Source organism: Oreochromis aureus, linkage group 3 (genome assembly GCF_013358895.1).
Source record: "Oreochromis aureus strain Israel breed Guangdong linkage group 3, ZZ_aureus, whole genome shotgun sequence".
NCBI classification, from domain to species: Eukaryota; Metazoa; Chordata; class Actinopteri; order Cichliformes; family Cichlidae; genus Oreochromis; species Oreochromis aureus.
Window position 1 is genome coordinate 109,702,337 of NC_052944.1, and position 72,089 is coordinate 109,774,425.

At 42.0% G+C, this 72,089-nt stretch overlaps 2 protein-coding genes across 2 annotated transcripts; one reads left to right on the plus strand and one right to left on the minus strand.

The window, feature by feature from the left end:
- The first annotated feature begins 5,390 nt into the window (after window positions 1-5,390).
- Window positions 5,391-43,945, plus strand: LOC120438785 (NACHT, LRR and PYD domains-containing protein 12-like). Its single transcript, XM_039609216.1, has 5 exons — window positions 5,391-5,951; window positions 7,572-7,745; window positions 30,975-31,151; window positions 43,055-43,231; window positions 43,907-43,945. Exons 1-5 carry the CDS (start codon window positions 5,416-5,418, stop codon window positions 43,917-43,919), a joined length of 1,077 nt encoding a protein of 358 aa, XP_039465150.1. The 5' UTR covers window positions 5,391-5,415; the 3' UTR covers window positions 43,920-43,945.
- Window positions 43,946-63,085: 19,140 nt separating this feature from the next.
- LOC120435009 lies at window positions 63,086-65,350 on the minus strand. The gene is made up of 6 exons (XM_039603715.1): window positions 65,295-65,350; window positions 64,635-64,759; window positions 64,003-64,359; window positions 63,695-63,914; window positions 63,299-63,374; window positions 63,086-63,167 (listed from the first exon to the last, which is right to left on the minus strand). The coding sequence occupies exons 1-6, from the start codon at window positions 65,332-65,334 to the stop codon at window positions 63,086-63,088; spliced, it is 900 nt and encodes a 299-aa protein (XP_039459649.1). The 5' UTR covers window positions 65,335-65,350.
- Between the last annotated feature and the right edge of the window lie 6,739 nt (window positions 65,351-72,089).

The following is a 72,089-nucleotide window of genomic DNA, read 5'->3' on the forward strand; positions in this document are numbered from 1 at the left end:
CCTGTCAGTACTCTTGCTGCAGCATTTTGGATTAGCTAAAGGCTTTTCAGCGAGTTTTAGGACATCCTGATAATAATGAATTACAGTTGTCCAGCCTGGAAGTAATAAATGCATGAACAGTTTTTCAGCATCACTCTGAGACAGGATATTTCTAACTTGAGAGATGTTGCACAAATGGAAGAAAGAAGCCTTACATATTTGTTTAATATGTGCGTTGAAGGACATGTCCTGGTCAAAAATGACTCAAGGTTCCTCCCAGCATTACTGGAGGCCAAGGTAATGCCATCCAGAGTAAGAATCTGGTTAGATACCATATTTCTAAGATGATGAATAGTAAGATGTTCTGGCTTTATGGAGGGCTTTCTTATAAAGCAACAAACTATTTCTCCAGGCTAAATGATGATCTTCTAAATTCGTGATCTGTCACAATGAGCAGCAAAGTGCAGGAGGGACAGGTGAAGAGGCCATGCTGCTAGCGAGTTGGCTACAAGCTAAGCTAAGCTAGCGAAACAGTAAAGACACAGTGAGTGAATACTTTGGCTATAAATTCGGGAGTGACTACACAGAAAGTGTGCTTCGGATGAAACACGTGAAGATTATACTATGAAGAAAGAATGTATCTAAATAAATCACTAAGCAGATAAGCTACTCAAGAACACCACCCTGTTTGAGCAGGAACAGGAAGTGATACTCTACCGCAGAGAGAGCGAACACCAAGTGACAGCGCCACCAAGAGTAGTTCAAGCTCACTGCTGTAATATATCGTAATAATGTGACAATAACTTTAATATTGGCCATATTATATTTACATTACCACAGTGAGATGATTTTAGTCTCATGAACAACATAAGCTAATTGTTATTTACTAAATAATCTTAAAATGACTGTTCAGTACAGAAATGAAGCCCAACAATCATGTTTTACAGTCCCGTGGTCTCAGCCTCAGATCCTCAACTAATCAAAGTGATGTCATAAAAAAATGAACGAACAAAAGAAAAATTTTTCTCCTTCATTTCTGTCAAACAATTCTGTATGAAACGTTTTTTATGGTTAGTATCCTGGTTGCTAGGCAACCTGAGCAGCGCGGCGAAGGCTAGACCCTCCCATTTCACAAGCCTCTCACTTCCGCACTTCGTAGTACCCGCCGTACGTAGGACATACAGGTCGTGTCCAAATTCATGGGCTGCATCCTCCCGAGGACGCATTCGTAGACCGATTACGTCACAGCGACGCGCCGAAAGCTGTCCAAATTCGTAGACTCCTCTGAATGCAGCCGACAAATGCGTCCTCCTTTTCCCCGAATTTGAAGGATGGGTCGGGTGTGTCCTTCATGGCCCACCATATTCCAGAATTCATAGCGTGGGCCTGACAAACTCCAGTTTCCGGCAAAGTTTTAAAATTACTCTTATTAATCTTTCTGAGTCACAAAATAAACTTTTAACATATTTTCAGGCGAGAATGTGGGTGTGTAAACTTCAAATATCTGCTTGGTTTATCAAGATATCGCACATTTGCAAAAGTGCTTCAACGTTTTCGGAGACGTCTGTTACCCACCAGCTCGATAGCTTGCCAAGAACTCAAGGGTCACTGAAGCCGCCGAGAACGGCACAACTCCCAGCACATCATTTTCAGATCACCGCAGACTTTCGCTACTCAGGTTAAACGTAATATGTAAGTCACTTAGACAACCTAAAAATGTTATTGTTTGGCTTTTTTCAGTGTTTTATTTGTTCGTGAGTAAATTGGTTTGGCTAAGATTAAAGTTATTAGATTAGATTAGATAAAATAAAACTTTATTAATCCCTCGGGTGGGTTCCTCCTTGGTTTTTACACAGCTGAATAAACGTCAAACAGAAAACTGATTAAACAGAAGTTTGAGATGGTCGAGAATTTATGCCAGTGTCCTGTTATATTTTAGATAGCAAGGAGCAGACGGCTGAGTTTATTAAACTCCACCGAGACAGCGGTGATGCTGATCAGAAGGCTAGACCGTCCAATTACACAGCCGTTTACTTCCGGCCTACCAGACCTTCTGAGGACCCAGCCCACGTGGACCGCGAAGGCCGGGTCCTCAGGAGGATGCAGCCCATGAATTTGGACATGACCACAGTCTTCTGGCTCCATGTTTTCCATCCAACATTACAGAAGGTAACAGCAGAGAAGCTCACTGTCTCTCAGCTTTTCGTAGTACGCGAAGTGTGCGTACTGCGAAGTGTGCATACTACGAAGCGTGTGGTCGCTGGATTGGGACACAGCGTATGACTGTCCACTCAGCACCAACACAGGTAGAAGTGAGCAGTGATGGAGCAGGACTATGGGCAAGTTTCAGCTAAAATCCTATTGGCTTCTCAGTTTCTCCATAGAAAGGAAGAAAAATTCTTGCTGCGTTCTGAAGATGGGAGGTAGTCTTGTTGACGTGGGACTGGAAGGATGATGTCAGTGAGAGGCTTCAGATTTTTATACAGTGTTAAGTGGATGAATGAGAAGAAAGCCACTGCACATTAAACACGTTGCTCGTAGTGTTTGTTAATTGTGTTTGTGCCAAAATGTCACATCAATTGTAAATGCACATGCAGATCTATCCAGTGGACCTTATGCAAGTACTGCAGTACAGAGCAAAGGCCAACCGAGCCAGGAGAGCTCTACAGCTTTCTGAAAGAAAATATCAGGATATTTAAATCATAAGAAAAATTGGGTCATACAACATTGACCCTCAGCACACAAAACAATCAAAGTAGAATAAATATAATGATTTAGAAGAGCTGACCAAAACAATTAGAAGGACCTGAAGTGAGAAAACTCAACAACATCTCAGAGCTGAAGTAATGAGCTCAGATTCCTCCGGGCTAATAAACTGTTAACCATGGCGCTCACAGCAGACACTGAAAGTTTCACAAACATTTTCTCCTCACAGATATGTAATACTGAATGCAAAACTTAACATTTAGTCTCATTTGGTGAATTATCTTCTTTCATGTCATTGCTATTATTCCTGTATTGTAGTCATGTCTGCCATTGTCACAATGTAAGTGTTTTATTTTTATTTATTGTTTGGAACATTAAAAAAGGTTTAATGACTTTTGTGGTTTCACCGATGTGTGAAGTAATGAGAGTGATGTGATGAATTATATTGTTCATTTAGAGAAATCTCTCAAAAGTTGGTTTTTCCAGACTCAGTGCAGCAGTATGTTTCGCAGGAGACCACTGATGAACCAAAACCTCACCAAAGGTTGTAGCCATAGCAGACTTTTGGTGTATACAACTATTGTTTATTAGTTTATTAGCTTTTAAAAAATAATACAGTCTCAGTAACATAGATGGTTACTATAACTGATAAAAATGATATTAGTGGTATTTTTTAAAGTACAGAAAGTGTTGAAATGAGACAAAATATTTATGAAAAAAATATAGCCTAACGTTAAACCTAAAACTGAAGAAATAAAGTTCAGTAATTTATTTAAAATGAACTGATTAATAATTGATGTTCACATGTTATCAAATATTGATGCAGGAAATTATAAATATGTTTTCTAAAAGCCCCCCTGTCTTTTCTTGAGCAATGAAAATGTCACTGAACAGGTGTTTTATTATTGGCTGGCAGGAATCAGCTAACTTTTATTGTTGGTGTGTATCTGTCAGCTGTTCCTGTTCATTCATGTCAGCCGCTTTGAGTTCAGTGTTTAATAAGACAGGCAGACAGGAAAAAACAGCTCACTAGTGTTGATGAGATCAGAGGAACTGTATGGAACTGCAGTTTGGTCAAATCTGGATGTTTTTTACTAACAGTAAATTATTTTAGTGATAAAGAAATGTGTTCACAGAGAGAGGAAGAGGAGTGGTGTTTGTGAGGATGAGCAGCTGTCCTGCTGTGCTTTGTGTCAGGATGTCCTGAAGGATCCAGTCTCTACCAGCTGTGGACACTGGTTCTGCAGACAGTGCATCTCCTCATACTGGGACCAGTCTGCTTCATCGGGAGACTCCTCCTGTCCCCAGTGTGGAGAAAGATCCAGAACCAGAGCTGGACTGCAGACAGCCAGTCAAAGCAGCTGTGTACAAAGTAAGACTGAACATCTGTCTGCTGATGGACTCATTTCTGAAAACTGGACTTCTTGTGTTGTTCAGACATTGAAGAGTTTTCTTTCTGTTTTTCTTTCTTTCAGCAGATGTTGGTCTGCAGGAGGTTTTAGATGAACATAAGATCAGTCTGAGGAGGAGATGTGAACGTGTGACTGAAGGAAGTGATGAAACAGGAAGTAGAACCCTCCTCAATAGGATCTACACTGAGCTCTACATCACAGAGGGACAGAGTGAAGAGGTTCATACCCAACATGAGGTGAGGCAGCTGGAGACAGCTTCCAAGATGGACGCCCTCTATGACACTCCAATCAGGTGCCAGGACATCTTTAAAGCCTTACCTGACCAACAGAGACCCATCAGAGTGGTTCTGACCAACGGCGTGGCTGGTGTTGGAAAAACCTTCTCAGTGCAGAAGTTCACTCTGGACTGGGCAGAGGACTTGGAGAACCAACATGTCAGTGTGGTGGTTCTGCTTTCATTCAGGAGCTGAACCTGATCAGAGATGAGCAGTACAGTCTTCTGGAGCTGCTCCATGTTTTCCATCCAACATTACAGAAGGTCACAGCAGAGAAGCTGGCTGTCTCTCAGCTTTTGTTCATCTTTGACGGCCTGGATGAAAGCAGACTTTCATTGGATTTCACCAACAGGAAGCTGCTATCTGATGTCAGACAGAAGTCATCAGTCAGCCAGCTGCTGACAAACCTCATCCAGGGGAATCTGCTTCCCTCGGCTCTCGTCTGGATAACTTCCCGACCTGCAGCAGCCAATCAGATCCCTCCTACATGTGTTGACAGGCTAACAGAAGTACGAGGCTTCACTGACGCCCAGAAGGAGGAGTACTTTAGGAGGAGATTCAGTGATGAAGAGCTGTCCAGCAGAATCATCTCCCACATGAAGACATCCAGGAGCCTCCACATCATGTGTAGTATCCCAGTCTTCTGCTGGATCACTGCTACAGTTCTGGAGCACATGTTGACTACAGAGCAGAGAGGAGAGCTGCCCAAGACCCTGACTGACATGTACTCACACTTCCTGCTGGTTCAGACAAAGAGGAAGAAGAACAAGTACCATGAGGGACATGAGACGAGTCCACAGGAGCTGACGGAGGCTGACAGGGAAGTTCTTCTGAAGCTGGGGAGGCTGGCGTTTGAACATCTGGAGAAAGGAAACATCATGTTCTACCAAGAAGACCTGGAGCAGTGTGGTCTGGATGTCACAGAGGCCTCGGTGTACTCAGGAGTTTGTACAGAGATCTTCAAAAGAGAGTGTGTGATCTTCCAGAAACCAGTCTACTGCTTTGTTCATCTGAGCATTCAGGAGTTTCTGGCTGCTGTCTACATGTTCCACTGTCACTCCAACAGGAAGACAGAGGTGCTTGAAGGTTTCGTGGGACAAAATTATTGGAAATCATCTCTGGATGAGTTCCTCGAGAGAGCCATGAAGAAATCCCTCCAGAGTAAAAATGGCCACCTGGACCTGTTTGTTCGCTTCCTTCATGGCCTCTCTCTGGAGTCCAACCGGAGACTCTTAGGAGGTCTGCTGGGTCAGACAGAGATCAGTCCAGAAACCATCCAGAGAGTCATCAACAACCTGAAGAAGATGGACAGTGATGAAATCTCTCCTGACAGAAGCATCAACATCTTCCACTGTCTGATGGAGATGAACGACCTCTCATTATTTCAGGATATCCAAGAGTTCGTGAAGTCAGAGAACAGATCAGAGAAGAAACTCTCTGAGATCCAGTGCTCAGCTCTGGCTTTCATGCTGCAGATGTCAGAGGAGGTTCTGGATGAGTTGGACCTGCAGAAGTACAACACATCATTCTGGGGACTACGTAGACTGATTCCAGCTGTAAGGAACTGCAGAAAGGCTCAGTGAGTCCAGATGTGATCATTAACATCATTAAACAGTGTTAGTAATTTTTGACATGATGTAATTTTTTCATTTTTAAACATCGTTACTCTTCATACAACATTTTATTACACAGTCAAATGACCCATCTCTTAGTACAGTGCTTTATAGACGGTGGGAGGTTTAGGTTGTCACCACAAAGTGTTTGTGTCTGTATGCTGCAACCTTCCACACCATTCCTTTATTGTACAGACTCAGCAGCAGCTCCATGGATTCCAAATTCAAGAGTGGAGAACAGATTTGTTCTGTGTGTCACATCCATGCAGTCACAGCTGTTTCCACCATGTTTCCACTAATATTAATCCTGTTCAATGACACGTTTCATATCAGTGAATATGTTCTTTAGAACGTCCACTGACATGTTTAAGTGTCCTGCTGGAAATCACTCAAATCATCCATGAAATCCATGAAAAATCCTTTTAGTGTTTCTAACTTCACCCTCTGTCCTCTCTCTCTCTCCATCCCTCTCACTGCTTCTTTCACTGATAATCACACAAACATCGTATTCAGCTACAAAATAACACAATAATATCATCTGATGATCATTATTATAAGAGCAGGATCCATATTTGATATCAGAGTAACACACTGCTTGGTTATGTGCAGTCATCATCAGTGACTGTGGGTCAAACAGAAGCTTTCTGATTGGTTGCTGACCTTGGTTACATGTCCACTCTCACCTGTTTCTGTTTGCTCTCTCTTTGCTGTCTCCATCCTGCTCTCTCCTTTCTCTCACTCTGTGTCTTTGTGCCGTCACTCAGGTTCAATGGAAACAGTGACATTTACAAACCAATCAAAGACAAACTGATCCATGTCAGTTTATAACAATATTCAAAGTGAATACAGGCTGCTGCTGGACACAGACAGGTAACATCATTTTGATTTGCTGTCACCTGGATCTGGACTCATAAACACTGAAGCCCTGAACAGGAATACAAATCTTTTTCTGCCAACTAGCGATATATCAGCAGACTAATGGCTCAGAAAGCTAAAATGAGCCAATCATTTCTTTGTTTAGTTCCCCTGAAATCAGATCTGATATCAGCAGCTCTGAGTTCATTCATCATTATTGTCCAGTGATGAGATATCTGCTTCATTTGGTAACAGTCAGCAGATTTTTCCTCCGTGTGGACATGAACAGTCATACCTGACAGCAGCAGGTAGCAAACAGAGATCATCTTTCCCAGCTGGAACTCTTCACTGAGCTGAACTCATTCAAAATGTCCTGGAGTCAGATTAAAATCAGGAAACAGTCCAAAAGTGTGTCTTCACTCTGACTCTGGATCAGATCTCAGTGACAGACTGTGGACATTATGGAAGCCTAAATGTGACACCATCTTTCCTCCTTCATCTGCAGATTAAAGTCAAACAAAGATTATCATTAAAAGTCTGCAGGTCTGAGAGAGACTGAATCACTGTGTCATGTCAAACACAGTAAGAGGAGCTGAAGCACAGATGTGAAGAGCAGATGTTCATCAGATTATGACCTCACTCTGTTTTGTCTTCATATAGATTCAGTCTGTGTTTATAATGCAGATTTTCTACTTTTATAATAACACATTTTATATTTTCTATAATCACAGACTGACTAAGTGTGCACTCTCAGAGACTCACTGTAAAGTTGTGGCCTCAGCTCTGAAGTCAAACCCCTCCCACCTGACAGAGCTGGACATGAGTCTGAATGACCTGTATGATTCAGGCGTGAAGCTTCTTTGTGCTGGACTGGAGAGTCCCAACTGTCGACTGGAGACTCTGAGGTGAGTTCACTGACTGCAGCTGTTGTTGTTTTTCTGTATTTCAGATCTTTGATTGATGTTTGAAACTGTGCGTTTGAAGACAAATGTGAAGAAGTTTGAGTGCTTTCAGAAATGTTGTGTCTTTCCAAACGACTGAACATTAGTTTTTCTTTTTGGCTCCAAATAGACTTGAAAGACTTGAGCAGGGTTCATTTAAAGGCTGACAGAAGTGGAGTGGTGACAGGGAGATGTTTGACAGGACAGTTGTTCAGCCTCCACAGGTTCATGTTGTGGTCCATCAGTCAGTGAAGATGAAGTCAGTACTGATGAGGCTGTAGAGTGTGTGAGGGATGTGAATGAGGCTGCTGAAGATCTGATGATAGCAGATAAAAACAGGCTGCAGGGACTTTGAGCTTGTGTGGAAACAGAGAGAGAGAGAGAGAAAAGAAGGACATCAGAATCAGAATGTCTTTATTCTCATTGTCACAGGTACAACGAAATTAAAAATGGTCCCCAATCAGTGCATCATCCCTAACAATATCAAAATATATATAAAACAATAAAATTCAATAAAATCAATAAATAAAAACTTAAAGTGCTAATAAGAATAGTATTAGCAAACATTCACATACATTTCCACATACATGCTTCAGTCAGTTGTTATGGAAATTTTAACAATAGCCTGCAACACACCCAGTGAGCTTGATTTGAAGTGGGTTTAATAAACACATTGCAATGTGGAGAGAACATCCCAGTGAAACACCAAGATCATCTCTGAATTGTGGCTGCCGCCCTTACATCTTATATACAGAGACACAGACAAAGCACATTCCACAAACTCTTACATGTTGCAGCCACTGTGCAGCTAGTGTACCAGATGTATATGCAATAGGTTAGTACACTCTCAATGGTGGTTCTGTAGAAGGACACCAGCAGTCTCTGTGTGACGTTATTCCTCCTGAGAATTCTCAATAAGTACAGTCTCTGTTGGGCCTTTTTCAGCAGCTCAGAGGTGTTCACGCACCAGCATAGGTTCTCCTCTATGTTGACTCCCAGGAAGCAGAAGCTTGCCACCCTTTCTACACAGTCCCCATTAATGAATAGTGGTTGGATCTCTGCCTTTTTTCTTCTGAAGTCAGTTATGAGTTCTTTGGTTTTTGAAGTGTTGAGGAGGAGGTTATTGGCCTTACACCATGACGACAGCTGCTCCACCTCGTTTCTGTAAGCAGACTCGTCACCCCTGGAAATGAGCCCCACCACGGTGGTGTCGTCTGCAAACTTCACAAAGATGTTGCTCTGGTGGAGAGGAGTGCAGTCATGTGTGTAGAGAGAGTAGAGCAGCGGACTGAGCACATAGCTCTGGGGTGAGCCAGTGCTGAGACTCAGGGCTGAGGACGTGCGATGACCAACTCTGACTCTCTGTCTACGGACTGAGAGGAAGCTGTTGATCCACATGCAGGTGCTGTATGGAAGCCCCAGGTCTTGTAGCTTGACCACCAGTTTGTGTGGAAGGATGGTGTTAAAAGCTGAGCAGTAATCCACGAAAAGCATCTGCACATAGCTCTTCCAGGTGTGGCAACATGGAGTGCTGTGGCTACAGCGTCTTCTGTGGACTAGTTTGCTCTATAGGCAAACTGGTGTGGATCCAGGCTGCGAGGCAGGACTGCTGTGATGTGTCTGTGGACCAGCTTCTCAAAGAATTTCATTACCACTGGGGTGAGTGCCACTGGTCTTTAGTCATTCAGGCTTGTGATATGGGGCTTCTTAGGCAAGGGGACTATGGTGGAGGACTTCAGGCAGAGTGGAACAGTCGCCTGTGGGAGGGATTTGTTGAAGATCCTGTTGAGGATCCCAGCCAGCTGTTCTGCACAATCCCGCAATATTCGACCTGGTACACCATCAGGACCCGCCGCCTTCCTCGGGTTAATGGCCTGCAGAGTGCTCCTCACCTCGTGTTCTTCCAGGGTGAGGGTGGTGCTGGTGTGGGCCGTGTATTGCTGCTGTGGCTCCAATACCTCCGGTACAGTGGCCTCAAAGCAGGCGAAGAAGATATTCAGCTCCTCTGCCAACGCCAGGTCACCTTCCACAGCTCCGAGGTTGATCTTATAGTTGGTTAGATGCTGGATGCCCTGCCACACCTGCCTGCTGTTGTTACTCTTCAGATTTTCCTCAATCCTCCTCCTATAGTCCCCCTTCACCTTTCTGATGCATCTCTTCAGGTTGGATTGGGCTGCGGTGTAGTGGTCCCTGTTGCCAGACCTGAACGCGATGTTGCTCTCCTTCAGCAGCTGCTTGACCTGCCGGGTCATCCAAGGCTTTTGGTTGGGATAAGCCCGGATACATTTGTCTGCTGTAACAGTGTCTATGCAGTGTTTTATGTAGCAGAGAACACTGCCTGTGAACATTTCCAGATCCTGATGTTCAAAGATATCCCAGTTAGTCCTGTCAAAACAGTCCTACAGCTGCTGAGAGGCACCCTCTGGCCATACAGTAATAGTGGTCATTGATGGTGCGAGCAGCTTTCTTGAGGGGGGCATATGCAGGTATTAGAAACAGTGACAAGTGGTCAGACTGACCCAGATGTGGCAGAGGTCTGGCCCTGTAGCCCATTTTGATGTTGGAATAAACTTTGTCCAGAATCTTGTCACCCCTAGTGGCACACTTGATGTGCTGGTGGAATTTGGGGATTGCTGTTTTTAAGTCTGCATGATTGAAGTCCCCTGCTACAAAATGTACAGCGTCAGGGTAAATGCTCTGTTTATTATTGATGTTTGTGTGCAGAAGTGTGATTGCCGAGTTAGCATTAGCATCTGGTGGTATGTAAACAGCTGTTATTATGACAACGGTGAACTCCCTAGGTAGGTAGATGGGCCTGCATTTGACAGTCAGATATTCAATCTCCGGTGAACAGTGACGGTCTATTATCACCAGTGATGGGAATAACAGCATTACAAGTAACTGCTTTACTAACGGCGTTACTTTTTGCAGTAACAAGTAATCTAACTAATTACTAATAATAATGTGCAATAATAACAGTGTGCAATACACATACACTTCTTCTTTTTTGTATTACTAAGTTAATATACTGTGTTGTTTTGTTTGTATTGCGTTGTGATGTGTCGTATTGTGTCATGTTGTGTTATATGTAGTGCCGACGTAGGACAGTTTTCCAATTTCATTGTACTACTGTACTATGTATGATTGTGCAATGACAATAAAGAGTTATCTTATCTTATCTTACTATTCCTATAGTTACAACGCCGTTACAGTTACTAACAAGAAAATGCGGTGCGGTTGCGTTACTTTTTTTCAACAAGCAGACGGTTGAAGCTGTGTTCAGCTTACCGCATCTTATATCAGTTGCATGGAAGTAGCAGACTATGTAAGTAATCTGGACGCTACAGTTTTAAGCAGCTGTGCACACTCCCGCGGGCGGCAATCACGATCACCTTTTGGCCCAACACCTGGAGCTAGGGGGCAAAACAATCAAATGAGTGCTTGACTGAGAAAGAATATAGTAGTCGTGGTAAGCCAATTGCATGACCACTTCAAGATGACAAAGCAACAAGGTGATATATACCAGTTTTTAAATTGTGTTGATAGGCCACGTAAAACCAGAGTCATGATAAACAATATATGCGCAGCGTTTTTTTCCTCAATCGTTTCGCCACATTTACTGTCTAACGACAGCGCTAGCAAACACTCTCTGCTTATGACAAAAAAACCTAAAAAAAACCAAAACAGGCTGTTTGTGGAAAAATGCACAATGTCGACCAAAAAAAATGATATGGCAACATGACATTTATTTGTTTAGGAAGTGGGGGAAGTTTTAGGAATGACGGCGAGAGAGAGAGAGCAGAAAAAGTGAGAGCGAGTTTTGAGATGTGAGAGATTTGTGACGTTTAGCGTGCTTGGAGTGTGTAGTTAATGTGTTGTCTTGTGTAGTTAGTGTGTAGTGTTGTGGATAGTTTTGTGTTGTGTGTCAGAACAATGAGGCGACTGCTGTCTCCAGGTACAGAACAGGAGTGATACACCTGCTGCTGTCAGACCTGCAGGTACACACAAAAAAATGAAACGTTGACTTTAATTAAAAGTATTTTGTCAACAGGTTCCATGAAATTGCATTGTGTTTGTTTAAAGCAAAAAACTTTAGGTCATCTAATTTTAAAAAACTAATTAGGATTAACAAGAGATATTTAAGACTACTTAAATCAAGTTATGTTGTATGAACATAAATGATATATTTACAGGTTAGATAGTTTAGATTAGTTTTTTAAACACCTTTCTTATTTGTGGCAGTAAAATGTTAAATTTAAGTTAGATTAATTAAAATATTATATTTTCAGCCACTTTGTGCTTTACTAATTAGTTTTACATAAATCTATTTTGCGAACAGGTTCCACATAAATGAAATAAGTACATCCAACTTATTTTTTTTTTAATTTCTTTTATTGCCAACACATTCAGTGAGCATTTGTGTAAACCCAGTCCAAGATAAAACACAACAGCTCATTAGGGTTAGTAACTAACAGTATGTAGAATGATGCAACATCAAGACTTTAAATTAAATGTCTATATCTGCCAGAAATAGAAGAAAAAAACATTGAATATCACATAACAGATTGATAAGATGACACTTGAGTTATGCACATGTGATGCTAGTAAGGTCTGTGGAGTGTTTTTTTCTTTGAGTTTCTAAAATGGATAGCAAAGTTGCTATTTGCAATGATTGCTTAGGGTCAGTCCAGTAACACAACGCCAATGAAGTTCTTTCCTTTAACAATACAAAGTGAAGTGTCCACCTCAACAGCCACAATTTAAAAAATGTAATAATAATAATAATAATAATAATAGTAATAAAAAATAGTCCACTGATATAGCAATTATCACCATCCCGAATAAAACTTTAAAGCATGCCAACATTATGGTCTAACAATGTCACGGAAAAGAGGGACCCAGGCGCGGTTCTTCTTCACAGAAACACAGTGCGTTTATTTACAGTGAAACAGACAGGCAAGTCCAACAATTCACTCAAAAGTGCAATTTTCCAATTGTGCTCATCCCTTGCTCCCGTGCGTTCCGTGTTGTAACGCCCTTAGTGTGTGTGCTCCCCAACTCGCTTCTCCGCTCGCCTCTCCTAGAGGAAGAAGGAAAATCCACTATTAGCCACACGCTAGCCGAATAACAAGCTCACACTGCTCGCACAGACTATACCAGTTCGGAGTAATAATCCCACGTTGACTGTCGCCGCAAGTCCAGGTTAAATACCTCTTTCTAGCCGGGAGGGATGATTACCAACAGCTGGTCAGGTAATCAGCTGCAGGTGGGCCGGCAACAGCGAAGAGGGACTCCCGATGACGACAAAGGGCTGGTCCGGACGGGCCTAATCTGAGAAACATGGAAGACGTTATGTACCTTCATAGCAGGCGGAAGGGCCAGCCGGACCGTCACTGGGTTCAGGACCTCCTGGATGGCGAAGGGGCCAAGAGACCGAGGGGCCAGTTTCTTAGACTCAGTCCGAAGGGGGATGTGCTTGCTGGAGAGCCACACCCGCTGGCCGACCCGATAATCCGGAGCAGGAGTGCGACGGCGATCCGCCAATGCCTTGTTCCGCTCGGCCATTCTCAGGAGTGCTGCGCGGGCCGCCAGACCCGACGACAGCACCTAAGGTGGTGCTGGACAGAGGGAACCGCCAGCTCTCCCTCGGAGATGGAGAGGAGGGGGGGTTGATACCCCAGCGACGCCTCAAAGGGCGAGAGTCCAGTTGCTGACGAAGTGCTTGCGTTGTGGGCGTACTCCACCCAGGCCAACTGGTCGCTCCAGGTCGCTTGGTTTGATGACGCGATGCATCGCAACATGGCCTCCAGCTCTTGATTGGCCCTGACCATTAGTTTGGGGGTGGAACCCAGAGGACAAACTGACCTGAGCTCCCAATTCGGCGCAGAACTCTTTCCAAACCTGCGAGGTGAACTGAGGGCCTCGGTCGGAAACGATGTCCTGGGGTATGCCGTGGAGCCGAAACACGTGCTGCGTCAGTAACTGGGCCGTCTCCAGGGCAGAAGGGAGCTTGGGCAGAGCGATGAAGTGGGCGGCCTTGGAAAAACGGTCAACAATGGTTAGAATGGAGGTGTTACCTGAAGAGGGAGGCAAGCCGGTGACGAAGTCCAGGGCGATGTGCGACCACGGGCGTTTTGGAGTGGGTAACGGTCGCAGGAGGCCAGAAGCAGGTGAGTTGGAGGTTTTGCTCTGTGCGCACACCGGGCATGCCGCAACATAGTTCTGGACATCGAGAATAAGAGAGGGCCACCAAAACAAACGTTGTAGAAAGGAGACAGTGCGATTTTTACCTGGATGGCACGAAAACTTGGCGGTATGTGCCCAGTGAATGACTTGACTACGAGCCGTGGTCGGAACATACAGTTTCCCCTTCGGGCCCGTGCCAGGGTCGGGTTCCTGTCGCTGGGCGTCCCTGACTACCTTTTCAATCTCCCATGTTAGCGCGCCCACAATGCAGGTGGGGGGCAGAACTGGTTTCTCCTTTTCGTCCTCATCAGTCTTGGGTGCGAACTGGTGCGACAACGCGTAGTATTCCTAGAACCTGGCCTGTAAGTACTGGAGAAGTGAAAACTACTAAAAAATAAGGCTTGTCGCCACCTGGCTTGTCGGTCATTGAGGCGCTTGGCTGCCTGGAGATACACCAGATTTTTATGGTCAGTCCACACCATGAAAGGCTGCTCAGTGCCCTCCAGCCAATGTCGCCATTCCTCGAGAGCCAACTTGATGGTGAGCAATTCCCGGTCGCTCACATCATAATTTCTCTCGGCCTGAGACAACCTGCGGGAGAAGAACGCACAGGGATGTAGCTTGCCTTCGTTCCGTTGGGAGAGAACCGCCCCCACGCCCGAATCGGACGCGTCCACCTCCACGATGAAAGGCCGGCCGGGGTCCGCCTGGACGAGGACCAGAGCTGAGGAAAACAGGTGCTTGAGTCGATCAAACGCTTGCTGGGCTGCGGAGGACCAGACAACTTAGGAGAAGTTAGGTTGGTTAGAGGAAGGGCTACCTTGCTGAAATCCCTGATAAAGCGGCGGTAGAAATTGGCAAAGCCCAGGAACCTCTGCATCTCCCTGCGGGTCTTGGGAATAGGCCATTCCACTACGGCTTTGACTTTGGCTGGGTCAGCTCGCAAACGCCCCTGTTCCACAATGAAACCCAGAAAAGAAACCGTTTGCACATGGAACTCACATTTTTCCGCTTTCACAAAAAGGCGATTCTCCAATAGGCGCCGTAGAACCAGACGTACATGGTTGATGTGCTCAGTCTGCGACCTGGAAAAAATCAGAATGTCATCCAGATACACGAAGACAAAATGGTTAATAAAGTCTCTGAGCACATCATTAATCAGGGCCTGGAAGACAGCAGGGGCGTTAGTTAGACTGGAAGGCATCACTAAGTATTCGAAGTGCCCCAGGTGGGTGTTGAAAGCCGTCTTCCACTCGTCACCCTTGCGGATGCGAACCAGATGATAGGCGTTCCGAAGATCCAGTTTGGTGAAACTGACTGCCCCCTGTAGTAGTTCGAATGCTGAGGCCAGCAGGGGGAGTGGATATTTATTCTTAACTGTAATCTTGTTCAACCCTCGAAAGTCAATGCAGGGACGCAGGCTCTTATCTTTCTTTTCTACAAAAAAGAATCCTGCTGCTAAAGGTGAAGTAGATGGGCGAATAATACCTGCGGCCAGAGACTCCGTTATGTAGCGTTCCATGGTCTCGCGTTCCGGTTTAGACAGGCTGTAGAGCCGACTTGTTGGCAGGGGAGCGCCTGGGAGTAGGTCGATTCCACAGTTGTAAGGCCGATGTGGAGGCAAAGACAACGCCTTACTTTTGCTGAATACCTTTTGAGGAACTTTTCGCAGAGGTGGTCCCGGGATTATCTGGGACAGCGGCAAGCAAACACTGTTCATGACACCGCGTGCTCCTGCCAGTTACACACCCTTTGTCTATTTGGGGGTTGTGACGTTGGAGCCAAGGAAATCCCAGAACCAGTGGTGTGTGGGGGGCTTTGAATACCAATAAACTGATTTTCTCAGAGTGATTTCCCGAAATAATGAGTGTAACCTCCTGAGTGCGATGTGTGACGGAGGCTAGATGGCCGCCATTTAAGGCTGAGACCTTCAGGACCTCTGGAAGGGGAAAATAGGGGCAGGCCTAAGGTTTTGGCTAACTCTTCGTCTAGGAAATTTTGTTCAGAACCAGAGTCAATGAGTGCGCAGCAGGAGTGAGTGAGGGAGTGAGACATTAATTTAGCAGGGCAGCTGAGGTGAGGGAACACTTTGGTTGTGGCGCCCGCCAGTATCCCCACAATTACTGACGGGCCGACTCTTTTACTCGGTCTGGGCAGGAGTCAACAAAATGTCCTCTTTTTCCACAAAGAAAGCACTCACCGGTCCGTTGTTTGATTGATTGATTGATTGATATACCTTTATTAGTCCCACAAGGGGAAATTTCATGTTAAGATAAGATAAGATAAGATAAGATAAGATGGCCTTTATTAGTCCCACAGGTGGGAAATTTGTTTTGTTACAGCAAAAGTGCAAAGTTATGTAGCAGAAATTAGAAAACACTGGAATAAAATAAAATAAAATACTATGTACAATAGAATAAAATAAAATAGAATAGAATAATATATACAATAGAATAAAATAGAAATACAAATACTATATACAACTGAGTAGGCTGCCGACCTATTGCACGCAATGGCGGCGCCATCTTACCCATCCGACCATACATACATTACACAAACATCACATGGGGAAGTGACAGGGGATTTCTAAGAATCACCCCGGTCTTTCTTCAGCTAAGACACCTGAGTTAGAAAACACAAATACTGCAGTTGTCTTTCACTCGCGAGGACGGTCACAGAGCGCTCGTACACGCAAGAGGCACTCACGGACTCGCGCTCTGTCACCGTCTGCACTCTTTATTTATACAAGTTTACTCATGTGTGTGTGTGTATGTCTGTGTGTACAAAGGTAACAGAGCTATTCTAAGAACTCAGAGCTGAGGTTCCCCTTTTCTAAGTCTGCATGTTCTTACAGAAAGGGGAAGCTGTAAGTTGTTTATCACAGAAGAGTTCATGACAGAAGTCACGTAGACATGGCACTTGCTTAGTGATAATAAAAGAGCACATTTTCATGTAACTGATCACATATACACAATGTTCCTTTGACATTCCCTCCTGTTGATCAGAAAATGAAATGTACAATTCATCAGTTAGCAGCTACTTGTCTTTCACATTTGCAGTTACTACATCATTAGTTACACTTCATCGTCATTAAACAAATAGGAAAAAGGTCTTCATGATCTTCATTGGTTTGTGGTAGATCTGCATATGCTGTAAGTGATAAACTTATCATTTGTGAAATTACAGCTTTTAAACAAGGAATAACACAAGTAAAAAACAAAATAAAACCAGGAAAACTCCAATGACGATCAATAGTCTCTTTAGAACCTGTTAAAGTTGAGCGCTTCTTCCTGGATGAGGATGATGATGATTGTTGGGGTTATATTTTATTATTGTCATTTGTATTAAGAGATATTTAACCATATATGCTTAGAGATGTATAATCGATTGTGTAGTGATAGGATGTGTGATCTTCAGTAGGTTGTAAAAGGCTTTGTGTGCATTCCAGAGCACTCTGGCATTCACACCCACATTCTGGGAGCATGGGAGAGGCCGTGCCTTGTTTTATTGTTTTATGGTAGGATAAACGTGTCTACATCTGTTTTAGTCTAAGTGCCTTTTGTTTAGATGGACGGCTTTGGGGAGTCTTCATGGGGTCATATCTTGACCCCACACACACACACACACACACACACACACACACACACACACACACACACAGAGTCTGACGGAGGTCAAGTGGGTGGAACGACACTTGGCTCTGAGCAGGTCTCCTCATGCATGAGTAACACAAAGAACGTTGCCTACTTGTGTCTTGTTATTGCCGTGTAGCAAATTGTCCTGAACGTTCCAGCGAATAGGTTTATGCTACAAACCTATCAATGATGTTGTTGTGCACTTTACAAAAGTCATTCTGAAGAATGTACATTATCTGGTAGTTCATGTATTTATTTTCCCCGATCTTTCTCTTTTCTTTTCTTTTTAAATGTGGTGGACAATCCTAAACCTCCATGATTTAGCTTCCATTTTTGATCCAATTATATCCTGTACTTTCGCACTCAAACTCGTCCAGGCTTGACCTGTCACCGGTCCCCTGTTTGGCCTTCAAATCTCCAGGAAAAACACAGTCTGTTTCTTCTCTGTTTTTCTTCTCCATGCATCCTTTCAGTCTTCTCTTCCAAGCATGGCAAATATTAAAATCAATGTCCAGTGCTTTCCCACAGTTCTTTATCCCACTGTTCAACTGCCCAGCCTGTAATTCACAGTACATGTTGCATCTCGTGCTTTTCTTACATGCTGCTGGTGTCGTCAGTCGTCGTCAGTGTTAATGGTTCACTTGCACTGTCTTTTGCCTGCTGTTAATTCTTCACGTCCACAGTGTTCTATCGGTCTTCATCAGGAGATTAACTGTCCTTTAATCTTCTTCTCAGGATTGAGGACAAAGTGAGAGGTCAAGCTATAAAATTTTAGCCAAAACCTGGCCTGTTTTTCCCAATTCTGTTAATTTATCATTTTTACCGCTGTATTCATGTTTTCAGGTTGAGGAGAGTCCACCTGTATTGACACACTAAAACATGTAATTAATATCATTTTATTACTTTTTCTTAAGACATTGAAAGGAATGAAATGATTACATAGACATTTTGCAACTGAGATTGCATGTGATTTTTTCACTGGATAAATCTCTGGCCATTTTGAGAATACGTCTATAATCACTAGAACGTATTTTGAGCCTTGACTTTCACTTAATTTAATAAAGTCCATATGAATGGTGTGAAATGGATGAGGTGGTGTGGGGAAATGTCCTCTTTTAGGCCTTAAATTTCCCTGTGAGTTGTTTTTCTGGCAAATCATGCATGTTCTCACAAATTCTTTTGCTGAAGTTTCAAAATTTAGAGTATAAAAGTGTGTGTTTATGACTTGGACCATTCCCCCCGTTGAAACATGGGTCACCCCATGGGTCACCAATGCTGCTGTTCTGTGTAGTGACTTGGGAAGTACTGGTTTTCCTTCACAAGTCATGAGATCATTTTCTAGTTGTGCTCCACACTTTAACCATTTCTTCTGTTCTGTAGTTGGTGCGGCTTTTTGTTCATCTTTAAGTACATCAAGTGGTATTTGCATAGTGGATGCAGACATTAATGTGTCTACGGTTTGTTGTGCGGCTACCTTAGCAGCTTAATCTGCAAAGTTATTGCCTTTAGTTATTTCTGATTTATCTTTCTGATGTGCAGCACATTTACATAATGCTAACTGTTTTGGCAATGTTATTACTTCTAATAGTGTTTTCAGAAGATTTCCATGTTGTGCTGGGTGTCCAGTAGATGTAATCATTCCTCTGTTCTGCCAAATTTTTCCAAAGTGATGCACTGCTGAAAAAAACATACTGACTGTTTGTGTATATATCTTGGCCTGCGTGCAATTCACATGCACGTATTACTGCTGTAAGTTCTGCACTTTGAGCTGAGTGTCAGGATGTGAGCGGTTTCGCTTCTATGACTCTGTCTGCTGTAGTTACTGCATAACCTACAGAGTTTCTTCCTAGGCTATTTTTAGACGCTGAGCCGTCTACAAAAATATCAGTGAAACCGGGTTGCTGTAAATGTCAGCACCTGGCTGAGATTGTGACAGTAAGATTCCAACATATGAGAGCTGTCTCGCATGTATCAGGTAAGACAAATTGGCTTAGATTAAAATTGAAGTCACTGCATGGGGTACTCTGATGATCAAAGTGTGCTTCTTCTGTGTTATTTCTTTGTAGAAGCAACACTACATTATTACTTAAGGCATTTTAGGCAGTTTCTATTTTTTCAAAGAATTCATACATCTCACATAGTTCAAACTTTTAAGTTAGAAAAGAAAACTTGGCATTGCTTACAGCTCATAGCTCACAGCTCTAAAACTAGGCATTAGCAAATCATATGCCTAATCATTATGTGTCACTGTGATCCAGAGGCATGATCACAAATTTGTTTCCAAAACAACAAAATAATCAAACAAAAACAAAAAACAAATTGCTGATGGCATGAACGCTTTACACACATGAGTCGGGACACAAAAAGAAAAAAGAAAAAGCTGCTGCCAGAAACAAAGCAGAAGTGTGAGGAAAAAACTGAGCTCACAGACAGTTGCATGTGTGAGCTTTTAATATCATGCAGCTTCTGCTCTAAAAAATAACAATTAAATAAAAAATAAAAATGTGTAACTTGCTCATCAGCTTAGTATTGTCCACATATTTAATTCAGCTTCTCAAACCTGTAGCTTTAGCTGTTGTCCACAGGGTTTGGCTTATTAGTTGTTAGTATAGGTTTGCTCTTCATCTCAACAAAGTCTCATCTAGGATGACAGGTTTTCAATCAGGTCAAGTGCTTCTATGCACCTGATTAGTTTAGGTATTTTCCTTATTTTCTTCATCTCATATATCATTGTACTGAGTTTGAGCAAACCTTAAGCTTGAATCAGACTACTTTTAACAATTATCCACCTCAAATCATAACTGACTGAGGTGCCTCTTATTATAAATAGTATATCATTATTAATGTTATTGTTGTTTTGTTTTTCCTTTTTTTTTATAACAGCAATAGTATATTACAATATACTACTATACTACTAATATACAATAGTTTATTATTTTATATTTTATTATGTATCCATCAGGGCCTGGGGGTGATCGGCAGTTTCACCCCCTCCCAAGCTGGAGACACACTTTCTTTTCACACACTTTCCTTGGCTAAACAGTGACACAGCCTTAATGTACCTTATGCATCTCTCTATTTTATTTAATATGTCTTCGTGTGAATTATCTGCTTTCATTCATTCTATTCATTCTGGGCATGGTCGTCATCCAAACTATGTTTCATTGTTAATACCAATTTACAGGTTGTTATCCTTCCTTCCTATTATTAGGTTGAATACAGTAGAGATAAGCTCTAATTTAATTTAACCTTTTGTTTATTCCACTTTATTCCTCTTGAATTTATATGTATTCAGTTGGGTCTGTATCCAGCCCTTTTTAAACTTCTACTTTGGTCTCTAATTTTTCATTCTATTAGGAATTATTATGTTCTTCCTGATATGGGTGAGTGTATAATGGGTGGTGCTGCAGCTGCGGCTGCAGGACCGGGTGGTGGAGTAATAAAGTATTACGAGGACTGCACAGTGTCTCGTCTTCTGGTTTTACTAAACTTGCAGTTAAGTTCTGTTTTTCTGACTGTTTATCTTTTTATTTTCCTCTCGCCTAGCTGCTTCTTTTAAAGAGCCTCCTTCAGATGTGTTAATGCTCAGGGGCTGCATTTTCCTTCCCAAGTGGGACATTTTGTTTTCTTAGGATTTCTCCATCTACAAGCACTGAATTGTCCGGCGCCTGGACATTTCTTTTCTAGCCACTGCTCGTCAGCAGTGAGTTTTGTGGGCTGATTCCCCATTATCACAGAACTGCAGAGCCTTCTCTGGTATGCTTGACTCAGGGGTGGTTGCTGACACGCCCTTCTACCCTGTGCTATCCACAGGGCGGTGTCAGTTTTATGAGACGGAACTCAACCTTTTTCCCCTTTGTCACCAGTACGTGGGCTTTTGCAGGATACACAAAGAAGACAAAAAACAATGGAAGTAGTTCAGCAGGGTGTTGTGCTGTAAAATCAACTTACTTCCAAAACACATATAGACAAAGACATTCGCGCGTTTCTCTTTTTTTTTGTCACGAAGTAATTGCGGCTACTTCTAAAACCAGTCTAAAACGTTTTTATTTCTTTAAACTCTTGCGGCGAGTTAGGCCTATTAGACCCTTGCGGCGGGTTAAACCTATTGGACCCTTGCGGCGGGTTAAACCTATTGGACCCTTGCGGCGGGTTAGACCTATTGGACCCTTGCGGCGGGTTAAACCTATTGGACCCTTGCGGCGGGTTAAACCTAAACAGTGTTTTCTCACCCTCAGTCGTCTTTTGCTGGTTGTTCAAGTCTTCTCGCTGGATCCCAGCATCGTGGACCAGAACTAACACCGGCCTGGACCCGAATTCCCGTCCCAGGACTCTCACCTCTACCTGGAGAGGGCTGTCGACAGACTTCGGTGCTGGCTTCCCACGACGCCAGGATGCAGCAGTCAGACCTTGCATTGGAGTCACAGAAACGTGTCTGTTGTTTCCATCTCTAAGCTCGAAGGACCAATTTAAATGACAGGGGATTTCTAAGAATCACCCCGGTCTTTCTTCAGCTAAGACACCTGAGTTAGAAAACACAAATACTGCAGTTGTCTTTCACTCGCGAGGACGGTCACAGAGCGCTCGTACACGCAAGAGGCACTCACGGACTCGCGCTCTGTCACCGTCTGCACTCTTTATTTATACAAGTTTACTCATGTGTGTGTGTGTATGTCTGTGTGTACAAAGGTAACAGAGCTATTCTAAGAACTCAGAGCTGAGGTTCCCCTTTTCTAAGTCTGCATGTTCTTACAGAAAGGGGAAGCTGTAAGTTGTTTATCACAGAAGAGTTCATGACAGAAGTCACGTAGACATGGCACTTGCTTAGTGATAATAAAAGAGCACATTTTCATGTAACTGATCACATATACACAATTTTCCTTTGACAGGAAGACAGGTCAGAGAGGTATAACATGGAAAAGCACAACATGAGGAAAGATAAGGAGAAAAAAAAAATAACTCCCCCCAGACTGAGCTCCAACAGGGAGATCAGTTTGAGAACAGAAAAAAAAACACCTCTGCACATAGCACATGAAAAAAACTCTTAATACACCAAGAAACACATGACAAGCAACAGGGGTGGGTAAAGGGTAAGAGACATCCAATGTAGACAGTACATCCGGGCCTGCAGCCTGTGCGCTGGTCTCCATGATCCACCGTCAGCATCGGAGGGGAATAAGCGTCAAAGGCGTTTGGAGGGGGAGGGGGGATCAGTGTGTGCATATCAGTGTATATGTATGTGTGTGCGTGTGTGTGTGTATGTCCAGAGTTCAGCTGAGACAGTGTCCTTCGCCCTGCCAGGCTAAGTAAACGGGAAGGAACAGACTCAACACAGTTGTTATCAGGGAGTTTTTGTTCAGCTCCAGCCTTGAGCCCACAGCTGGCGCCGAAGGGTAGCCGCATTATGATGGTGATTTTTCTTTTACAAACAACTCATGAGAATTTCGAGCTGTTTTTAACACTCCGACACTGGTCTCTCAATCTCCTGTGGGATAGCTGCCAGTTTCTCCATGATGTTATTTTCCTTCAATTCCGTGGTCTTGTCACTCTTTTGCTCACAGAGCAGATTCTGAGACCTCACGACCACAGCCAACTGATCCGTGATGTATTCCAGCTTCCGCCCAATGGGTGTTGTTCTGAGCGGATTCTTCCCTGATGTATCCCAATTATCCGCTCAGAGTTGTTATTCTGAGTATTCACTGCAGCCGCAAGCGCCTCCAAGCTCTTAACCATGCTGCCTTCCGTGAGCCCTTTCTAAGAAGCACCTCGTCCCATCGATTCAATCCCAGCGGGCAGCCTTGTGGGGGTTTGAACAGCCGGTTCCGCTTTCTTAATTCTCCGATAAGCCAGGGCCAGGCCAGCTCCGATCAGCAAGAACCCTGTTATCATGGTTCCGAATAGGTAGATAACTTCAGCGTCCTCGATCAACAGTCCCGCCAGGCACACGATCCTCCATTTCTGCCACCCATCCATCGTGTATCCGGCAAGGAAAGTCACTCCAGGGCACTCGGGCTCTCCCGAGCCCAGACTTCTCGTTGAGAAAAGGGTGTCAATAGCATTCAGAGACCAGTTGATCAAATCCATAATTCTCTTTTAGGTTTTAGACACAGACTGTGAGAGAGTGTTCCAGGGAAAGTAATACAAAAAAAACAGGAGACTAGACAAGGACATAAGAAGCTAAGCAGGGAAGATAAGGGGAAGGAGAGGAGAGGAGAGGAAAAAAATGCAACCGCCTTCGCTGAGAGCCAAAAGAAAGTTTAGAGGCCCAGTTTAGAGGAGGAAAGCTTGGCTTGGCCGAGCTGCATGGGTTGCTCTTCATCCCCGTGTTGCTCCTCCTCCTCACCTCTCCACATCAGAGTAGGAAGGTCCCTAGATGTAACCGTGCCCCCAGCAGGCCGCCGACCATCCCCGGCTCTTTTGCCGAACTCCCACATGTGGTCGTCTAAGTTAATACACATATTGATTAGAGCAGACAAAGCTTTACGTAGTTCCTTGGTTGCTAACTCACGCTTAATATTTTCGTTAAGGCTGTTGAGGAAGGCTCCACACAGTGCTTTCTCCTCCCAGCCCGACTCCTCCGCCAGGATCCAGAACTCCACGGAAAAGTAAGCAACACTCCTCTTACCTTGCTTCAGAGAAAACATGCGACTTTAACTGAGATTCAGTGCATATATCCCACCCATTAAGAGTGCACATGCAGACGCCATGTCTTCCAGGTCATGCAGAACACCCTCAATGGCTATACCCACATTGGCTGGAGGAGTGCTGGCATCAGCTCTTTCGATGGTGAAGAGAGCAAGGGTAATTTGTTCCAGCTCCCTTTGAACAGCGTTAGCATCAGAATCCTTTACAACGGAGAGTACAAAAACCAAACCCATTTGTCAATTAGACACAAAAACATAGAAAAATGGCGTCCAGTTTAAAAAAAAAAAGAAAAAAAAGAAGCCAAAGCTACCCTTTAATGAAGTAAACACAAAATTAGGAACATGCACCCCAGTGTGCCACTATTTTAGACTACAGACGCAACAAAATATATAAATAATTTGGGTATACAAGAAGATTCCCCAAAACATTTAAACACGTTCCACGCAAATTATAACAACAACAACATTACAATATGCAACAACATTAGTTATTCAAGATTTGGTTTAATACAGATAAAAAACTAAACTAAAATTACCAACCAGGTATTCTTTGAAGAGGATGCTTGGGTCTTCATGTAAAGAAGTAGTGCACTGAGGACACACTCCCTCCCCTTTTCAATAGTTTCCTTCTGTAGTGAGTGGCAGAGATACAGGAAGAGAAAACAGAAATACTTCAGAATGACACAAACTCACATTATATGCAAAATGAATGACATATCCACTGCACAGATAGACGTGTACACAAGACCAACTAATCATCACATGGACATGAATAGTTAACCTGTTGGGCAGGGTGTACTTACATTTATATTAAGCAAGACAAAGTTTGGTACTCAAAACTCTGGAAAATTAAAATTATCTAAACATAAGTAAAATTTGATCCCTCAATTTCGGGTTAAACCACAAGTGAATGTTTTTATGTTAAAGATAAATTTTTGTATGCAAAGTAGATGATATATTAGTTTGTCTATACCTCCATTATGGACATATATAATGTGGCTGTGCAGCTACCATACACTAGCTGTTTAAATTTGAAAGTGATCTTATGACGCCATAATATTTTGCTACCAACAGAATAACGCACCTGTGTGGCAGGGGCCAAAGTTTGTCTAATTTTCTTCCCTGCAGCACCTCCTTTTTTCTTGAAGACTTTTATGAGCTGGTCAGTGTATTGGTCAAGTTGTGCAAAAAGCCTTGGAACAAGTGGAGCAGTAGTATTCCTCACAAATTCTGCTTCCACCTGAAAACATGTCAACAAACATAACATACTGTACTGTAAATATATATACTATATGTACATATATACATACTTTACAACTAAAAATAATGTAGAAAGACCTCATTAAAGCTATAATTTCACACAAACATTTACACAAAATGCTAATGGAGCCATTACAGCTTTAATTGTTATTTATCAAGATCCAAAAAATATTGATCACAGCTAATCTGAAAAGAATTTCATACCTCAGGCCCTTAAACTGCAACCTTTACACTGGTTCAGATCTGGAGAAGAAATAACAGGGGCATGGGATGGGTCAGTAAGGAAAACTTAACTCGTAAAACAGTTTTCTTTTGAAAAGCTCAGCAGTACCACAGACACCACATCAGTATAGGAGGGAGCAGGTAAAGGTAAAGGTAAAACATTTTTTTTAAAAGTAACGCATTAGTTACTTTTACTTTCAAGTAAGTAATTACTTTTAGAATATTGTAACTCAGTTACTAACTCAGTTACTTTTTTGAATAACTAACTAGTAACTATAATTAATTACTTTTTCAAAGTAACTTGCCCAACACTGATTATCACTGTGTTGGTACACCAGCTGTTGTTCACATACATACAGAGCCCCCATGCTTTGCGCTTACCGGAGTCCACTGTTTGGTCATGTCGCTGTGTGGTGTAACCTGCTAGCTCAATAGCAGAGTCCGGAATGGATTGATGTAGCCAGGATTTGTTGATAAGAAGGATGCATGAGTCTTTGATGTAGTTATACGCTGCTATTTGCAGCCTCAATTCATCCAACTTATTCGCGAGGGATCTGGTTTTTGCGATGAATAGACTGGGGAGCGGTGGTTTGAGTGGCTGCCTCCATAGCCTGGCTAGTGCGCCGGCCCTGCAGCCTCGCCTTCTCCTTCTCTCGATGCCACCTGCGCCTCCACCCCGGAGGGATAACAATCCATGGGGAATCCGGTCTCCTTGCTATTTCCACCGGTATCTTGTGTAGGCGGACAAATGTGCTAGTCACACTCTCACGGTAACTTACTCCGATCTTGAGGAGATCATGTCGGCTATAGATGTTATTCGCTTGACTGGTAGAACACAGAAACAAACACAAGGCGTACAAAAATATCCAAACACAGCGCTGATCGGTGGGACACTGAGCTGCTGCAACTACATGCGCCGCCATTCTGAATGGAACGAATGAATGTCAAAGCTAATAAAGGTGACGTTAGGAGCTGTGATGATGTTCATGGTATCAGAAGCTGATATGGCTGTTACAGAGACAACCCACACAGCTGCTGTGGTGAAGTGTGTGTTAAAGCAGAGGAACACAGAACAGCCTAACACAGGCCCAAACATTACAACAAAGCAGGATCCAGGTTCTGTGAGAGGATTTCAAACAGAAGCTGGAGAAGAGAAAGGACTCTGTTGGAAGGACTACAGAAAGCAGGCAGCCGAGACCAGTCCAAGTGTTTCCATGGAGGCCAGTCTAACATTCATTTATACACTAACGTACAGCAGTGAATGGGAAAATGATCCATTGTTTCAAATGTCGAAATAGTTCTCAGTTCATTTACAGAGTTTAATACAGTTAATAAGGAAATGAGAAATGTTCAAAACAGAAACTGATAAAGTTGGATCCAATTCCAGTGATGCACTTGAACGCAGCGTGAGCAGTTCAATTCAATTCAATTCAATTCAATTTTATTTATATAGCGCCAAATCACAACAGAAGTCGCCTCAAGGCGCTTTATATTGTACAGTAGATCGCACAATAATACATACAGAGAAAAACCCAACAATCATATGACCCCCTATGAGCAAGCACTTTGGCGACAGTGGGAAGGAAAATTAACAGGAAGAAACCTCCGGCAGAACCAGGCTCAGGGAGGGGCGGCCATCTGCTGCGACCGGTTGGGGTGAGAGAAGGAAAACAGGATAAAGACATGCTGTGGAAGAGAGACAGAGATTAATAACAGATATGATTCGATGCAGAGAGGTCTATTAACACATAGTGAGTGAGAAAGGTGACTGGAAAGGAAAAACTCAATGCATCATGGGAATCCCCGGCAGCTCACGTCTATTGCAGCATAACTAAGGGAGGATTCAGGGTCACCTGGTCCAGCCCTAACTATATGCTTTAGCAAAAGGAAAGTTTTAAGCCTAATCTTGAAAGTAGAGATAGTGTCTGTCTCCCGAATCCAAACTGGAAGCTGGTTCCACAGAAGAGGGGCCTGAAAACTGAAGGCTCTGCCTCCCATTCTACTTTTAAATACTCTAGGAACAGCAAGTAGGCCTGCAGAGCGAGAGCGAAGTGCTCTAATAGGGTGATATGGTACTACAAGGTCATTAAGATAAGATGGGGCCTGATTATTTAAGACCTTGTATGTGAGGAGCAGGATTTTGAATTCAATTCTGGATTTAACAGGAAGCCAATGAAGGAAGCCAAAACAGGAGAAATATGCTCTCTTTCTAGTCCCTGTCAGTACTCTTGCTGCAGCATTTTGGATTAGCTGAAGACTTTTCAGCGAGTTTTTAGGACATCCTGATAATAAAGAATTACAGTAGTCCAGCCTGGAAGTAATGAATGCATGAACTAGTTTTTCAGCATCACTCTGAGACAGGATATTTCTAATTTTAGAGATGTTGCGCAAATGGAAGAAAGCAGTCTTACATATTTGTTTAATATGTGCATTGAAGGACATGTCCTGGTCAAAAATGACTCCAAGGCTCCTCACAGCATTACTGGAGGCCAAGGTAATGCCATCTAGAGTAAGAATCTGGTTAGATACCATATTTCTAAGATTTTCAGGGCCGAGTACAATAACCTCAGTTTTATCTGAATTAAGAAGCAGAAAGTTAGCGGCCATCCAGGTCTTTATGTCTATAAGGCATTCCTGCAGTTTAACTAATTGGTGTGTGTTACCTGGCTTCATGGATAGGTAGAGCTGCGTGTCATCTGCATAGCAGTGAAAATTTATGCTATGTCTTCTAATGATGCTGCCTAAGGGAAGCATGTATAATGTAAACAGAATTGGTCCTAGCACTGAACCCTGTGGAACTCCATAATTGCCCTTAGTGGGTGAAGAGGACTCTCCATTTACATGTACAAATTGGAGTCTATTAGATAGATATGATACACTGGGGTTAGTTCACTGCCTAACCCCACAGACCCGGTCAGTCTGGACTTTACTTTATTTCTATTGGCTGTCAGTGAGATTTCAGAGCAATCAGAGACTGTGCGTCTGCGTATGAAGTATAATTCATGTGCAGTTGTTGAAGTTGTAGAATGAGAAAGGGCAGTTTTAGAGTATTTCCTGCTTTCTTTGTCCTGCTTGTGCTGATGGAAAATTTTATTGACGTGTGAATTCATTCTTCAACGCTCAATTCTGCCTGAACAACGTGAAAACTTTTCTTATTTTTGTGTAACACAGTTCAACGCACTGAAGCATCGACTTGTTCCATTATCCAACAATGAAAACAGGAAACAGAGACAGCTGGCCTTCAAAGTAAAAGCTGCTCCTTTTGAAACATGTTGGCAGTAAAATGTAAGAAGAGCTGAAGCACATAAATGATCTACATGACTAAATATTAAACACAGTTGATATATTTGTGTGAGTGTTGCACAGCTGATGGCCGATGGCTGCGCCTACTGGAGTGTTGTGATTCAGGTGTGGATGTAATGACTCATTCATCACATTTATTTCTTCCATAAAGCTCCTTTTTCTCTCACTTTGGCTAAGCGTTATTAAAAACAGAAGAACTGTTTACACTTTGTAAAAAATCTCACACTCTTTCTGCCCATGTCTGACGCCTGTTGCATTATGGGTAACAGGGATTTTAGGCCAGCCAGTCAGAGCAGAGTTTGACAATAAAGCCAAAGATGGCCTCCAGTGAAGGTGGGACATGATGGCTGACGTGACTGCAGACTGGAGCCTGAATCAGGATCTGCCAGTTCCATGTAATCACATCATTTTAATGTCATTATGTTGTGGATCAGATGTGGAAACATCACTGTCTATTTTATTGTTCACACTAAATCCATGATGGCTCCATGGTTCCATGTTCAGCTTACAGAGCCCTGGGCACAGATGTGTGATGGACCCTCACCAGCAGGATTTGAATGCTCGGCTTCTTTTCCTTCTTCAATAATTAGACATACAGGGCACACAGTGTGTGTACAGAACAGCTGAAATCATTATGGAGGTCTCACTGGAATATGAAGGAAAGGAAGCATCACAGTCCAGCTTCACTGAAACTTTAAAGTCTCTGATATGAAATGAGAAATGAAGCAGCCAGAGCTTTTTCATGAGTGGAAATCCATTGTGATTGTGAGCTGCTGCTATGGCCTCCAGATTAGCCAGCAGCTCATCCTGCTCAACATTTTCTCACCAACTTTAATGGAAGTGCGATGTTTTCAGCTGGAGTGATGGTCAGGGTGGCCTCCCTCTCCTCTTCTTCTCCTCTTCCTCTTTCATGTGTAAAGCCACTTCTGCTGCTTTCATTCATTTGGAAGTCCTGTAGCTGAGTTTGGGAGAGACTAGCAGCCTCGGCAGCAGAAGGGAGAAAGGCCGGCTGTAACACCACCACTTTATTCTATTCTACCTGTCAGGTCATTTTATCATGAAATAGATATGCTCATGTTTTTACTGTGTTTGGTTTGAAGAGCTAAAATGTAAGAAGATCAAATGGTGCTCTATGTTATTGTGTTGGTTCGTTTCCCGTCTCTTGGATGGAGCCCAGCTGTGTGTGGCCCCTGGGCCTGGCCTGTGGTCAGAGTGTGTGTTGGAGAATCTGCTGATTAAAGTCCAGCACTGAGTTTGTAAAAACATGTTTGTCAATCATTTTGTTTGGTTTATGAGGAAAATGATTCAATAACTTCCTGCTAATACACAACATTTCATCATATTTCAACATAACCCTCTTTTGTCTGACCATTTGAATCCCATTTGAATTTCCAATAAAGGATCCACAGAGTTTGGTGAAAATAATGACAGTAGATGTTTGTGTGAAAGTGCTTGAAGCAAATTTGTGTGTGATGTTCTTTCAGTGTTGCACTTTGTAGACGGTCCCTGAGCACTGGTGTGACAGCCAGCTGCATATAGAGACCAGTGTTGTTAGTCCAGGTCAGAAGATGACTTGCTGGAATGAAAATGAGCTTGTAGTTTGTCTGCTTTAATAATGTGACTGGAAAAAGGTGTTGGACTTCAAATATGTCCGTTTCTTTCACACTTCACCTTTAAAAGTGAAGCCATGTGGAAACACATGACTTTTTCATGTCCTTTTCATGTTTTTATGATAAATGTACGACTTTAATGTGAAACATTGAGAGTTTTTTCTCTTGTTGTGTTTGTTTGAAGCTGCTTCCTGTTGGCTTCAGCTGTTTGGAGTTTCCATTTTCTAAACTTCTACATTCTGAACCTTCTTCAGCTCTGAACAGATTATGAAACACTGAATGATTTCAAGCGCACACTGTCTAATAAACTTACATCTTTCATTCTTTATACAGATTGAAGGGCTGTGGTTTGTCAAAGATCAGATGTGATTATCTGGCAGCAGCGCTGAAGTCCAACCGCTCCCATCTGAGAGAGTTGGACCTGAGTTTCAACAACAACCTGAAGGATTCAGGAGTGAAGCAGCTGTGTCGTTTTCTGGAGAGTCCAAGATGTGAACTTGAAACTCTAAGGTCAGTCACCATGTTTTAGTTGTGCTGAGATGAATATGATGTGAAAGTTGTGCTGACACTAAACTGCAGACATAAGGCTGACATAAGGATCTTCATGGTAAAGTCTGTTTTCTTCTTCTCTGGTTTAGTCCATTGACTGTAGCAGAACAATGTTCACATTTCAAACCTTAAAAGAATAAGAAAATTCCTCCAGTGGATAATTGACTGTGAAACTCTAAAACTCTTCATTCCACCTTAAAGTCTGTCTGACACTGAAATCCAAACCAAAATGGCCGTTTGCTTTACAGACAGCAGTCCAACACAAACATACACACATCATCCAATGTTTATTCAGCTTAGGCTCACAGGGCTGGAGCCTGTGCCCTAGCTGTCATAGGGCAAGAGACGTGGTCCACCTGCACAGGTGAGCAGTCCATCACAGGGCCAACAGAGAGACAGAGGCTGTATCCCAATTCAGGGTCTGCAGCCTTAAAGTACGCACCCTCAACGGTCCTCAAGGGCCGCGTACTCAAAGACCACTAAGGCCGGAAGTGCGAGGTTTGTAGGCTTGTGAAATGGGACGGTCTAGCCCCCGTCGCGCTGCCCAGGTTGCCTAGCAACCATGATACTAACAGCTGGAAATATGTCATACAGCATTGTTTGACAGAAATGAAGGAGAAAATCTTTTGTTCATTTGTTTGTTTGTTTCTACATGAGCTTTGTGTGATTTGATAAGTATCTGAGGCTGAGACCACGGGACAGTAAAACATGATTTTTGGGCTTCATTTCTGTACTGAACAGTCATTTTAAGATTAGCTTGTAAATAACAATTAGCTAATGTTGTTCATGAGACTAAAGTCATATCACTTTGGTAATGTAAATATAATGTGGCCAATATGATAGTTATTATATTAATCATCATTAGTTATTACAGCAGTGAACTTGAACTCTGTGTCAAAAACTGAGCTTCAGTAAAGATTCAAGTTGCAGTTATTTATATTTCCTATCACCTTAAATCTTCACTCAAAGACAAGTATCTTTGACAGTGCATATATAGGTGTGTTATATACAGTGTAGGGACTAAGGCGTTATTAAGTAACGCGTTACAGTAACTACGTTATTATTGTGGTAACGAGCACGGTAACTAGTTATTATGCCAAAATCAGGAACGCGTTACTCGTTACTGGGATTTAGATCGGGTCGTTATTTGTTACTTTGTGTGGTGGCTATCGTGGAACTTCCACAGATTCAGTAACATTAGCAAGTGGTGGAGGCCAGCAGGTGGATGAGGGAAAGGGGAGGAGGAGAGCCCTGAGGCGGCCGCCGGTCCGAGTGTCAGGTGAACTGAATTTCAGGTAACAGGTGTTGGGAAATCAGTTTTACCCCGGTTCTTTTTATTCCTCGGGCCTCCAGAAATGCACCGGAACTCAGTAATTATTTTTTACAAAATCTTTATTCATCTTTATTTAAGCATGCACTTCTAGAAGGGAAGACGAGGCCGGTGTCCCTCTGCAAAATCTTCACCTCTTTGTTAGTCACAACCAGCTTTATAGTAGCAGCCCTATCATAAAACCCCCACAGAGTGCTCCAAACTCTGTGTCTGTGTCTGTGTGCACGAGCACGTGAGTGCCTGTGTGTGCGCGTACCCATGTGCCTATGTGAGTGCACGTGAATGACTGTGTGCGGATACCTGGTATGTGTGTGCACGTTAGTGAACGTGCATATAAGTGTTGGTGCGTCGTTACAGTCAAAGCACTGTTTGTGTGTGTCTCTGTATGCGTACTTCCTGGGGGTCATAAAAGTAATCTCACCCAAGTTAAACCAAATTCCTCTACACAACATACAAAACAGAAATAACATATTACAAATATTGAGACCCCCACTCTGCATTCACTGGGCCATTGTCTTACATTTACAGACAAGGTGGAGAGTCTCCTGCAACCCTGCTTCTAAGTAATGGCAATTATGAGTTTTTATTAAGGGTACAAGCATCAGCATCAGCAACCCCCAACTGTAGCTTCCTGTCTCCTTTTATGACACCAGACCCCCAGTGTCAAAAAATTCCTTTCTCTCTAAAGAATTACACACTCTCAGGCCACAGCTAAACCAAACTGAAACACAGAGACAAATCCTTCCTTATTACTGTGATCTAAACAAATTTAACACATTACATTCTAATAATTTTCTTGTACTCACACAGGTTATGACCTGCAGTCTATCTGGGTCAGATATAAACCAAGTTTAGGTGGAGTTTATTTTCGTTATGCTGACTTTTTCGTACTGGGCACTAGCTAGCATGTTTCTAGTTCTAGAGTTTCTATACAGCTGGGTGGGTGCTATGATGTTACTGATGTTGAACTTTATTTTGTTCATAAGGTTAGTTAGTAGAGTTTCCAACCATCCCCTAAAAAATGGAATCGTCGCGTTTCGTATTGAGGTGAAAAGGAACACAGTTTGTCACGGACTTCAGCTAGAATGAAAAAGATACAAAGCTGGAGTTATTCTGTGTCCTTGCTGCACAGCTGCCTCTTCTTCTCTCATTCTCTCCCCCTCCCTCTCCTGTTTCTACTTCAATCATGAAACTGATCAGTGATCAGCTGATCGGCTTTTCTGTCGCAAGTCCCGGCTCTCTTATTTGTTTATCGCCCACTTTGCGCCAGAAAGAAGAAACCAGCGGAGGTCGTGTTTAACAACAGGAGCACGTTTGTAATGGGGAAGGCTTTAGGACCCAGGGGACCCAAGGCAGGGTATAAAAGAGGAAGTAGCAGCAGGTGCCCTTCTTCTCTCATTTGCACTGAGGATCGGCTGTGAACAATGGTTATGAGAAGGTGAAGAGCCTGAGAAGTTTCAATTGTCTGCTACACAAACTGTTGTAAATCTCTACAGTAGTGATGGTGAGATGAAGCCTCGTGATGAACTGAAGCTTTCCATCCAACTGGTCGACTCATGGTTCAAAGCATTGTGATGATTCATTTGCTCTACTGCGCCATCAAGTGGATAATTCAAGTGAAACAGGCTCTGTGATTATAATGATGTGATGTGTAAACCTCTAAACTGAATAAATAAATTGTTTTCATGGTTATTTATCCCGAATATTGTCTCAGTAAGTTTGATACAAAAGAGAAAGTGGAAACCATCAGGACAGAGTTTTGGTATGATTGTGTAATTGTTAGAGCTGGGTATCATCACTGATTTGTAGAATCGATTCGAATCGGGGAAATTTGCCTCAGACAGTCAGAAATATTATAATTCAGATCATGCATCAGTACATTTCCATATTTTTGTATCTATAACAATAAAGCTGACACTTGCAAGACTTTATCAAAGGTGTAAGCATCACAGCAGATGCCTTTGTGTCAAAGTAGCTGAGGATAAAACAGAACACAGAAAGACGTGAAGGTGATTTTCCTTCCTGGATTTTATAAAAATATTCTGTAGTAGATCACAAACGAAAGAAAACCATTAATCAACATAGGAACATTACCTGATGCTGTTGAAGTGAAGCAGAGCAAAGTTACAGAGGTTTTATTAGAGACACAGCTAAGCGTTTTGCAATTTTGCATAATTATAAAAAGTTATAATTTGTTCAGTAGCCTACTGAACAGCAGAAAGTGACCTACAGCGCTGCAAACAATGGTAGACTTGTGCGTAACAAGCAAGCGAATAATGCAGAAAACAGATTTTTAGATGGGAAACTGTTCTTAAAGTATACCGTGTGTGTGTGTGTGTGTGTGTGTGTGTAAGAGAGAGAGAGAGAGCTGTGCATGAAGTGTGATTTTATCGTGGTGGAAGCAAAACAGTAAAAGTCAGAGGGAATTCATGACGATGTTTATGTGAAGCGTAGTTTGGATCTCCTTTTGCTGCTGGTTCAGTCAATATTGTTTGGAGAGAAATAAAACCTGCAGCTTCAGAATCAGCGCAAAAAGGGCGTAAACACGAAGCACGGACCTGCCGACGGATCAGAATCAGTGAGCTGTCGGCTTTCAGCCCCGACCGTGTCCGTGCCGTCTGGTGAGAAAGGCGACATCTCACTGATTCTGATCCGTCGGCGGGTCCGCGCTTTGTTTTTGCGTCTTTGGGCAGAATCCGTGTTCCTGCTCTCATTTAATGTTCTAGCTGTTTGGTGGTGGTTGAAATTTAGTGAGGTTTAACCTTAGATTCTGGCATTTCGGGCAAAATAAATAAAAAATAAATAATGGATTCAGGATTTTAATTCATCGATATCATGTTATCCAAGCTAGAATCGATTTTTATAGATAATCAAAATCAACCCCTAGTAACTGTGTAATCATGCTTATGTACATCTGGATAATGACACAAACTAGTGTTTGGTGCTTCACTTTTTAATAAACTAAAAGACAGAAATCAGATTATATGATCTGTAGTGTTGTTTATTTATATTATGGTACTTATCTTTGTGATATTTATTACTGTGTGCATACTTTATTAGAAGAGATGAGATTTAACAAATCTCTTCCTTGCTGGTTCCATCGAAGAAGAAACGCTCAATTTACTATGTAGCACGTACGTAATCAAATTCCCCAACACAATGTGATGGGGGAATCAGCTGTGTTTTGCTGCCCATTTTATTTCGAATCTGGCGCAAACCGGCGAGACAGTTCCGTTGCCTAGAACGTCACTGCATACGTAATCAAAGCAAGCCTCGATACGTGCTTCACAAAAAGTCCCCCGAGATTACCCGACACAGGTTTCGAAGCTTCGACACACAGGACACATCACTACTCTACAGCAGAGGTTCAAGGTACAGGCTGTTATTCTTTTAGTGTTTTTTTTAAGTACGTTGAAATGTATTTGATGTTTATTGTATTTCATGTTTTTAGTAGATTTTAGAAGACCACAAGTGAGTTGTGCAGCAAATATAGTAGTCAGCTGGAGGTAGGTTAACTTAATATATTTGACAATAAAAAAAGTATATTTATGCACTGAAATCTAATTTATATTGTATTGCCTCCTGCAGGACAGGCTGCACATGTGAATTTGTCACTGTTTTTTTCCTCCTTCTCCTTGTTGTTGCGTTTTTCTCACAAGTTGGTTTTAGAGTAGGGTCACCTTTTAAAACTGAATTTTTCTTATGCTGGGTTTGTTTTTTATTTCTACTGGGCTGGTGCAATATTAGTCGGGCAATATGCAATCCCTGAGCTGGGCTCTTACCTTAGGGAAATTAGGTCTTTTAGAGGTGCTCCGTGTGGATTTGTGGTGAATAAGTTTTATTTAGAGTGATTTTAGTGCCACCAATTATTGCCTGAAATAAAACACTTAGTGCATGCGATAAGTGTTCTGTTGGGCTCGTATTAATTTGGGGTGGATTTGTTTCTTTGAAAGCAACGAGCATCTGGGACCGCTGGGGGAGAGCAAGCCCTCAGGTGATAGTTGCATTGCTGGCAGGTTGCACCAAAAAGACTATATTGTGGTCGTTAGTGACCTCTTTATTGTGATGTTTTAGGCCTATTGAAAACCCTTTGTCGGGTTTTTTTTGTTTGTTTTTTTGTTTTGTTTTTTGTTTTTTTTGTTTTTTTAATAATAAATTTTAACGTATCTGGCTGATATTGACCCTCTTGTCCCGTTTATTCTGGGCTCATTCCTGCAAGAGCTTTGGGCCTGAAAGTTTGCACGAGTAGTATACAGGCCCTTAGCGGTTACTCGGTGGCTTTTACATGCTACACGTTTAAGCTTGATCAACTGTTGTTAGAATTTATTTAATATTACCTTCTAGTTTTAGCTGAAGTTTGCTGGAGCCACAGCTGTAAAGCTGCTGGTCATGATATCGGTTTGGATATGTGGTGAGAGGGAAACATGAAGATGAAACCAGGAGATGTCCTTACTGAATCATCAGAGCTGAACAGGTGATGGAGAAACAGGTTTACCTTTTAGGTGACATGAATGAGTTGAAGGGAAGTTATGAACTGTTTCTGAGAAATAACACCAGGATCCTTTAGCTGACAGCTGGTAACTGTGCAGGGGCGGGTCTAGCAAAACTTTGCCAGGGGGGCAGATAGGGCATTAACAGGGAAAGGGGGGCACAAAGTACTTTTCTTTCTTATTCTCATTTAAAATGTCTCGCTTTTAAAAAATAATTATCTGAATCTTACAACAAACGATTGATAGATTGATGCCTCAAAACAGTATACATCACTGTCTCTACGGCGTTTGTTTTCATTCAAAGGCTTTATGATTTTTCCTATAATGGCGGGCCGGTCTCTAGTCAAAACGCCTGGGCCGTTTTTTTTTTTTGTTTTTTTTTTGTCCCAGTCCAGCCCTGTATGCACCTCATCTGGAGTCTGGTGTTACCTACATCTTCCTATTCGGAAGGCAGAATTTCCGAGTTCTGAGTACAATCGAAAGCACCACGACTGCAGTTTTCGTGTTGGATGTAAAAAGCGCACATGACGCTGTGACATCATGGGCGCCGGTCCAGGCATGGAATTTCTCTCGTGGAAATATGCACATTATTTTTTCCTTTCTATTGGTAGGTGGCACAGTGCACTTGTGGCAAGTAAGCAAGCTAGAAGACTGGCAATCTTGCTGGGTATCCAGTTACGGAAGCAACACATTAACAAGAGAATTCTGAGTAAAATTAAGTTACTTTCCCTAGTAACTAGTTACTTTGAAAGTAACGAGTAACTTGAAGTAACTGAGTTACATTACTAGTTACTTCTATCAAAAGTAACTAAGTTACTAATTTAAAGTAACCTACCCAACACTGATTATATATCAGAGACAAATGTTGTTCTTTCTAAGTATGTTGGCATTATAGAACTGAAACAAACATTTATTTTTAGCTCCATTCTGCTGCTGATACATACTTTAGGTTTCTGAACATTAAACTTGTTTCTGCCTTTCATAGTGTGTAACTTGAAGGCCCTGAGTACTTTCTCCCACACTGAAAACACTGGAATGATATAATTATTTGAACATTACCTAATAAGACTGATTCAGGACAGACAATTAGTTCTTTTAAACTTTCCTAGCAGTCCTTCACAAACAGGGAACAGTATGTCTATTCTCTCCATCTGCCAGCTGCTGCTGGCTCTTCCTCCTCCTCTTCCTCACACACTGCTGAGTTTGTCCTGGTGGATCATCAGGGGTGCAAAGCCTCACAGATGATGTGCAGCAGTGGGTCCCTCAGTCTGTTCTCACTCTGGACACTTGCAGTCGTCACACATGGAAATCAAATGTGTGATAAGCTGCAGGATTCAAACACAAGTGTAACTTATAAATACATGTTCATACTTTTATTCCACAATCAGAGAGAAAGAAACAGAGAGAGAGTGCAGGACAGACAGACAGGTGACAGTCTCAGGTGTACACACTGCTACAAAACAGCACAAGAGAAGGAGGATTTAGTGTTTGTGTTATTACGAGTGCTAAACAAGAAGAGTTCCCAGATGGTCCAGTGGACACATGTGTGACTCCTGTGATTAAAGCATCTTTCTTTCAGCTTAACGAGTGAACCGTCAGCTCGTTCAAACACACGTTAAAGTCCGTTTGGCTCGACACCACCGAACAGAGGCAGCAATATAACATAGCTAACATTAACAGTGCAGTGAATCCTGCTTGTGCCGTGATATTCAGGACTGCAAACCGAGCAGCATCACTGACTTCCAGCTTGTTGTGTTTGTGGATATATGACTGACTTTAATTATCCATAAAATCATCACATTCTCTGTAAGTTTAAGGTCGACTATTGAACGGCGTATATTTTAAAGTAAAGGCTTTAAAACCAAGTAAATGCTGAAAGTACAAACATCACTAATGGCAAATAACTTTGCCAACATGTGGCCAACAGTAATGTTTTAATGTTCTTCATTATTCAACATTTGCACATAAATAAGTGATATAATATTCAGTACTTACTTTTAAAAGTTTACTTTTTGGCCGCCCCTCTTCCGCCGTTTTTTTTTTTCTCTGCAAAATTATCCACACCCACTGCTGCGCTATGAAGTCTGGGATATGTTGGGCCATGGAGGATACACGGACCCATCCTTAAAATTCAGGGAAATGAAGGACGCATTTGAGGGCCGCATTTCAAGCAGCCTTTGAATTGGGACAGCCTTCGTTGCGTCGCTGTGACATAATCAGCCTTAAAATTCCTTTAAGGCTGAAGACCCTGAATTGGGATACAGCCAGAGAGGCACTCTCTCACATCCACACCTACAGCCAATTTAGAAGCACCAATGAACCTAAGCAGCATTTCATTGGACTGTGGGAGAACATCCAACCTCTACAGAAAGACCCATCTGGCCAACAAGCTTCAACCTACAACCTTCTTACTTTAAGGCACTAGTGCTAACCACTTTTTCCAATTTCAGCCCAAATCCTGCATTTTCCTGTTTTTGACTACAGGCAAGTTGCACTAACACTTTCTCATCAGACACTGCCACCTAGTGGAAGAAGTCTTAGTCCCATTTGAAGCTTCAGATAACAGTTAGTTCCTTTAAAAAGAGGTGGAGGTGGTGGGGCCACAGCACCATCATCACTGAGTGCCATAGGACACTTAACATTTGTTTCCATATGCTGGGAACTTCCTGTTGTTCCAAGGAGGACTGGAAAATGTGTGAAAATCTCCCAGTCAGTTCCTCACAGCACACTTCAATCATTTCCCTCCCAAAGCATCAGGACCAGGGCTTTTTCTTTCTTTGAGAAAAGATATTTCCACACAAACACCTCATGAGTGTGACTCTCAGAGCTACCAGCCCTTTCCTACAATCACAAAGCTCTTGAAATCAATGATATCAAAACTGGAATCAAATGAGTCCAAGTCTTCTGCTGATTCAGCATCACATTCATCTTTGGTTCTTGTTCTGCATCCCCACTGTAGGAGCCATGTGAGTTGTTCCTTTTTTGATTAAGTGGGTTGGTTTAAATGCACTCACTGTATTGGTCCACGGGTGTGGGGCGTGACTCATGGGTGTGTTAGGTGATAAATGTGGTTGCGCTCACTTGTTCACCGCACCTGATGTTGACGAGCAGAAAGGTAGGGTGAGCACGAGGGGAAACCTTCTGTTGACCGCAGCTTGGACGCAGCTTGAGTCATTTTGATGTATTTTGACTGTAACTTGAAATATGGTTTATGCACTAATTTATGCCATAGGCCAATGTTGTAGTTTGGCATAGTAACTGGTGTAATTCTTTGTGAGTTGGAGTTATTTGGTTTGTGCAGTCTGTGCATTTGTTTAATGACAGTCTGCATTTGTTGCAGACTGTCAAGGACCATGCTGCTAAAGGATTTCTCTCGGTAGAAGAGCTTGACAAGGCAGAGAATGCAGTTCTTTGCTTTTGTCAAATGAGGACATATTCAGATGAGATCAGTAGGTTGCAGAGGGGTGAAAAGGTGAAGAAGAGTAGTGAGCTCTATAAGCTTAATCCTAAGCTTGAGAATGATGTGTTGAGGGTGGGAGGTAGGCTTAGTAGAGCAGCTATGCCTGAAGAGGCAAGGCATCCCGCTATTATAGCTAGGGATCTTCATATTTCTGACCTTGTGCTTCAATATATACATCAGAAAATAGGGCATGGTGGACGTAACCACACGCTGTCCGAATTGCGGCAAAGGTATTGGATTCCAGGTGCAAGCATTGCCATAAGAAGGATTTTGGCTAAATGCATTGTCTGTCGCAGACTTCATGCAGCACCAGGATATCAGATGATGGCAGACCTTCCACAAGATCGCATCTCACCAGATGAACCTCCATTCTACATCGGCTGTCTCTCACCCTTTACCCACCCCTGTTGCTTGTCATGTGTTTCTTTGGTGTATTAAGAGTTTTTTTTCATGTGCTATGTGCAGAGGTGTTTTTTTCTGTTCTCAAACTGATCTCCCTGTTGGAGCTCAGTCTGGGGGGAGTTATTTTTTTTCTTCTTATCTTTCCTCATGTTGTGCTTTTTCCATGTTATACCTCTCTGACCTGTCTTCCCCATGTGATGTTTTTGTGTAATGCATGTATGGTCGGAGGGTAAGATGGCGCCGCCATTGCGTGCAATAGGTCGGCAGCCTTATGAAATTTCCCCTTGTGGGACTAATAAAGGTATATCAAATCAAATCAAATCATTCTCTCGGGTTGGAGTAGATTGTTTTGGACCTTTTCAGGTTAAGCGTGGAAGGTGTGAAGTAAAGAGATATGGAATTATCTTTACATGTGTGGCTGTGAGAGCTGTGCATTTAGAGGTGTTGTCATCTTTGAGCACAGACTCCTTTATTAATGCGCTCCGACAATTTAAATCAAGGCCGGGTCAGGTATTGGAGATATGATCGGATAATGGTACAAATTTTGTGGGTGGTGAACGTGAGTTGAAAGAGGCAGTGGAAGGGTGGAATCAGGCACAGATTCATGAGATGCTGCTGCAAAAGGGCATAAAGTGGATTTTTAATCCTCCTGCTGGTTCCCATCATGGCGGTGTTTGGGAACGTCTCATAAGGTCTGTCAGGAAGGTGTTAAATTCCATTCTGAAAGTGCAGAATTTGGACGAAGAAGGCCTTTGTACAGTTCTTTGTTAGCCAGAGGCTATTATGAACAGTAGGCCAATAACCAAAGCCTCTACTGATCCTAATGATTTGGAGGCTTTGACTCCTAACCATCTGTTGCTGCTTAAGACCAAGCCATTGATGCCACCAGGAGTGTTTCAGAAGGGGGACGCATATGGACGACAATATGGAGGCAAGTACAGTACATGTCTGACCTGTTCTGGAAGAGCTGGGTTAAGTAGTACCTGCCCCAGAGCGTCAGAAGTGGCAGAGAATCAGACGGAATTTCATTCCTGGGGATGTGGTTATCGTTGTCAATGATTCTGCGCCTCGTAACTCTTGGGTGTAACTCCCCCAAAGCGCTTTACACATTCAGTCATCCACCCATTCACACACATATTTTGACTGTAACTTGAAGTATGGTTTATGCACTAATTTATGCCATAGGCCAATGTTGTAGTTTGGCATAGTAATTGGTGTAATTCTTTGTGAGTTGCAGTTATTTGGTTTGTGCAGTCTGTGCATTTGTTTAATGGTTTGAGCCCATGTGCTGATTTGTATAGTGGACAGTTGCATGTGGAATAAAAGGAGCAAATAATACAGAAGTGTATCTCATGTGTTCACTGTTGCGCGTCATCGGTGTCCTCATGTTTAGCCTGCCGCGGCCGTTGGTTGGAGGAGCCACAATACCCACCATGGACTTCATTCCTTTCCAAGCCAGCCTTGAGTGTCCTTTATTCAGCTCATCCTCTTCATTACTTTTAGACCTTATTTTAGCTGCTTTATCTCTCTTTGAACAAGTTTATGTGCCTCAATCCTTTTCTTCTCTCCCTCATAACAAGACAGCTTCTTCTGACTGAGAACATGTTGGAGTGATTTACTAATCCAGGGCTGCTTATTGGGGAAAATAGTTCCTGTTTTCAAAGTAATTTTTCCCAAAAAGAAATGTAAGTAGAAACAGATGATCTAAGTGAGAACATGAGCCTTTTAAAAGTCCCAGTGGGAGCAGTCAAAGCAATCCCTCAGTTCCAGTATAGAGTCTCTGATCCAGACTGGAACAACTGTGTGCCCAGTTTGAGCTCTCTTCAGTCCTGTGATCTGACAGACCCAGAGGGGCCATCACATCACATTTAGAAGTTCCCCTAATGGAGCCACAACACATGTCCAATACTTAGACAAACTGGAAGAAATGATTCAAGGACTTAGTCCCAGAACAGAGATTCAAATCTCCAAACTCAAACTGGCTGCATTGGGACATATAGTCTGAAACTCTGCACAGTTTCCTGTTTGAAGCTGCTTCCTGTTGGCTTCAGCTGTTTGGAGTTTCCATTTTCTAAACTTCTACATTCTGAACCTTCTTCAGCTCTGAACAGATGATGAAACACTAAATGATTTCAAGCTCACACTTTGTCTAATAAACTTACATCTTCCATTCTTTATACAGATTGAGTTTCTGTGGTTTGTCAAAGTTCAGCTGTGATTCTCTGGCAGCAGCACTGAGGTCCAACCCCTTCCATCTGAGAGAGCTGGACCTGAGTGGAAACTACAGCCTTACGGATTCAGATGTGAAGCAGCTGTCTGATCTTAAGGAGAGTCCAGACTGCAGACTGGCGAGTCTGGTGTAAGTAGAGTGATGGAGTGAGTGGGTGGTGCTGTCAGCAGTCTTGTACTAAACACAGTCAGTATAAAACAAAGATCCAGTGTTTCCTGTAAAGCTGCAGCTTCTCAGTGAAGCTGTGAGAGGAGAATGGTGACAGGCTTCAGGATTGGACACAAACACTTCCTGTTTCTCACCTTTATGGTCACCATAGTAACGGCTGACACACTCTGATCAAACACTGTCAACAGCCAATCAGCTCTCTGAACAAAGCAGCACGCAGACCAATGACTGCATTCATTTCCAAGTTTAAAGCAGTGAAGAACACAGTCTGTAGGTGAGGTAGAATTTAGTGAGAGCAGATGTTTGTATGGAATTCCTCCAGCTAACAGCTGGAACCGTCCATCTGGATTGTTGGGCTTGTTGTTGGGGTTGCCAAAGAGCTCAGAGTGGACAGACCAAGGTTCTTCTAATGAATGAAACTCCAAACTCAAACTAGGAGTGAAAAACATTTTCATCAACTTCAATAAAAATCTAAAGATTAGAAAAAGTGAAGCAACAATGAGTCCTAGTACAGTCCCAGCACTGAAGTCCCTGCTGCTCTTTATACTGGATGTGCTGCATCACTGACTGACAGCTGATGAAGAGTCTCTGGAAACACTCGTTTATCTCCTCTGCTCTTCCTTCTTCTCTCTGCAGGTGGAGCCGATGATGGTAAACAGGACGGTGTGTGTGCTGAGAGAGGAGGAGCTGTGTCCTGATGATCCAGAGAGGTTGAAGCAACAGCAGCTTGTGTGTAGAGACGCTCTGACTGGGCCATGTTACTGGGAGGTGGAGAGGAGAGCTTCATCCAGCAGTGACTGACAGAGGAATGAAGTGCAGATGACTGTCAGTGCTGCAGAGTGAACTGCTCTGAGAACAGCTCCACTGTCAGACACAATGTAGAGTCCAGCATCATCCCTGTGTGTCCCTCTGGATCATCAGTGGATCTGGACTGCTCTGCTGCTGCTCTGTCCTTCTAAAGTCTCTGCACAGTCTCTGTCTGACTCTGGCTTCAGACCCTCCTGGATCAAACTCACCTGGAAAGGCTTTCAAACACCTTTGAATAATAAACATCATGTTTTTATAAAATAAATATCATGTTTTCATGTATGTGTGCAGTTTGAGGCTCAGTGGATAAATCAGTGCTTAATGTTTAATGTGGATACTGTGAGTACAAGAAAATAATTATTATAATATGATGTGTTAAATTTGTTTAGATCAGAGGAATAAGGAAAGGATTTGTCTGTGTTTCAGTTTGGCTTAGCTGTAGGCTTGAGTGTGTAATTGTTTAGAGGGAAAGGAATTTATGGACACTGGGGTTCTGCTCTCATCAAAGGAGACAGGAAGCTACAGTTGGGGGTTGCTGATGCTGATGCTCGTACCTTTAATAAAAACTCATAATTGTTATAACTTAGAAGTAGGTAGGTTTTGTTAGGATTCAAAATATTGAAGGAGGGTTGCAAAAGGAAATCTAAAAATAACCACTCTGGTCCAGGAGGTAAGGTCAAGCGAAGAAGTTTAATGAGATACACGCATGGAGACCACACTGTGCAGAATCAGTGTAGAGCTGTCTGACAATACTCAAAACAAAAGGTTATATAGGGTTGGGGTGATACAACCCCCCCCCCTTGCATTAAGCAGACACAATACAGCATACGTCAATCCAAAACCACAAACGTTCAGTTAACTTTGACATAGTTTAAAAAGAACAGCGCCGTCGTCTCCGTCCAGGTGTCTTCCCACAGCTCGCCCTCGCTGTCGCTTATCTCTGGGACATCTGGTGTACTTCCTGGAACAGACTAACACGTACGCACACAACTTTGCAGTTACAGCAAAATAAGTCTTAACTCTTTACCTACAAAATGAGTCTACTACTGTGTGTGTATGTGCTGTGTATATGTCATGACCTCGCCTGTACTCTGGCTCACCTCGCACCTCTGCTCATAACCTTTTCATCAAACAAAAGGCCAGCACGTACACAACTGAAACTGCTATGTGTAATATATTGAATAAATGTCTTGCTTAAATGATACTACTTAAACTCAATAAAAAGAATATAAACGAATACAAGATACCCAAGAGTAATCTGATATAAATGTCTTGTAAGCATGTGTTGCAATTCCTTCCCAGCTCTAGTCAACTTCACAGTAGATTGGCTGATCATACCACCAGCCAAAAGCTTTTGACCCTCAATTAATGGACCAAGCTGCAGCTCTTTATAAGCACAGAAGCAAGTGTGTATAAAATGATTATAGTCATTCTCATAACAAAAGTTTCAAAGATTGCCAATCTGTTTTGCTCATCTCAATCTGATCTGAAAGTTACATGCTGTACTTATGAATGTCCTGTGGATGCTGCAGGTTATATATATGGCAAAAACATTCTGTTTAACCCCACAGTTTGCAGGAGACTCTCCGCCTTATCTGTAAATGTAAAACAACAAGAGGCCAATGGCCCAGTGAATGCAGAGTGGGGGTCTCAGTGTTTGTAATATGTTAACTCTGTTGTGTAGAGGAATTTGGTGTAGCTTGGGTGAGGAGATTACTTTTATGACCCCCAGGAAGTCACGTCCACAGAGACACACACAGTGCTTTGACTGTTACGCACCCACACCCACATGCTCACTCACTCACGTGCACACACAGGCACTCACGTGCTCGTGCATACACACAGACACAGAGTTTGCAGCACACCATGGGGGTTTTATGATGGGGTCGCTTCCACAAAACTGCGTTTCACAGACAAAGGAGTGAGAGATTCTGCAGAGGGACACCGGCCTTGCACGTCTCTCCTTCTAGAAGATGCATGCTTAAATGAAGATGAATAAAGATGAATAAAGGTTTTGTGAAATAACTACTGAGTTCCGGTGCCGTCTCTGGATGCCCGAGGAATAAAAGAACCAGGGTGAAACTGATTTCGCAACAGTTTTGGTGCCGTGAAACCCGGGATTCGCTCGAGGCCCAGAGGGGATGAATTGGCAGAGCTGAGATCGTGAAACGAGGCGAACAGAGCGCTAGCTCACCTGATTAAAAGGTAAGCACGACCTGTTTCTTTTCGAACCGTGCATATTGTTTAAAGCCTAAATTATCTGTTCGCTAAGTTGAACGCATCTCAGTGTAAATTCACTCAGTAGGTAAAAGAAATGGTGTTTGATCAGTCTTAGTTAGTAGTTAATAGAATCGGTGCTTCATCCGTGGCGGTGTGTGATCCGTCTTAGTTATTAGGAAAAAGTGGCGGTGCTGTGATCCGTCCCCGTGCATTAAAGCAGGAAACGTGTGTTACTATTAGTTAGAAAGCGGGGTTTAAGGCCTCGTCGCCAGCTCAGGGCTGTTTGTGTTCCGGGCTTGGTTGCCTCACTTCCCTTCGGACGCGGGGGGGAGACCTGTGGGACAGGAGATCCAGGGTGGTAACCTGGGGATTCGGAACTCCTAAATAACTAAGTCGGGGAGAGGTCCCTGTCACAGTCTAAAGTCTGCATAAAAGCAGGATCGGTTGCTTTCACCGGTTAGATTCCGAGCTGAGTTGAACCAGTGCCTGATGCAGAAGGACTGTGTGTGAAAGCGCAGTTAGAGTCTGTGTCTCGTCTGAAGTACGGGAGTCAATTAAAGTAACAAAAAGGACCAGCCTCGAGGGGCGGGTTCACAGGTGGAACAAAGGAGGAGTAAGATGTGTGTGTGTGTGTGTGTGTGTGTGTGTGTGTGAGAGAGAGAGAGAGAAAGAAAAGTGGGGGCGAGTGACCAGCCTGTGAGTGTGTGTGAATTCCTTGATGACAAAAGAGGGAGAAGAAGTAGATTAGTTGATTTTCTGTGAAATAATAATAGTCAAGAAATCATAGTGATCAAATAGGAGAAAGTGAACTAAAATAAATAAAGAAAACTAAACAGTGGATTAGTGTTGAGGTAATGATAAATAAATTGATAAAATTAACAATGACATTTAAAGGTGATCAAGTATTCAAGGATGAATGGAGAATTTCATTGTGGACTGCATGAGAGCTGTTGGGGTGAAAGGAGAATGAGGTTGGAGGAGTGAGTTTACAGGTTAATGTGTGGGTGTAAAACAATGGGAAAAAAAGAAAAAAGAGAAAGAAAAAAAATAATGAAAACAAAGAAAAATAAAAAGTGTGGAAGTGTGAGTGGGAAATTGTCTCCAACTGGAGGAAGCAGTGATACTACGGGTCACCTTCTTCCCCCGCTGGACCCAAATGAAAACATAATTTGGAGTGCTGTGGATGAAAATAATTAATAATAATGTGAAGAAGATTTTTTGTGTTTGCGGTTAAGAACAAATAATTTCATTTTTGGGGTTTAAAGTCTGGAGAGTTCAAAACAAAATAAGCGGAGATGTGTTGCTTTAGGAATGATGAAAACATATGCAGTCACAGTGAATAATGAAAGTCTCTCACTCTGTCGATTACAGGTGGGGAACGGACCTGGACATTCAGAAGAAAATTATAGGTTAAGATCATTAGAAATAAAAAAAAAATATAGAGACACCCAGCCAGGACTTTTGGCTGAATTGTTTTGCAGCTTCCCGTCCTCATCCTGAAAAAGCAAGATCCAAGGAAGCTAATCTCTCCTTGAAGACACGGAGTGCAGTTCCAGAAGCACAAGCATGAACATCAACAGTGGACAGCAGTCCAAGAGACAATACCAGAGTCCTGAGCAGAGAGGTCCAGCAGCACGATGGGCAAACGGCATCAGAAAGAGAAGATCCATCATCTTGATTGGATGAATGGAGCAAGCTGCAACCTCACTGTGTGTGAAGGACTTTTGAGAAGATTGTTGGAGTTTGACATTTGCCATGTTTGGAGTAAGATGGCAATGAAAGAGACAGTGGGAGCATACATGGGACAAAGTTGAAGAGAACTGACTGCCATTGGACTGTAAAGTGGGAGAGGAGAACGGAGAGAGAGGAGCAGGTGAGGACAGAGGAATGCTGTTTTAGTGTGGGGAATCAAATTGGGTTAAGGAATCCAGGGAGACAAGCGACTGCCTTGAAGTGGAGGATTGACAAAGTGTCCAGACCACCACAAAAGGGGGAGGAAGACAAGAAGAACTGAGGTATGCAAGTGTACTGGCAATACCACACATGCACATAATATGCACATAATATGCATAATATGCACTAGCGATAACACAAAATCATACATAGAGTGGCACACATTCAAAGAGGGTATCTGTAGAAGGGGTTAATAACACACAGCGTGGTTGCCGATGGTAACCTGCAAGCACTTGGGGTTTAGCTGTGCCTGACTAAGACACATTTTCATTTAGATGTTTCTGAAACAAAATTTGGAGTGAACGAAGTTTTGTTTCAGAAAAAAAGGGGGAAGGTACATAAAAGGACACACAGAAATAGAAAATGCATTAACCCTACTAACACACACACCTAATGAAGCTCATGAGGATCGAACATGAATGATTTTAAGTAGGTAATACTGTTACCATCATCCTGTCTGTTTTATTGAGTAGGTTGAGAAGTGATACATAGACGACTGAATTAGTATTATTTTGGGGAATATGATTGCAGGGGTGAACAGAAACCTGCAGCCAGAGTTAAAATGAGTGAAACTAGCAGATTTTTAGTTTTTTGGTTTTGTTTTTTGTTTCTAATGTATGGGGAAGGTTTTACCATGGCACCAAGTCTTACATTTGGTGTGTTTTCACCTATAGGAGAAAGAATATTTTGGGACAAGTCCAAAGACCGGACTTCTGGATTTTTATTTAGTTTTGTTTTTCATTTTGATCTGTTATTTTTATTTTTATTTTTTATTTTGTTTTGTTTTGAACAGTCCACTGGCAGTTTTGTTTGGGAATCTTTTTTTCTTTAAGCAGATCTGCATAATGGGAATTAAAAGCGCTATACAACATGTTGAGAAAATCGTTGCAAGTGAGTTTCTCCAAAATTACAATGGGCTTGGGAGAAAGCCACTTATTTGGGACAATTAGAGTCCCTGTCCAAAAGGATTCAGCGAGGTAATCCAGTCTAAATTTCTTCTTTTTCTTTTTGAAATGACGTCATTTTGCTGAGGGTGGAAACGGAATGCGACGATAGGTTCCACTATCAGCAAAGAAGGAATGAAAGAAAGGAAGAATGAATGAATGAGTGGGGAAAAAAAAAACTTGACTGACTTGACCACTATTCAAGGTTAACCTCCACCTAGACAGGACGAAAGGGTGGACGAATCTATGTGTATTTCTTTTTACAGGAGCAGAAAGATGACAGCAAGAGCCTAGGTTCCATGAGCTCTGACCATACCGATTTAACTTTTAAATGCCACTTTCTGTGTTTGTGAATCTACCAGGGGTGTGTTATTCATGGGCTTGTGTTGCTAACAGAAGTTACTGTGAGAAAGTGTGTATACATCTGCACAGCGCTAACATTTGCATTCTCTTTTCTACAGCATTACAGTTCTTCATGTGATTTGATGATTTATAACAGGACACAACTGGTTGGTGTTAGTTTTTCCTACTACAGGATTGATTATGCTATTACACTGTGTTCTTGGGAGAATGTGAAAATAGTGTGAGACACATCCTGTGTTGAAACCAGTTTCATTCTTTTTACAGCACCAGGGTTAACTTTATGGCCTTTTACAGCACCTCTGGAACCTGTCGACCTACGCCTGACCACCAGGATTGTCCATGTGTGTTGCTAATGTTTGTTTTTCTAAGAGTGCATGTAGAGGATTCAGCAGAAAACAGACAAGTGACATGAGAAAACAAATAAGAGATGCAGTGTTTATGGAACAGTTGAATATGGGGCTCATTAGCTGGCCACTATTGAGCTCATAGTGATAAAATGAGTGGAGTGACATTGCTTAAGGAAAGTCACCGATTAAATTGTGGAATAAATTGGGATGATTCATGATTTGGGGCAAATTAGGGGAATAACTGTGATTCAATGATTGGAGAAAACCTGCACATGATACTTGTCTGTTATGCTGAATACTTTATTACTCTTATGATCTATAGTTGGTTGCAAATGTGTAGTTGTTTTAACTTTAAGACTTTGTCTTCCAGGATACAGGCTCCAGGTAGAGCTGGGAGTTAAATAAGATAAACATGTAACTGCTGACTAATTACAGGGTTACAGTTTGGAGTGAAGCTGCTCCAAGTGGGAAACCCTGGAGATTGTTTTAGAGAGAATGTGAAACATTCTGGTACATGTCTCATTGGGGAGTTGACACATGGTGAAAGCCATGTGGCAAGAGGAGTGTTAATTTTTAATTTGCAGATGTCGTGAGGTGCCATGACGAGAAGGAGTGGCTGAGGGGATCATTCACAAGATGGGAGCTGAGGCCAGGAGAGTCTTCAGGAGGATCAGAGATCACCTTCAGCACAGCAGACATCGCGCAGGAGATCGTCATGAGGAGACTCTGCACAGCAAAATCTTAAAATCTTCAGCAGCGTTGGAATGTGAGAACCTGAAGGATGAAGGGAGCATGCCAAGCTCCAAAAGTGACAGCGCAGAGGAAGTCCAGCGATGGAATTGTCATTCTGTGTGAAGCACAAATGCTAGGAGACTGGGAAATAGTTGACACCACTTTTCCCAAGGATGAAGATCACCTAAAGTGTGTCACTTTGCCACGCAGATTTGATGCTCTGCAGAGAAGCCTTCTGCGAGGGAGAGATGTAAACAGACAAGCCTTTCGTCTACATTTACATCATGTCAACTTCTCTAGGCTGGTTGAGGGGGAATTGGAGAGAAACGGTAGTGTTAGGTGTGATAACTGTTGTTATTGTAACTGTGATTTTTCTTATAAGTGAATTGCCCAGAGACAGACCTGAATCCATTCCAGCGACTCCACCATCACAGGCCACGGTGGAACAAATCAAACGCAGACGACATGATGCCACTTTTGGGAAATGGGGAGAGCTTAGATGAACACATTTTAGTAACAGATTTAGAGTATTGTTGATCTGCCGTAGGGCAGATCAAAAGAGGGATTTGTGAGTACAAGAAAATAATTATTAGAATGTAATGTGTTAAATTTGTTTAGATCAGATGAATAGGAAAGGATTTGTCTCTGTGTTTCAGTTTGGCTTAGCTGTAGGCTTGAGAGTGTGTGTAATTGTTTAGAGAGAAAGGAATTTATGGTCTGCTGTCATAAAAGGAGACAGGAAGCTACAGTTGGGGGTTGCTGATGCTGATGCTTGTACCTTTAATAAAAACGCATAATTGTTATAACTTAGAAGTAGGTTTGCAGGAGACTCTACACCTTATCTGTAAATGTAAGACAACAAGAGGCCAACGACCCAGTGGATGCAGAGTGGTGGTCTCAATATTTGTAATATGTTAACTCTGTTTTCTATGTTGTGTAGAGAAATTTGGTGTAGCTTGGGTGAGGTTACTTTTATGACCGGCAGGAAGTCACGTACGCAGAGACACACACACACAGTGCTTAAACTGTTAGACTCACACATCCACATGCAGATTCACTCACGTGCACTCACATAGACACGGGTACGCGCACACACAGGCACTCACGTGCTCGTGCATACACACAGACAAAGAGTTTGCAGCACACCATGGGGGTTTTATGATAGGGTCGCTTCTACAAAACTGCGTTTCACAGACAACGGAGTGACGATTTTGCAGAGGGACACCAGCCTGGCAAGTCTTCCCTTCTAGAAGGTGCATGCTTAAATGAAGATAAATGAAGATGAATAAAGATGAATAAAGGTTTTGTGAAATGACTATGGAGTTCCGGTGCCGTCTCTGGAAGCCTTGAGGAATAAAAGAACCGGGGTAAAACTGATTTCATAACATGTTATATAGAACACGAGGGTTATGCGAGCTGGCAGCAATAAGTTGGGAAAAATAGGAGTGCTTGGCAGCCTTTACTGCTCTCTGATAGACTTTCCAGCTAGTCTTAAGAGCTTCCATAGAGACACACAGCCTATCTTTTTTCCACCGTCTTTCACATCTTCTACATCCTTTTCTGGCGGCTCTGGTAAAATCAGTTAGCCAAGGACTAGCCTTTGGCTTACACTGTCTGAATCTAAAAGGAGCGACAACGTCAAGGACAGATTTACAAGCAGAATCCAAATACGAAACTAATCCATCTGAGGTGGACAACTCAGGAGGATAAGAAATAAGTTGGTCAAACAATATGGAAAACCGCTCGGCGATATCTGAACCAAAAGCACGATAACATCGAGCAGGTACAGCCTTTTAACAACAGGGTTAAAAAGAACTATGTCACATAAAATAGGCATATGGTCAGAGAACACCGCATCCTCGACGAGTACGTTATGGACAGATAAACCATGTGATAAAACCAAGTCCAGTGTGTGACCACGTTCTTGAGTGGCACCTTTAACAGACTGAACAAAATTAAAAGAGTTCACTAAGTCCAGAAAGTCCTTAGCCAGGGGCTTCCCCAGGCAGCAGACGTGTATATTAAAATCACCAAGTAAAAGGATCTGGTCATACCGTGATGCACAGTCAGCAAGAAACTCTGAGAACTCGGATAAAAACTCCTTATTATATTTTGGGGGCGGATAAACAATCGCACACAACAGCGAAGACGAGTGGCCCAGTTCGCACAAACAGAGTTTAAAGCTGGTGTGGCGTGTCGATGGGGATAGCTGCTTAAAGTCAAGATGTGCCTTAAAAACAACAGCCAGCCCTCCTCCGCGACCAGAAACTCTCGGAACACTAAAGAAGGCACAACCAGCTGGCAGTAATTCAGAAAAGGCACTTAACTCACCGGGTGGAATCCAAGTTTCAGTCAAGCAAAGAAAATCCAGCGCACGGGAAGAGAAAAAATCCTTCAAAATAAATGTCTTATTTGCCACCGATCTGGCGTTAATTAAACCCAACTTGAGAGGAATTGGCTCAGAAGCTCCCGAGGCGGTAACAACCAGATCCACAGGTCGGAGGTTTGTTCGGTCCACTCCACGCCAACGCAGATGTCGGACAGGAGGGTATTTTGCAGAACCCTTCTCGAGAGATCCCACAACCGGAACCAAGCAGGAGTCCACCGGGTCCAAAGCACGCAACGGCACGAAGAGTCGCGGCCAGGATCGACAAATGGAGCAAAGCTCATGAGGAAAACAAGAAATCCTGAGTCTCAATTTGACGAGGCGACCTCCACGGTTACCCCGTCTCCTGCGTCGCTTCCGCATATCCAGTGGCAGTGGTAAGGAACGCCAGTGTGGTGGTGTTACTTCCAAATTGGGAGGCAGAAAGCCTTGGTTATCATTTCCAAACCAAGCTAAAGCTTGGGTAGATAAGCCTATTTACAATATTGTCTGGCGATCATAAAACAATGTAGGGCTGACATGTTGCACAAAATTAACTAAAAGCGTCACAAGGTAGTGTCCTTAGACAGACGGGTAGTCAGGAAGTGAGCGGCTGTGGACAGCCCCCTTTTTTTCTCCATAGAAACTTTATTGAACAAACAGTGAGTATCCAACATAACAGATGGGCTGTGGACAGCCTCCTAGCCTTCAACTCCGCCCTTACTTGCGTGTTTTTCCCGTTCGCTGGCGCCACAGCGCGAAAACTTTAAAATGGACCCAGAAATGTTGCTCCATTGTTTGGACAATTTTAATTCTCGAGGAGCTAGAAAAACCTTATCGTCCGCCGTAAATAAGCGCACGCGTTTTGTACCTTAGGCTCATCAGAGACAATCATATCCAGGTAAAATAATTTCCTTTAATCTACACGCATTTAGGAATTACTTAGCTAATTACACGGCTAATTAAATTATTGCCAGCGTTGTGCCAAAAAAGTGTTCGCCTGCCAAAACTGATTTCCAATGTTTCCGAGTGTAATATCTTTATGTATGTTGGTAAATAGACTTCGGTGAACATGGTTTACAAAGAGGTTTTATATATATACAATAATTACCTGTTGTTCAAGTATCTTTATAACTCTGGTTATAATGTAGGTACAATTGATATATTTGTTGCGCTGTCTGCTGTCCTCTTGGCCAGATTACTCTTAAAAAATAAATTTCTAATGTCAACAAGATTGTTTGTGAACTGGATAAATAAAGGATATATAAAAGTCACTGCCAAAAACTGATTGCAGCTTCTACCTTGTTACAGGAATGTTGCTGGTGGCTCAAGGTGACTTGATATCATTAATGAGGGAAACATTTGACATATGTTTCACGTATTATAGACCAACACGTTATTCATAGCAGGTTAAATACGAGCAATGAGTTTAGGGCAAAAACCGGAAATCAGTTTTTGGCAGACGATCATTTTTTGGCACAACATCGGTCATTCTTACACATGTACTGTATCATATAAAAAATATAAACTAAATATCTTTGAAACGTATAGAAGCTAATCTTTTGTTTGTTTGTTTTTTTACATAGCACTTTATCAAACTGTTGTCTGCTACAGAGTTACAAGTATTTTACTAATAATATAGCATCCACCATCTCCTGCTTGCATATTTCTGAAAACATCTTAGTGGTGTGGCAGCCGTTGATTGAGCCAGCCCTGCAAACCCTGTGGATGGAAGATGCAGTGGACAGTGGGAGGAAGCATCCTAAAGCTCTCTTTGCAGACCACCCTGTGTGATTCTCCAACCAGAAAACGGTTTGTCCAACCAGAAAAGACAAACCGTTGTAGGTGGCTGAGCCCTTGTCTTCTGGCCTGCAAGGGGGTGACTTTCCCCTGCAGGCCCATCTTCTCCAGAATTGTCCTGATCACACACAACAAATAAGAGAAGAAAGGAAACCATGGCAACTATGTTAATCCCTAAACCCAAAGGTTTTCACAGCAGAACACCAGAGGAATACCGTCTGGACATCACAGGTTCTGTACAGCAGCGGTCCGTGAGTCGTTTGGTACAGGAGACGAGAGTTGAGGCTCCGCTGTGAAATTTGTGGTTTTCAGGGTTTTTATCGTTAACTCGGTTTCCCTGGGTCTTTCCCTTGTTGTAGCTGTGTGTCTTATTTTGAAAGAAATATTTACACGTTACCATAGCGACCAGAGAGCAGGATGTTACTCTCAATGTTGGCGCATTTTCAGGAGGACGCTGCTAATAAAGTTACACAATTATACAGTACATTCACGTTTATTATTATATTTACAAAATACCACAGTTTTTGTCTTGGTCGGATCATTTTATGTGGTTGTATTCATCCGCGATACCTTAAAGGCTCCGTGTCTGACATAAATCGGTCTGTGGCGCAAAGAAGGTTGGGGACCGCTGCTGTACAGCATGAGGGTTAATAGGACCGCACTCATATGAATATGATGTGTAAATTGATTTATTCTTGTACATCCACGCCGTAGCGGCCCAATTCTTCACCCCAGTGAAGAGGTGATCGTTTTCTCCTCGTTTTAATAAATTAAGCCGTTTGGTCTTTGTTCCCCACAACATATCACCAATTCGAAAAAATCAAAATTAGCTGTATGTAAGCGGCAATACATGAAAAACTGCGGGACCCACCATACAAGCTGGTATACGGTTATTTTAAATAAAAGAAACATGTCTATGCAGATGCCCAAAGCTTAACAACACAACCGCTATAACAGTTTAACTTTTGTACAACCAGATTTTCATATACTTACATTTGAAAGTGTATTCCTCTCCTGCTTCGACCACCATCGTTATCAGAAACAAATCTCCTCTATGACCCGCAATGAATCCTGGGATATAATAGGACACGAAGGATACATCGGACCCATCCTTAAAATTCGGGGAAAAGTAGGACGCATTTGTCGCCACAGTTTGAGTGCTCTTTGAATTCGGACAGCCTTCGTCGCGTCGCTGTGACGTCATTGCCTCCAAATATGGCATTGGCGCATCCTTCCCCTGAATTCAGACACAACTAACCCTCAAATTTGCAGAGAGGTAGGACGCATTTGTCGCCACAGTTTGAGTGCTCTTTGAATTCGGACAGCCTTCGTCACGTTGCTGTGACGTCATTGCATCCAAATATGGCATTTTAAGCATCCTTCCCCTGAATTCGGACACAGCCATGTTGAGGAGGTCATTTAGCCATTTAAATCAGCTGTGTTGGATCAAGGACACATCTAAAACCTGCAGGACACCGGCCCTCGAGGCCTGGAGTTCGACACATGTGCTCTACAGGATGGACGGTGGCCCTGAGAGCTCACACACACTGCTACTTCTAAAACACCATGAAATAGGAAAATGCTGTAAAAGCACAAAATAATCAAAGTTCAAAGAGACAGTAGTGACAGAAACAGAGGCTTCACTGGTGCTGAGGGAGAAATCCCAGAGAAGCTTCCTTCCTGCCAGTATACGAGCCCACCAACAGAGACAGAACCAGTTCATCCTCCATCACTTACTGTGGCTCACGTTGCTCTTCTGTTGCTTTCCATCATAGACGTGTCTTTACTTGCTTCTTGTTTTAATTGCACTTAGAAACATGTTGTGTCTTTAACCTGTCACAGCTGCCTCCATGTTGCTGCTGAGAACATGTGGAGCTGATTCATGTAGTCATGTGTCTCTGTGAACAGCCAATCACAGGAAGACTTTCAGAAGCAACAGAAACTCAGAGAAACAACTGAGATGTGCTGAGTGACACAAGAACTGACAACAAATGTTAAAGTTCAGATGGTCGTTTTGTTTGGAGGGACTGTGAGTGGATGGAGATCCTGGTCTTCCTCAGCTTTGAGTTCTTCCTCTGTTATGAGACCCTCAGGGGGAGAACATGTGCTCACTCTCAGCTGGTTTAACAGGAAAGACGCTCTTTTAGATCAAAGTGAGCTGAGAAACTGTTTGTAACAGCGAACTCTGTCACCTTTCTCTCCTCAGTCTGCTGCTGGACACTGTCAGGCCCATGAAACTCTGCTGTAAAGGCTTCCATGTCCCAGGCTTCACCTTTACCTGCTGACCAATGGGAGGCGTGGCCAAAACCGCGATGGGGAGTGGAGCAGCAGGTAGGAGAGGTGAGCCTCTTGTATGCAGCTTGTTATCTGTGGGACCAGGGAGGACGTGACACAGATGTTGCTGATTCAACGTCTGTGTGACAGCTGGAGCAGCACAGTCTGTAGGAAACATCTGTACATGTAGGAGACACCAAGGTTTACATGGTCGAAGCAGACGACTGACTCAAGCAGCCTCACATTACAGGCTGCTGGCTACAAGCACATGAACACAGTGACTGGTTTCACTGGTGTCTGTGACAGAGGGCAGAGAGCAGCATGTGGCAGAGATACAGGAAGTAGCAGACAGATCCAGCTGCACACAGCGTTTCCTCTGGGAGTGTGTTTCACAACACACCCTGTTTGTGTTTCTCACTAACATGTTGTAGTTTTTCCTGCATACAGCAGCACTTTGATCATTTCTCCTGGTTTTCTTACTTTTCTAGCTTTTATACACTGACAGTAAAGCAAAACTCCAAAGTCATCATTTCAGGAGCTTCTTAAGAGTTTCTGTGAGTTTAGTGAAGTCAGCCTCTCAAAAATAAGTGTGTGTGTGTTGATCTATGTTATCTAAAGTTCAGAGAGGACTGCACTGATTTAGCATCCAGGTGAGCAGCTTATGAGCCAACAGGGGAAATTTAGCTGTATTATTTTGGTTTAAATGTAATAATTTATGATTTCATATTCCAATATTTCACTTTTCCCAACGTTTTGTTATCATTTGGTCTAAAAACCATGACAAACAGCAGTATTACAGTTGTTAGCATTAGCTGCTATAGAGCACTCAGTCATTGTATTGGTGTTAGAGACATGAACATATCTGAGCTAATTGTACTTGTGTGTTTCAGATGTGCAGCAAACGCAACTGTCCCTGTGGTTTTTCTGCTGTAGACATTATCCCCATGATGCTGATGTCCTCTGGTGTGACGAGGTCACACGTTTATGGATTCAGATGCTGATTGGACCAGACTGGTGTCAAACTTTGTGCTATAGAAGCAAATCAAAGAAGAACTAGTTGAACCTGAGCTGTCTGTATTGGTGATACCGACACCATGGCAGCCTGCACATGCTGACCCAGGGTCAGTGTTGAACCTATAAGCTGTGTCCTCATAGTTCAATATGTCCTCACTGCACAGATCAATGACATCAGAGCTGTAATGTTGTTCCCCGTCTCACATAAGGTGACTTTTTTGGGTGATTCCTACTCCAGGGTCGCCAGTTTGAATCCCTCTATTATTGCTGGGAACATGCTGCTAAAGTGCCCTTGAGCAAGGCCACATCCAGCTTATGAAGCCAAGCCTGGGCTCTGCTTGCTGGCAGTGACAGAGTAGATGAAACAGTTCAGTGGATGCTAACTCAAAGCTAACAGCGCTCTGTCATGGATAAGTGAAATAAAGCTGACTCACCCACAGCTGCACACAAACACCTCCAACACCTACAGGTCAGCAGATCCACTGCTGTCTCTGATGGGCCCAAACTTTGCTTGTTCAGCGTTTGCTGCTGCTGACTTTGAAAATCACACCAAACATGGAATCAAATATATCGACTCACCTTAGACTAAAGAGAAGCTCGGTACTGCTCACAAAACTCAAACACAAAAGGCTTTTTAAAGACAACAATCACTTTAACTGACAGACACACAAACATGACTGAGTACAGAGGAGCTGCTGGTTTGAAGCCACAGAAATGTTCAAATGTTTAAACACACTGCAGCGTTGCAGCCATGATGCATTTGTGCTGCTAATGCCACACATATTAGCTGCCTTACATTTTAGTATCAGTTCATCTCTGACCATGGCAGCACAGTCTTTCCAGTACAGTGATGTTGGTGGGGACAATGGGGACCGTACTGACTGTTCATTGGCTGTAAGCCAGTCACATGGACGTTTAACTGGTGCTTTGATTGCTCTGTAGTCTGTTGTGCCTGTGAGCTGGTCCTAAAATGAGACAGATTATAATTGTCACCATTCTGTTAATGACTCTTATTATGTGCACTCTCCTCCACTGCAACACTAAACACATTAAACCTTTATTTTTGTATAAAGTCAGGATTTATTTATTGGCTCTTCTTAAAAACGTCATTAAGTGCAAAAATCAGCAAACATTATGCAAAAGTAGGTTTAGAAGCTGAACAGAAATAAACTGAAAACATTTAAAGTGACAGTCAGCACAAATCCAGCTAACATCTCCATCCAGTCTTCATTTAAAGTCATTATAAATGTGACACACGGTTTGTTACAGTATTAATCCTGCCTGATGCTGCAGGGCAAACATCATAAAACAGGCTCAGCATTTATTTCCATTATAAAACTTTGATGAAGGTTTTATCATTTAAAAACAAAGCATTGTTCTGTAGTCGTCCCAGGACTGTTGGTCAAACGTTCTCTCCACATGTTTAAGGTTGAGCTCACTTTATCGTCTCCCTGAAGGAGGAAAGCAGATATTACTAAACATCACAATAAAACATATGAAATGGGCGCACATGAGGAAAGAAGCCGTCTGCACTGTTAAAGCAATGCAAACATGCACATCTTCACACATAAAGCAGCAACACCTCTCAGTTTAGCAGCAGCTGGTAAACCCACAGTGATCTTGGAGCCTCCCTGAAGGACTCGTTCATCAATAACTGTCAGGAGGACGATTAAACCTTCTGCACACGTCCTGTAGTTACACACTCGGGAAGAAAGACGACGTCCTCACTCTCCAACATGATCTGTGTTTCATCCAGGACGCTCAAACACAGATTAGTTTCCAAATATTAGACGCACTGGTTCTTCATGCGTTTCTACCTGAGCAAGTCATTTATACAACAGGCCTCATTCACCTGTTGGTGCATCTGTTTCTGTGTTTGGCTGTTTCCATCAGTGGCTGATGTTTGTGATCTTTGATCTATTCTGAATTCTCTCTTTGTAACAAAAATATTGTTTGGCTTCTTTTGCAAACAAGGCAAAAGAATTTTAATGGATTCATTTACTGATCTTACTTTTCTAATGCAAAGCTGTCCTTTCAATGCTTTATGAATAAAACCAAACAATATTTTTAAAGCTTTCCCAAAATATAAAAGCTATTAAAACCATAAACTTCTGCTCCTTGTTCATGTGATTCTTCTTCTAGACTGTATGTAATTGTTATTGCTGATTGTCAATAAAGTTGTTTTTTTATAAATTGTGTTGTAAAGGAAGCTTGTGGTGAGGGAGGAGGGCGACTAAAAGCAGGTTCATATAGTGTGAAAGTACTCAGGTCATGTGAGGATATTTACTGATGCATCAACACTGTCAGATAAAAGAACGGCTGTTGCATTTGTTCTCCCAGAAATAAGTTTGGTGGTGAGTAAAAGAATTACAGATGATGTGGCAGTTTATACTTGGGAGCTGGTAGCGATTTTACTGGCTTTGAACTGGGTGGAGGACGCACCAATAGGGAGGTATTTGGTTTGCTGGGACTCTAGCAGCGCGCTAGTGAGTACAGGTAATATGTCTTCAGACTCTAGGCAAGATATTGTTTTTGATATACTTCATTTATTGTATAGAATCAAACACAGAGGGATAGAAGTGGATTTCTTATGGCTTCCTGTGAATATCGGTGTTGATGCAATGAACAGGACGATAAGTTTGCAAAAGGTGCAGCAAGAAGAAGTCGTGTAGGTTTGACTATAAAATACAGTAAAAGTGAGGTGAAGAGTATAATCAAGGTAAAGGTGAAGGACGAGTGGCAGGCACAATGGGACAGAGACGGGAAAGGGAGATATTATTATACAGAAAACAGTCGGGCCGTGTAGAAGAAGCTGCAGGAGAGACAATGATATAATCTGGAGACTCAGATTTGGTCAAACAGGCTTGAATAGCACACTTAAAAAGATAAACATGACACAGGGAAGTGTGACTTCTGTGGACAAGAGGAGACGTTTGACGGGTTGTTAGCGTAGTCAGGATGCTGGATGGAAATGCTGTGTCTGATAGGATGCCAGTGATTGCAGGCTGGACTTTGTCTTCCTGTTACAGATGGATCGAGGCCCTGGATGACTCCTGGACACACATGACCAACACTAGGCTGCCTTCATCCATCCTTTCCTCCTTCATTGAGACTCTGAGTCACAGTCAGCATATATGTAACAGGGTGGGTCCCTACAACTACCTGGATGGTGGCAGTAACAACAGCAGTAACAGCTACAGTATTAATCAAAGAAGTGAAGTTGTTCATATATTTAAATCACATTTTAATAAAGATTTGACAAAACAAGGATGAAGTTTGTGTTTTATAAGTTTTATCAGTGATTTGAATCCTTTCATTACAGAGAGTGAAGTTAAAGCAGACGTGTGAACACACTAATAAACATAAAGAGACACAACTACTACTCCATGATGTAAAGCTGAAGTATTACACAACTTTATGAACCAGCTGTTATCCTGGTAGACGAGTACAGCAATAAATCTTTTACTTGAAGATCTTCTGGCTCCAATAAGCTTTGAAATGTGACCATGAAGTTAGCTACACACTGACTGAAACCCACAGCTGTGACTGTGGATCACATCCACACACAGTGTACCTGCTGTCTCTGTGTGAGCCTTTGCACTGCTGCTCGCAGCACCGTTATATCACTCAGCGCTCGCTGCTGTTATTGAATCCACTTTTTACTGTCCGTGCAATCAAGCTCCTCTGCAGAGCTTCATAGAAGATGCTGAGATAAAGAAGTTCAGCTGCTAGAAAATATCTTAGAACCAGTTTATGTGTTAAAGGATCCTTTGCAGTTGTGACTGTTGCCTCTGTTTTTGTCCTTTGGTTCCTGGGAGCCTTTTAACATTTCCATCAGCAACAAATATCTGAACAGGGTTTATTGTACACTGCAAAAACAGCTATACTTGAAACAAGCCAAATATTCTTAAATCTGACAAAATTTTCTTGTTTTGAGCAAAAAAATCTGCCAATGGGGTAAGCAAAAGTTGCTTGTCTAGAATTCTTAAAACTAGCAAATTAATCTAACTGCCATATACCTTTTAACTAGACAAAATTGTCTAAAATGCTTAATTGAAGAAAATGTGACTTATTATAAGGAAAGACACTTTGATATTTAGAAAATCTGTACCTAAAATGAGTATTATGCTTTCTTGAACAAGCTGTTTTCAAGAATTATTTGCTTACTTTAAGATTCTACACCTTAATTTAGATTTTTCACATAAAAAAAAAACTTACTATAGGACAAATTTTCTTAAAACTGAATTGTTTCTTTCTTGATTGAGCTAAGTATAAGAATTATGTTTCGACTCTGAGAACAATAATCAGCAAAAATTCCTGAGAATAAGACACCATCGCTTCAAAAAGCTACTAAAAATAAGGGAATTCATCTTAAATTAAGACAGCAAAAGCACTCTTAGTTTTTGCGCTTTTATTGACACAGCAATGGGTCTGTTCCAGCAGAATCATGTCTAAAATTACCTACATTTCAGCAGGGTACTGTGTAACATGGCCAATATAAGAAGTGCATATTCCAGATACTCTTAACATGAATAATAACAGTATAACACACTCATGGCTGGTATCAAAAATAAATTTTGTTGAAGCTTAAAACAATCACTATTTCAAATCCTATATTACATAACGTTTTAGAAGAACAAGTTTAACGACCACACAAACAAACATGTGTTTTACATTTGAACAACTTTTCTAGAGAAAAAAAAAACAACCTCACTGACTAACACTGAGTCTGATAAACAAGGCAGATGGATGTCTGTCATCTGAGAGACTCACTCAATGAATGACTTCCACTCACCAAGCGCCTTCCTGTAAGAGGGGGTTGAATCTCGGTCATGGATGGAGTCTTTGAGTATTTCAGTTTGCAAGACAGACAGCAGCGTGGAAATGCACTTTGGATATGTGAGGTGGAGGGCATAGTAATATGCCATCAGATAGAGCAGTCCCTCATTAAGATCCTTCCGGTCAAAGGTGCTCACCGGTGTGGTTCCAACTGCTATCATGCAGTTGCCTTCAGAGACAAGCAGAACTGGACAAGCCAGGGGTCGCTGGCGCAGGTAGCCTTCAGGGTCTTCTGAAGTCTACATGACAGACAAAAAGAGAATTAGAACAAGACCGTAAGAAACACAATTTTTGAGTTGCATTACAGTTTAAAATAGATCAATTTTTTTTGTAAGTTTTATTAACATCAACATGTTATGGGGATCTGAACTTTAAGAATATTTCTTGAAGTGTCTTGTAGTGTCTTGCCTGGGTTTTTTGGCTGTCAAAGAAGTCAGCTGAACCAGCTAAACACACAGAGCAGAGGTGTGTAAATCATTTATTGCCACAGTAAGGCTTTATATATCTGTTATTGGTGCAAAACAATAAAACAAAAATACCAAAATACATCTGTAAATTAGATCAACAAATTAACTAACCACCTATCTTAAAATTATTCATTCATCCTGTCAAGTTGTCACTATTAAATGGAACGCAAAGATTCCAAGATAAACAGTGAAGTAGTTGTGTTCCATTGTTAGCAGAATTTTTAAGAAAAAAAAAAAGTATAGTCCAAACCACATTTACACTCAGGGTGTAATAAGAGGGTGCATTATATTATACTTACATTCTTCATCACTGCCATCCTGGTGGTGCACTGGGGTGCCCATGGATCTAACTGGTGATTTATCTAGAATAATAGTTGATGCACTGGACTCCCCACTGCTGTCACTTTTTGCAACACTTTCATTCCCATCCTTTCTTGGCTTCTTCGCGGGAGGTTTTTTGCCCTTCCTTGGACTTTTGACATTGGAGAGTCTCTTCATTAGCTTTTTAGCAACATGCTCCTAACAGGTACAAATGGTAAAAATTAAAAGATGATAAGATACATCACTCATGGTTAACACAGAGTGGTATTGAGCAAATGCTACTTACCCACTCACCACACGTTTCTTTAAGCATTGGGTAGTACTCCATCAATCGCTTTGCCATGGCATCAACCTTATGTTTGCTGGGGTATCTGGAGTCCTTAGCTGCTTTTGCTATCGAAATCATGTTTGTCATGGTGTTTCTTACGAGTCGACAAAAGAGTTCCTTTGACAAAGGTTCAGCACACTCTGTCCCCAGCTGCTTCTTTTCAAAGTAGGAACGTCGATCTTGCTCAAGTTCACTGTCTGTGAAGACTATGTACTCTGGGTTGGACATAGTCACAAACTTAGAAGTGCTGGGTTCCTCTCTGGAGAAGTCACCATCTCCAGTAGTTGTTAGCGTTTTTTCAGCAGCAGTCTTGTTCTAAAATACAGTGTACATAGGGCTAATTTCACATAAAATTGCACAAGAACTTTAGGTCTCTAAACATGAAAGAAAGTACAACAAAATATCAGTAAAGTGTTGAACAATAAAAAATATGCATATTTAATAAATGTGTAGGCCACTTGATTTAAATCAAAACTAAAGAAGATTCTACTGTTTATCTGTTAAGTGAGTATTGGTGGAATTACTTGAAACTGCATAAAACAAACTGGTGTGTTCTCAGTTTTGTCACACAGCGATAGGACAGAACTTACTTCTTCACATTTGTGCACTGCAAGCCATAGAGCCCGACGCCTGAGGAAATGTTCAGGACCAGGAAACAGATCTTTGATGTCATCTTGTGAAAGTGATGAGAGCAGGTCTTCTCCAACATTTGCTTCTGCAATAGGAGTTTCCAATTATCACTACATTGCATTATCCTCATGTGCAAGCCAGCTGACAGCTTTGCTTGGGTAACACACAGGATACATAAGAAACATAATTTAATATTTACCATTTAAAAACAATACTCTATTCCATTATCTTCCCGCCTGACTGCTCCACAGGTTCTAAATTACCTTCCTCCCATTGACTGGAAAAAGTATTATATTTGTGATACATCAATTATATACGTGTATACATATAAATGTCTTTTTTTTACTTCCTGTGCTAAAGTATATAATGAAATAACTTCACCAATGGAAATTTGAAACTCCCACAATTTCTGTAAAACTGGCATTAAATTATGGCACTTTGCACACTTGTTGAATAAATTCTCAGACACTGAAACTAATAGCACTAGCATATTTAAATATGCTAATACAACTAAGCTAACCGCACAAGCTAAGCTAACAACCGGGTATAGCCTGCCATGCTAGCGACTTAACATGCAACATAGCAGAACACAAAACAGAAAAAACAAAACAGTCACATACCTTTCAGGGTGGCAATTGTTATTTCGTCCAGTTTCTCCATAGCTTGCCTTAATTTCTTCACACTGTACCACTGTATCCCGGACCCCAAAATATTACTAATCCTGCAATTCAAATTTGAGGCGCGAAGCTGGACTGTACCAACTCAGGAGTATGGGGTTGTGTACAGAAATGGTTTTAGTTCGCTCTTTTTATCTATAAAATTATATATATTTAAAGATTTGACTATTTAGTTAGATTATATTCAGTAAATACTGACATGTGGGTACTATTCCTACCCCTTAAAGGAATAATCCTGGTCATCTTGGCTTTATGGGAAAAACGGTTCACAGACCAGTAAAACAAAGTGATTTGGCGCTGTGTTATCTGCTTCGTTTTTGTGGGTCTGACCCTCAGATCCTTACTGAGTCATATTAATTTTGCACATAGCCATAGTCCAGATTTCCGTGTAGTTTGTGGCATAGATGGATGTGTCAAAGAATATCGTGTTTACAATTCATTTTGGTATCACATTCGTGGAACACACTCTGACCACCTTGGCAATGGACGATGCAGCGGATCGACTAGGACACAGAAATCTGTAAGGTGAGACTGACTATATACTTTGATATCTTTGTAAATAATCATATAAAGTATTCATGTTAGATTCCTACTTCTTTTTACAGCTTAACAGTAGATATGTTAATGCTAATTTCTTATGATCCATAACAATGCTATCTATTTATAAAGAATTTTCTGAGTGTTTAATTTCTCCTAATAGAGAAAATAGCATTTTAAATTTTTTTAAACTTTTGTTTTAAATAAACCGATGGGCATGGTCCAGAGTCTCCTTCGTTGTTTGTGTTTATTAATATTCGTTGTTTCAGTTAGTTTCCTGGTTATTTGTTAATTATTTCCAGTGTTTAGGTGTTCTCCGTGCCTCCCTTGTCTTGAGTCAAGTGTCCCTGGTTTGATGTTCATGTTTATTCCTGTTTTACTTTGATAGTCCCATGCCCTGCATCAGTGTATTCTGTTGCGCTTCCCCCTGGTCTCTTCTCATCTGATTAGTGTCAGCTGTGTTTTGTACCTGTCTGCCAATTCCTCGTTTCCCTGTGTGTGTGTATATTTAGTGTGTGCTTCCCTCTGTTCTTTGTCGGATCGTCTGCATTTTATCCTATGTGTCATCCGTGTTCCCTCCCTCAGGTTTTCATGTCTCATGCTCCTTGCTCCAGGTTGTAAGGTTTTTGCAACATTTTCCATGTTTCCTTTGTTCTTTAGTTTAGCTTTCCAGGTTTAGGTTTTTGAGGATTTTTAAAGCTTTTAAAGTACAGTTAAGCTGCCAAATATCAATCAGCATTAAATTAGTAACAATTTATTAAACTCAGTCTGAAAACATACATATTTTAGAGTAAATTATCAATTGCAGAATAGAATTATTTAGAAATTATCAGTGTAGCTTGTAATTAATGTCTTTAACTAATCAATTAATCTCAATTGCAGTTCTAGGAGGGAACCCTCATCAGCGGTGAACAGAAGTCTGAGTAACATGTGGGCCTACAGGACTGATCCAGTGGTCGAAAACCAGCCAACAAGCCAGCCAACAATGGATGCGGCTGTAGACACCAGACTGAACTCAGGAGAAGATGCAGTGATTGAGCAAAACACAATACAGCATGATCCAGACAGTGTGTGCCAGCAACATTTTGGTACTTTTGACAGTAATATCACATTGTACTCTGGCTTCAATGATGGCGCCCATATCTCGCAAAGGCCCCTTGTTCCATCCCAGACCAACAATGATACCTCGACTGTTGGTTCTAGTGGTTTACCTATATTTGGGCTTGTGAAAAATATCTATGTGATCAATTCATCATTGTACTGTTTTGAATTCCAGCAGCACAATACCATTTGTTATGACAGAGATTACATGTCATATAAGATAGATTCCAAACATGGCACAAGCAACGGAACTGATATCTGCTGATAATCTTATAGATTTCACTCCATATTACAGTTTCACACACAAAGATATGACATATGCAGTCATGAAATATTACCTGTGTGATGTAATTGGACTACACATGAGTTCAACAGATATTTTATAAAAGGTACACTGCTTTACATGCATGAACTGTATTATCAGGTTATTGTTTTGGACAGTTTTGTTGTTGATTTTTCTATCAAATCTGACAGTTGAATGTGATTGTAGCATTGCCATAGTGAAGATATGTGTACTGATACTTGTCTGATGCTGATCTATTAATCTATTTGACCTGGCCTAAAGTGAATGAGGTATGCTGTTTCTGTTTTTCAAATGGGCCTGTATTTCATGTTTATCATGTGCTTTTAGTTCCAGCTTTTGTTCATGTACTGCATGTTGTGTCAAACTTGACAGCAATTATATTACACTTTAGTGTCAATAAATACATTTCTTAAACTGAGCAGCTGTTTAAGTGGCCTTACTCTTGAAATGAGAAAAATAATCTTGTTTTTATTCTGGAATTTAAACCAAACCATTTTCATACCTTGTAACTGGTAAATAAAGCTCAAGATGAGCTGAAAAATCCTCTTAAGGAAAAGTTAGACATATTTTCCTAGAATAAGATTTATTTTCTTGTGCAAAACTTGCTTGTTAAGAATATATTTTCTTTTTAGACAAAAAATAAGAAAAAATGTCCATAAACAAGGGTTTTTTTACTTTCTTGAAAATCGTTTTTTGCAGTGTAGGAAATACAGGATTAAATAGTTGTTATTATTTGTAGAGTTTTATTAGACGTTGTTAAAGATGATCAGATAAGCTGTTTGTTTAGTTTAATGCTGTGGTTTCAGTCAGCATCACTGCGCTGTACAGTTTTATTTTTCTGATCTTTCTGTTAATGTTGCTGAATAAAAGCCTGGTTGGTCTGCACCTCACCTCTGCCTCAAGCTTCCTTCTTTAAACCAGCAGAGGCTCTTCATCCAGTTATTACAGCTACAGTTGTTCTGCAGGAGAACGAGAGTACTGTCCTTGGTCCATAATGACATTGATCCTCAAAAATAGTTCTGGCATAATAATTGTGCACACAGTGTAAAACTGAAGAAGCTTCTCGGATGAAATGTCTTCAAGAAACTTAAAAAAGTCCAGACACTTTTCTTTCTGAGCTCCTTAATTCAATTCAACTTTATTTATATAAATCACAACAGCAGTCGCCTCAAGGCGCTTTATATTGTACAGTAGATCGCACAATAATAAATACAGAGAAAAACCCAACAATCATATGACCCCCTATGAGCAAGCACTTTGGCGACAGTGGGAAGGAAAAACTCCCTTTTAACAGGAAGAAACCTCCGGCAGAACCAGGCTCAGGGAGGGGCGGGGCCATCTGCTGTGATTGGTTGGGGTGAAAGAAGGAAAACAGGATGAAAGACATGCTGTGGAAGAGAGACAGAGATTAATAACAGACATGATTCGATGCAGAGAGGTCTATGAACACATAGTGAGTGAGAAAGGTGACTGGAAAGGAAAAACTCAATGCATCATGGGAATCCCCGGCAGCCTACATCTATTGCAGCATAACTAAGGGAGGATTCAGGGTCACCTGGTCCAGCCCTAACTATATGCTTTAGCAAAAAGGAAAGTTTTAAGCCTAATCTTGAAAGTAGAGATATTGTCTGTCTCCTGAATCCAAACTGGAAGCTGGTTCCACAGAAGAGGGGCCTGAAAACTGAAGGCTCTGCCTCCCATTCTACTTTTAAATACTCTAGGAACAACAAGTAGGCCTGCAGAGCGAGAGCGAAGTGCTCTAATAGGGTGATATGGTACTACAAGGTCATTAAGATAAGATGTGTGGGATTAAAGAAATTGTTTTACTGCTACTGTTCATAACTATCATCATTACCATTGCATTAATAATATAATCTACAGCATTGATATTGCATTCAGATGTTTAAACATATCGGCACCCAATTAGCCTTTATTACAGGTGCAGTTATATCACTTTAAACTGTTGAGTTTAAATTTATAATCTTAAATGCTTATATGCTGATTATATTGGGTTATATAAGAAAGGCCCAACTTTGAGTACACTCTGTGCCAAAACTCTTGACAGGAAACTACATGCTTTTGCACCCAGAAAGTGAAACTAAGCAGAGTGTAAGTGATGTGGAGACTGAGAGAATGTTCTTTTCTGACTGTGTCACAAGTTGCTGACAGAACATTTGTGGTTTTGTAACTTGCATGTATTGAATCTGCTTTGACGCATGAGGGGGCGTCATAAATAATACCCTGATGATATAAAATGACTGCTTGTGTATTATTGGGCAGAGATCCTGCCACTGGCGTTTGGGCTGTGTAGGGGTCTCTCTCTTCCGGAAGATGATTGAATAAAAAGGAATATAAAATGTTTTGACCACTATGAGTTGGGTTTTCTCTGTTTTATCATGGGGACAAAAGAATCGGAGTTGTTAGATGGGGTCTGATTATTTAAGACCTTGTATGTGAGGAGCAGGATTTTGAATTCAATTCTGGATTTAACAGGAAGCCAATGAAGAGAAGCCAAAACAGGAGAAATCTGCTCTCTCTTTCTAGTCCCTGTCAGGACTCTTGCTGCAGCATTTTGGATTAGCTGAAGGCTTTTCAGCTTGTTTTTAGGACATCCTGATAATAAAGAATTACAGTAGTCCAGCCTGGAAGTAATAAATGAATGAACTAGTTTTTCAGCGTCACTCTGAGACAGGATATTTCTAACTTTAGAGATGTTGCGCAAATGGAAGAAAGCAGTCTTACATATTTGTTTAATATGTGCGTTGAAGGACATGTCCTGGTCAAAAATGACTCCAAGGTTCCGCTTTATTTGTGGATGGAAGTTACAATACTGAGAGTGGATCACATGATGTTTAAGGTGTGTCATGTGACATGTTCAGTATTGTCACACATGTCTAGATTGTCCCTGATATCATAACTGCTCAAACACTGATGATTATATTTGAAGAATTATTACTGATGGCAGCAAAGTTTGAATGGAGCTCTCTGTCTGTGCTGATTTGTCGCCCTCTGGAGGTCAAAACACAAACTGCATGATGTCACTGTAACCACCACAGTGACAGGAAGTGTTTTTAAATGACTGAAACACTGAAATGATGCTAACGGCTGTCGTTAGGCTCACTGACAGCAGTGCTGATGTGTTCATCATCTGGCTCAGGTCAGACTCCTTCATCCTTCTCCAGCGTGAGGCTGCCCTCAGACCCACAGGAGCTCTGACCATTGACCTCCTGTACACAGCTCATTCTCTAAACTCCATTTATAATGCAAATATATTTCAGATTTCTGAGCTCTGCTTTGAATCTGTGCCAGTATTCGCTGAATCAAAAAAATTCTTATAAGACTCGACAAGAAATAATCCTGACTGACTTTATTTAAGACTCAGAACATGAGACAAAGTTCAGCCAACTGCACTGAGACCTGATCCTGAACCCTGAAGCCCTACAACCCCTTTCATCGCCACCTGAAAACAAAATCCTACATTTGTGAGCCGGTGTGAGAAAATCCAACGACACAAACTGAGAATCCAGGCTGTGCACAAAAACAGCCATACAAGGACACATTTAAGGACAAGAGGACTTTGCAGCATCACGTCTGTTAGCTGGGATTCTTAAATGAAAATGATGGATGTGGATCCGCCTCAGCAAGCAGCTTCTTCCTCCATGGATGTCCACAAGTATCAGTCCAGCTGCTTTAGCCTCAGGACCCAGCAGAAGGTGGAAGAGGAGGTGGATGGATCAGTGTGTGATGCCCTGTGACATCGAATCCCAAGAGGACACAAAGCAAAAGAAAATCAAGCGCTCCCTAAAATCAGCATCTGATCACAAGCCTGCACTGGCCAATCACAGTTTCCTGGATGTGATCTGGATGAGCAGCACTATGTCAGATGGGCATGGCAGAAAGTACAAGAGCAGTAAAAAATTGAGAGAAAAAAGAGAAAAACAGTAGAATAGAATAAGATAAACAGAATGACATAATATAATAGTAGAAAAAATTGCACTTGGTGTCTCGGTCACCCGTGCTTGGTGTAAATTCAATGTTTCAAGCTGCAGTTGGTTCATCTTCATTGAAAAATAAATATGAATAAATGATAATAATATATAATAAATAATAAAATGTGTTGTTGACATGTGTTGTTTGTATTTTCTGTAAATGTCTTTTTTAATCTAAACGCTTTGTTCCAGACGGACAGGGAGTCGCTATCAGGTTGTCCAAGCAAACTCAGGTCTGTAACAGAGACTGAAGAAGATTGTAACAGAGTCCAACAGTCTGCAGTGGCCACCACAGTCCACCGTCTTCACATCACAACATGTCTGTGAAGACTCCTTGCCCTTGTACTCATACCTTGATGAACAAGTAGGTAGAGTTCAAATGTGAGTTTTCAGTGAATTTATAAATACAATTTACTGTTACTGCTGCTGTTTGTGTTTTGTCAGGTTTGTTTCATGAATATTTCTCAGACAGAAGAAGGTGATATTCCAACGGACCTGAAAAGAAGAACAGAGCAGCTGAAGAAAAGCTGTGACTCCAACGTGAGATGGACCCTGTGATTCATCACCTCCACCAGCAACACACTGACCTGCATTCATCCATAGATGACACTCAGGACTCTGGTTCCACAGCTGTTCTTGTTCACAGCATCATCCAGTTAGAGAGGAAACTGTATAATGCAATGATGATGTTCCAGCGTCATGTTGCAGTTGTTGCTCCTCCTCCACATGCTTACCTGCCACAGTTTAACTCCGCCTCTCAGACAGTCATGTCACCTGATCTGCATGTTTTGCTGTACGATGACGTCA

Excerpts from the sequence above, each read along its gene's own strand:
- LOC120435009 (XM_039603715.1), bottom strand. The coding sequence starts at position 65,334 with ATGGAGAAACTGGACGAAATAACAATTGCCACCCTGAAAG. Across the intron at positions 64,760-65,294 it reads AACAATTGCCACCCTGAAAG|AAGCAAATGTTGGAGAAGAC; the intron begins GTATGTGACTGT and ends CTCCTATTGCAG. Across the intron at positions 63,168-63,298 it reads CTTCAAGAAATATTCTTAAA|ACTTCAGAAGACCCTGAAGG; the intron begins GTTCAGATCCCC and ends TCTGTCATGTAG.
- LOC120438785 (XM_039609216.1), top strand. The coding sequence starts at position 5,416 with ATGTTCCACTGTCACTCCAACAGGAAGACAGAGGTGCTTGAAGGTTTC. Across the intron at positions 5,952-7,571 it reads AGGAACTGCAGAAAGGCTCA|ACTGACTAAGTGTGCACTCT; the intron begins GTGAGTCCAGAT and ends CTATAATCACAG. Across the intron at positions 31,152-43,054 it reads TGTGAACTTGAAACTCTAAG|ATTGAGTTTCTGTGGTTTGT; the intron begins GTCAGTCACCAT and ends TTCTTTATACAG.